The sequence below is a fragment of the Eutrema salsugineum genome, unplaced genomic scaffold (assembly GCF_000478725.1).
Source record: "Eutrema salsugineum unplaced genomic scaffold, Eutsalg1_0 scaffold_7, whole genome shotgun sequence".
Lineage (NCBI taxonomy): Eukaryota > Viridiplantae > Streptophyta > Magnoliopsida > Brassicales > Brassicaceae > Eutrema > Eutrema salsugineum.
In genome coordinates this window covers 8,762,906-8,834,994 of record NW_006256486.1, presented here as the reverse complement: position 1 = coordinate 8,834,994, position 72,089 = coordinate 8,762,906, and the positions used below count along the sequence as shown (strand labels likewise).

Here is a 72,089-nt window from a genome sequence, read left to right as displayed (position 1 = left end):
ATAAAGGAACTGGTCTCTTGTGTCACGTGTAGCCACGTGAATGGATAACCTTTTAATATTATTACTTCTTTTTTTCAAAGTAAATAACTCCTAATTCGGGTTCCAGCAATGGACAACCCAATATATAAGGATTTACAACACTATACTAAAATTTAAGAGACCTACAATGGGTCTCCAGGATGATGATGCTCTTATGTTTGAATGATGATGTGTTGTGATTGAAAGAAGGAATGAAGATCTATTTATAGGAAAATTTCGGGTTTTACGACGCTTTTACGACGACTTTTTACGACGATTTTACATTCAACAATAATATTACGACGATTTTACGACGATTATGCGATAAAATCTTTCATCTACATTACTTAGGTAAACATGTTTTAAATGTTCTCCACCTAACTTCTTTGTCGACATAAAATCGTCGTAATGTTTACATCGAAATCCAGTCGTCGTATATTCGTCGTAATTTTACATCTAATTTACGACGATTTTGCAATTAATAGCAAATCTCTCGTTATCGATGTATATTCGTCGTAATTCATCGTAAATTGTACGTCGAAGTTACGACGATGTTTTTATACGACGGTTTTTTAATTTGACGTAACATCGTCGTAAAATCGTTGTAAGTTTGCGACGACTTTAAAACCGTCGTAATGGACCGTTAGAAAACGATTGTTTTCTTGTAGTGTTATAGAAACTTATTTTATTTTTGTTAAAGACTCTTGTGAGTTCTCCAATATTCACTAACTCCAAAATCCTCCTAGGAGTTGCTTCTATAGTTTCACGATAATTAATACAAATTGAATTTAAATTCAAATAGAAGGATGTTTAGCTTGTAAATCTAGATCTAAAAATTTAATTTGGTTATTTTGTGAAACATATTATCCTACTAATATTTTTGATCCAAGAATTTAATTTATGTATGTTGATATTTAACAAAAAAAAATTAAGATAAAAAAATTATCCTACAACATATTTAACAATTTGTTCAACCACAAAAATAAATTGATTGGAAATATCACCACCCCATTTTAAAATTCCCAAAATCAGATAAATTAAAAATATGTTATGAATTAGTTATTATGGTTTTTAATTATAAGACTCATATTATAGGAAGTTTATAATATTTTCATTTTCCTTATTTTTCAAGTTTAATTTGCTCCCCAAGTATTTGTATATTTATACACATTCCTAATTATTCATGGAATAAGACATCAATTTTTCTCCTTTTCTTACCTTTCTCTTTTATTCGTTACACGTTATCCACATGGTAGTCTCTATATCTATATATTCTTACACCAAAAATATAATAGTTAATTTATGTTTATGGTTATATTATTCTATGATGACAATTGCTTTTTTCCAAAACGATGGTTATGTGATAACACCGTATTTTGACCACTTTTATGGATCGTTTTGAAATACTTTTTCTATGTTTTTAATTGCTTTCTAATACTTTTATCACGTTTTTCTAGTATTTGTAGTTCCAAGAGTCTTTTCAGGAAACTTAGGGAAAAGCTTAACAAAATGAATAGAATACCAGATTTTCAGCTCAGAGTCAAACCGTCAGAAGTTCACCCTCGATTGAAGGCCTTCTCACCGTCTGATCCCGCTCAAATTTGGAGATCTCAAAGATGGAAGTATCAGCTTTCCAGCACACTTTACAGCTTGGCAACGGTTCAATCAAAAGATACGCGAAGAGCAAGATGTCCCGTAAACCAGCCGGCACGCTTTTCTACCCGCGGCCACCAGCCTATTTTCCGGGTTCACAAGCTTCCCGACCGCAGCCAGCCATCCATTCCCCGTGGTCATGCACATCCCGACCGCGGCCAGCCAACTCCGAGTTCGGAGGCCCATTTCTAAAGCCATATCATTTTCGCAGCCTCAATTCCGGAACCCTAAAGACCAGAGAGCATTGGAGACTATATATACATATCATTTAGGTCGTTTTTAAGAAGAGCAGAAAGAGAGACGAAATACTTTAGAAGAATTTTACTTTAAGCTTTTATTTTTAGGTTTTAGGGAGAGAGATCTATCTCTTGAACCCTTGTTCTTTCTTTTTCAATTTCGGTTTCTGTTGTACTTTTTAATACTATGTTTTTGATTTCGTTCATCATGTCTGAGTAGTTTTATTGTTGGGTCTAAGGGATTTTCGATGGGGATACATGTATTCGATGAGGATTCCATGAGCTATTGAAGCCGAATCTTAGAACTTTTTCTTCTGAGTTTATTTTTACTGCATCAGAGTAGCGTCATGAACTACAATCTGATCCAGATGCTTGGTGACACGAAAGTGTTCATCCGGTGTCAAATCTAGTTTGGGAGAGCAAAACAAACATAGGAGTGGAAACCTACCTATGGGTGATTTGTGAATGCTGACGAGTCTTAAACATAATGCATCTCTTCTCTTCCAGGGCCAGAGTGGAAACCTACTGGTCAGGGTTGAGAGAAATAGTTGTCTATGATCACGACAGTGGCATATTCATACGTCCGTGACTCTAGTCAAAAAGTTTAAGCTAAGATCTTATCAAATTTACTCTCTAGCAATGTTTTAAATCGTTCATACCCCTGAGAAAACTTCCCTGAAACTCAGCGCCTCTTTTCTATAGATTTACACCGATTTTCATTCAAGCTTTAGTCTAATATCTTTACTCTTTTAATCGATTTTCATTTAAGCAAGTAGGTTTAGCCGTTTTTCTCATTTTTAGTCGTTTTCGTTAAGTTTAGTTGTTAGGTCATTTTCATTCCCGTATTTTCTCGTTAAGATTAGTTTTTATGTTTTAAAGATACTACCAAAACCCTAACAAAAAAGTCGTCTGGTTCTAGACTTCCTTACTTTATATTTCTTTCGAAGGCTTTTGCAGGAAAGATCCTTCTTCCCTGTGGATTTCATTTCATTTAGGGTAAAACTTGACAACCCTCACGACACGACACATCTTTATGGTAGGCTATGCCTTCGCAGTCATGATTTTATTGTTGATTCAGTCTCCTCGGATCATAAAAATAGAACGATAGTTATCAATGGTTATCTAGAATAACGATTATCGACGGTTTGATCTTTGTATCATATTGATTATAGTTTTGTTAAAATTTTTTAGATAAGAAGATTTGTTTATATAAAACAAAAATGATTTTAATATAATCAATTAGGGTTTTGTGGTATCTATGTTCGACCTACCTATTTTTCACAAAGTTATGATTGTTTAATTCTTTTGAATTAGGATTTGATTTAAAAAATTTATTTTGTGATATTAGTTATTTGGGTTTTGATGTTATAAACAATCATTAAACTTTCATATTCCAAATCTCAACAGTTAAAAGAATCTAATATAAATACATGACCCAAGTTGGGTATGTTGTTGATTCTAGAATGGAATTCAATTCGACATGAATGGATCGGAAGTATCATTATCTCGAGGGGAGAGTTGAAAAATCCCAAAATCCAATGTTAGTGAAAATCTAGAAATTTCTTACCAAAATGCATTTGATAAATCTTTTAAAGAAAATTCTATAGGTCTTTCCGGTTAGGTCATTCCGGTTCAATAAAATGCAAAACAAAATCAGAAATTATATGGTCATTTGATATATTTTATATTTTACTGTTTTTAATAAGGTTTTTAATATTTTATATATATGCAATTTTTATTCGATTTTATGCTTTTTGATGTAGTTTTCTTGTATTTGTTGTTTTAATGTTTTAGTATGTCAAATTATCAAAAATTATGTTAAAGAGAGCCAAAAACTATTTAACCACATACAAGACATATTTCCAAGTCAAAAAGATAAAGCCAAGTACCAAAAAGTAAAAAAAAATGTAGATTTTCTCAAGAAGACTGCAATTTGGCATTAGAATTTTTATGTTGGACAAATGCTTCCCATTGAGAGATCGCGTTAAGATTTGGTACCCCCAAGGATTTTGAGTCATCCTTCTTATGGAATCAGTTTGAAGTTATTTGGACCAACATTGAGGAAGATACATCGGTTTACTAAAAACATGTCAGAATTTGGCACAAGCCTGGCCAAAAACTTCTTTTCCATTTTAATGAAACCCTAGTTTAACTTTAGAGCTATATATATATATATATATATATATATATTAATATGTATATATATATACTTTTTTAGCCTCACTAGACAGATATTCACCCTATAATAAACAAAAAATAATGACAGAGGCCTTTCTCTTCATTATTTTCTAAGTTTTTCATTAATTTTTCATTTTAAGAGCTTCAAGGTGAAGATCTCGTCTTTGTACTTCGATATCGAGAAGTTTACTCAACCTTACTATTTTAATACCATTATTCTCATGATGATTCTTATACATACCTTCTTTGTTTCATGCATGATGAGTATGTAGTTTGTAGGTTGAATGAGATCCATGGGTGGATAATTCAATATTGAATTGATGATAGTTTTAAAAGGATGTTTATATGGTTATTCATATTTATTTGTTCTCAATCCATGACTTTACAACACATTTAGTAATCTGATCTAAGGGAAATAGAACCACAAAAGTGCGGCATCTATTTGCTGGAACTAGTATTTGTTGAGCTAGGCGTCTTCACCATCCAAAAGTCAAGTTAAGGAGTCTAGTGAAATTATCATTACTTGCTTGCTTTAATGCATGGTTTCATTCTAAATAACCAACAATGGCTAAGTTTATTTTTTTGCAAAACATAATAGTTGGGGCTAAGAAAGTGGAAAGACTATAAATTCATGTTATGTATTCAAGATGGTTTTTACTTAAATCCCTAACAAATCATCTATCTAGGGAGAAAATCTTTGTTTTCTATCTCCATAGAATATTTTTGAACCGTCTTGTTTCTTATTAAGTTATATCTACTCACCAAATGAATATCTACTTTACTTAGAGGCTTTCGAGAACTCATACAACTGCCTGATCAAATAGTACAGGATTAGGAGGATCCACCTATGCTCTTACTTTGGCTATCTAGGTTTATTTATTGAAAGTTTTTTGCCGTTATTGATTTACTCCATGAGAGAAACATATATAACATGCAGACGATACTATGAACTATTCAAAAGCTATCAGAGGCATTCTTAGCTGCCCATCAAACATTATATATCCATACATCTGTAACATAACTATTCAATACTCTTGGAGGAGCTTTATCTAGTTTACTCATTTAAGTTCGAGAAATAAACTTATCTATCTGCATGCATGATTATCTAATTTGAAATTTATGTTTCCTTAAAATTCTCAGGCTTACCATTTACATCCATCAAACTTACAGTGTTTGCTTAACTTTTAATCATTTAATTCTTTCATAAATCCAAGAGCTTTCATTTGTCTTTACTTTATTTTACTTTTTGCATTCTTGTTGTGTCTCACTTCTATACTACTAAAAGGGAAGCATTTTTGATCTTTGTTGCCAAACACTCATATATATTATTTTAATAATTTTTTTTTATCTTAATCAACCAGTTCAAAAGTTTCAAATATTTGAAATTAATTTATAATTATATTATACAGAATATGCAGAAGAGTGTTAGAATTATCTTTTTTGAATTGCAATCCTTTGTGTATTAATTTTTTAAAACATGCAAGATATCTATACCATTTAAGAAGATACAAACTTTATATTTTTGTATCCAAACAGAAAGAAATCTATACAATTAAAAGGAAGCTATTGTAGTCTTTCTTACCATATACTCTCTATTTTCATTTTAAAAAATAATTATTTGGAAAACAAAATTTACATTGACCAAGACTGATGTAGTATAAATTAAAAAAAAAGAGAATTTTATTTATTAAAAAATTAAATATAAAATAAATTTATTTTAAATGGACAAATATCATACAAATATGGATAGAGTTCTGGTACAGAACAAATACAATTGGAAAAGAATTAAAAAAAGTAAAGGGAAAACAAAATAAAAAGCATATGTGGATTTTATTTATTTCTGCATGTGAGATTTCTCTGTCTTCCATGAGATATATATATAGAGTAGTTCTGTAAGTATTATCATCATGCATTTATAAAATCTAACAACCTTTCTTTTCAATTTCAATGTCTCCTTCTCTTCCAATAACAAATTTTGGGTATATAATTATCAGAAACTTCCAAGATACTTTGTTAGCTTTATTACTTGATTCTCTATTTTCCATTATTTACTGGTCTTGCCTACTAGAATTGATCCAACAAAAAAGATTCAATCTAAAAAACAATTATTGTAGGGAAAAACAGAAAATGCAGAAAAGAATAATGGAATTGGGGAGTCAAGTACTATGGCTAATGAAATATACTACAAATCTATGCATCTTCAAGAGTAAGTATTCTATATTTCTCAAATTTATCATTTACTAAGCATATACAAATTTTAATAAAGCATTTGACATCAAACTATCTTTATAGCATATTTAATTAAATTTGAGAAATCTGTAATACTAATAAAAACTTTCTAAAAATTTAACAAAAAGTCTTCTTATTTAAAAAACCTATATTAGAAAATATATCGAGTTTTATGAATCTTATATTAACTAAATGATATACACACATTTTGGCACAAAGTTGACAAATTCTTCTAAGATATTCATATTAAAAAAATTGTTGTTGAGTTTGCCACAAAATCATTTGCTTTTCTACTCTATCCAGTCGACTTGCTCGTCACTCTTCTACCATAAGACATGTGTGTGTATTTTTATTTTTCATATAATATTTATGCGTAGTTCTCTTTTTAAGAAAATTTCAGCATATATGGTCCAAACACATACCCAATTTTTTTCAAAAAAGTTATCTTAAATGGAGTACTTATAGAAAATTAATTTGTTTTTGTTAAAGACACTTGTGAGTTCTCCAATATTTATTAACTCCAAATCCTCCTAGGAGTTGCTTCTATAGTGTCACGATAATTAATATAAATTGAATTTAAATTCTGATAGAAGGATGTTTAGCTTGTAAATCTAGATCTAAAATTTTAATTTGGTTATTTTGTGAAACATATTATCCTATTAATATTTCTGATCCAAAAATTTAATTAAAGTATGTTTATTTATTGAAAGTTGTTTGCCGTTATTGATTTACTCCATGAGAGAAACATATATAACATGCAGACGATACTATGAACTATTCAAAAGCTATCAGAGGCATTCTTAGCTGCCCATCAAACATTATATATCCATACATCTGTAACATAACTATTCAATACTCTTGGAGGAGCTTTATCTAGTTTAGTCATTTAAGTTCGAGAAATAAACTTAACTATCTGCCTGCGTGATTATCTAATTTGAAATTTATGTTTCCTTAAAGTTCACAGGCTTACCATTTCCATCCATCAAAATTACATTGTTTGCTTAACTTCTAATCCTTTAATTATTTCATAAATCCAAGAGCTTTCATTTGTCTTTACTTTATTTTACTTTTTGCATTCTTGTTGTGTCTCACTTCTATACTACATTTTCCATTACTTCTATACTACACTTCTATACTACTTCTACACTACATTTTCTATCTATACAATTAAAAGGAAGCTATTGTAGTCTTTCTTGCCATATACTCTCTATTTTCATTTAAAAAAACAATTATTTGGAAAACAAAATTTACATTGACCAAGACTGATGTAGTATAAATTAAAAAAAAGAGAATTTTATTTTATATTAAAAACATTAAATATAAAATAAACATATTTTAAATGGACAAATATCATACAAATATGGATAGAGTTCTGGTACCGAACAAATACAATTGGAAAAGAATAAAAAAATAAAGGGAAAACAAAATAAAAAGCATATGTGAATTTTATTTATTTCTGCATGTGAGATTTCTCTATCTTCCATGGGATATATATATATATATAGAAGTTCTGTAAGTATTATCATCATGCATTTATAAAATCAGACAACCTTTCTTTTCAATTTCAATGTCTCATTCTCTTCCAATTACAAATTTTGGGTATATGATTATCAGAAACTTCCAAGATATTTTGTTAGCTATATTACTTGATTCACCATTTTCCATTATTTACTGGTCTTGCCTACAAGAATTGATCCAAAAAAAAGTTTCAAATTAAAAAAAAAAATTAGTGTAGGGAAAAACAGAAAATGCAGAAAAAAATAATGGAATTGGGGAGTCAAGTACTATGGCTAATGAAATATACTACAAATCTATCATCTTCAAGAGTAAGTATTCTATATTTCTCAAATTTATCATTTACCAAGTATATACAAATTTTAATAAAGAATTTGACATAAAACTATATTTATAGCATATTTAATTAAATTTGAGAAATCTGTAGGACTAATAAAAATTTTATAAAATTTAACAAAAAGTCTTCTTATTTCAAAACCTATATTATAAAATATACCGAGTTTTATGAATCTAATATTAACTAAATGATATACACACATTTTGGCACAAAGTTGACAAATTCTTCTAAGATATTTATATTGCAAAATTGTTGTTGAGTTTGCCACAAAATCATTTGATTTGCTACTCTATCCAGTCAACTTGCTTGTCACTCTTCTACCATAAGACGTGTGTGTGTATTTTTATTTTTCATATAATATTTATGCGTAGTTCTTTTTTTAAGAAAATTTCAGCATATATGGTCCAAACACATACTCAATTTTTTTCAAAAAAATTATCTTAAATGGAGTACTTATAGAAACTTTTTTTTTTGTTAAAGACTCTTGTGAGTTCTCCAATATTCATTAACTCCAAAATCCTCCTAGGAGTTGCTTCTATAGTTTCACGATAATTAATACAAATTGAATTTAAATTCAAATAGAAGGATGTTTAGCTTGCAAATCTAGATCTAAAAATTTAATTTGGTTATTTTGTGAAACATATTATCCTACTAATATTTCTGATCCAAGAATTTAATTAAAGTATGTTGATATTTAACAAAAAAAATAATATAAAAAAATTCACCTACAACATATTTAACAAGTTGTTCAACCGCAAAAATAAAGTGATTGGAAATATCACCACCCCATTTTAAAATTCCCAAAATCAGATAAATTAAAAATATATTATGAATTAGGTATTATGGTTTTTAATTATAAGACTCATATTATAGAAAGTTTATAATATTTTCATTTTCCTTATTTTTCAAGTTTAATTTGCTCTCCAAGTATTTGTATATTTATACATATTCCTAATTATTCATGGAATAAGACATCAATTTTCTCCTTTTCTTAGCTTTCTCTTTTATTCGCAACACGTTATCCACATGGTAGTCTCTCTATCTATTTATTCTTATACAAAAAATATAATAGTTAATATATGTTTATGGTTATATTATTCTATGATGACAAATGCTTTTTTCCAAAACGATGGTTATGTGATAACACCGTATTTTGACCACTTTTATGGATCGTTTCGAAATAGTTTTTCTATGTTTTTGATTGCTTTCAAGTACTTTTATTACGTTTTTCTAGTATTTGTAGTTCCAAGAGTATTTTCAGGAAACCTCGGGAAAAGCTTAACAAAATGAATAGAAGACCAGATTTTCAGCTCAGAGTCAAACCCTCAGAAGTTCACCCCCGATTGAAGGCCTTCTCACCGTCTGATCCCGCTCAAATTTGGAGATCTCAAAGATGGAAGTATCAGCTTTGCAGCACACTTTACAGCTTGGCAATCCAACGGTTCAATCAAAAGATATGCGAAGAGCAAGATGTCCCATAAACCAGCCGGCAAGCGTTTCTACCCGCGGCCACCAGCCTATTTCCCGGGGTCACAAGCTTCCCGACCGCAGCCTGCCATCCATTCCCCGCAGTCATGCACATCCCGACTGCGGCCAGCCAACTCCGAGTTCGGAGGCCCATTTCTAAAGCCATATCATTTTCCCAGCCTCAATTCCGGAACCCTAAAGACCAGAGAGCATTGGAGACTATATATACATATCATTTAGGTCGATTTTAAGAAGAGAAGAAAGAGAGACAAAAAACTTTAGAAGAATTTTACTTTAAGCTTTTGTTTTTAGGTTTTAGGGAGAGAGATCTATCTCTTGAACCCTTGTTCTTTCTTTTTCAATTTCGGTTTCTGTTCTACTTTTTAATACTATGTTTTTGATTTCGTTCATCATGTCTGAGTAGTTTTATTGTTGGGTCTAAGGGATTTTCGATGGGGATACATGTGTTCGATGAGGATTCCATGAGCTATTGAAGCCGAATCTCAGAACTTTTTCTTCTGAGTTTATTTTTACTGCATGAGAGTAGCGTCATGAACTACAATCTGATCCAGATGCTTGGTGACACGAAAGCGTTCATCCGGTGTCAAATCTAGTTTGGGAGAGCAAAAAAAACATAGGAGTGGAAACCTACCTATGGGCGATTTGTGAATGCTGACGAGTCTTAAACATAATGCATCTCTTCTCTTCCAGGGCCAGAGTGGAAACCTACTGGTCAGGGTTGAGAGAGATAGTTGTCTATGATCACGACAGTGGCATATTCATACGTCCGTGACTCTAGTTCGAAAAGTTTAAGCTAAGATCTTATCAAATTTACTCTCTAGCAATGTTTTAAATCGTTCATACCCCTGAAAAAACTTCCTTGAAACTCAGCGCCTCTTTTCTATAGATTTACACCGATTTTCATTCAAGCTTTAATCTAATATATTTACTCTTTTAATCGATTTTCATTTAATCAATTAGGTTTAGCCGTTTTTATTGTTTTTAGTCTTTTTCGTTAAGTTTAGTTGTTAGGTCATTTTCATTCCCGTATTTTCTCGTTAAGATTAGTTTTTATGTCTTAAAGACACCACCAAAACCCTAACAAAAAAATCGCCTGGTTCTAGACTTTCTTACTTTATATTTCTTTCGAAGGCTTTTGCAGGAAAGTTCCTCCTTCCATGTGGATTCGATCCCTAAGTACTACAATCGATCAGCTGTGCACTTGCGGCAATTGATTTCATTTAGGGTAAAACTTGACAACCCCACGACACGACACATCTTTATGGTAGGCTATGCCTTCGCAGTCATGATTTTATTGTTGATTCAGTCTCCTCGGATCATAAAAATAGAACGATAGTTATCAATGCTTATCTAGAATAACGATTATCGACGGTTTGATCTTTGTATCATATTGATTATAGTTTTGTTAAAATTCTTTAGATAAGAAGATTTTTTATATAAAACAAAATTGATTTTAATATAATCAATTAGGGTTTTGTGGTATCTATGTTCGACCTACCTATTTTTCACAAAGTTATGATTGTTTAATTCGTTTTAATTAGGATTTAAATTAAAACTTTTATTTTGAGATATTAGTTATTAGGGTTTTGATGTTATAAATAATCATTAAAATTTCATATTCCAAATCTCAACAGTTAAAAGAATCTAATATAAATACATGACCCAAGTTGGGTATGTTGTTGATTCTAGAATGGAATTCAATTCGACATGAATGGATCCGAAGTATCATTATCTCGAGGGGGAGAGTTGAAAAATCCCAAAATCCAATGTTAGTGAAAAATCTAGAAAATTTCTTACCAAAATGCATTTGATAAATCTTTTAAAGAAAATTCTATAGGTCTTAGACTAATCATATTGAGACATTGAGTGAAAAAGCATTAAATATCTTTAGATTGTGAGTATTATCCAGGGCAATAAAAGTATTTTGGAAGAACTACCTGCATTTTCTACTAGATTGTACTACACAATGAATTAGTATAATGGAGATAAGTAAAATACTAAGCCATAAGTTTTCTCAAAATCTTACTGTTTTGACATGATCTGGTGATGTCATTCCGGTTCAATAAAATGCAAAACAAAATCAGAAATTATATGGTCATTTGATATATTTTATATTTTACTGTTTTTAATAAGGTTTTTAATATTTTATATATATGCAATTTTTATTCGATTTTATGCCTTTTGATGTAGTTTTCTTGTATTTGTTATTTTAATGTTTTAGTATGTCAAATTATCAAAAAATATGTTAAAGAGAGCCAAAAAAACTATTTAACCACATACAAGACATATTTCCAAGTAAAAAAAAATCAGCCAAGTACCAAAAAGTAAAAAAAAATGTAGATTTTCTCAAGAAGACTGCAATTTGGCATTAGAAGTTTTATGTTGGACAAATGCTTCCCATTGAGAGATCGCGTTAAGATTTGGTACCCCCAAGGATTTTTAGTCATCCTTCTTATGGAATCAGTTTGAAGTTATTTGGACCAACATTCAAGAATATACATTGGTTTACTAAAAACATGTCTGAATTTGGCACACGCCTGGCCAAAAACTTCTTTTCCAGTTTAATGAAACCCTAGTTCAACTTTAGAGCTATATATATATATATATATATATATATATATATATATACTTTTTAGCCTCACTAGACAGATATTCACCCTATAATAAACAAAAAATAATGACAGAGGCCTTTCTCTTCATTATTTTCTAAGTTTTTCATTAATTTTTCATTCTAAGAGCTTCAAGGTGAAGATCTCGTCTTTGTACTTCAATATCGAGAAGTTTTCTCAACCTTAATATTTTAATACAATTATTCTCATGATGATTCTTATACATATCTTCTTTGTTTCATGCATCATGAGTATGTAGTTCGTAGGTTGAATGAGATCCATGGGTGGCTAATTCGATATTGAATTGATGATTGTTTTAAAAGAATGTTCATATGGTTATTTTATCATTATTTGTTCTCAATGCATGATTACTTTACAACACATTTAGTAATCTGATCTAAGGGAAATAGAACCACAAAAGTGCGGCATCTATTTGCTGGAACTAGTATTTGTTGAGCTAGGCGTCTTCACCATCCAAAAGTCAAGTTAAGGAGTCTAGTGAAATTTATCATTACTTGCTTGCTTTAATGCATGGTTTCATTCTACAATAACCAAAAATAGCTAAGTTTATTTGTTTGCAAAACATAATAGTTGGGGCTACGAAAGTGGAAAGACTATAAATTCATGTTCTGTATTAAAGATTGTTTCTCAAGGATGATGCAATTTTAGAGCAGAGGCTTAAAGACGTTGAAGAAGGAGAGGCAAAGAACACAATCACCCTCCGTCATGCACTTAAAGAAAGACGAGGCTGTAGTGTCCTGATCAAAGATTTGGAGAGAGAATTCAAAGATAGCAAGTGGTTTTCTGACGGAGACAAGTTGGAGATGAATGAAGAGATGTAAAAGATCACAAACAAGACTGAAGAGCTTGATGCTACTTTAGATAAAGTTGTCTATGCTTTAGATGAAGTAAAAGAGAAAGTTGAAAAACTTTCTAAAGATCATAAGGAGTATGATCTGAAAACTGGAACCAATGATTTGGATACCCAAGATATGCTTGACAACCACTGGAAGCAAGAGAACAACAATGGAGAAGAAGAGATTGAAAAAGTAAGCATGGTGAGCCGGGAGGAGCTGACCACGGATGCAACCACTTCACCCGCAGCCAAGACCACTTCCACCGCGGCCCAGAGCCTTTCTACCGCGGCCAAGCCTGATTTTTCAGACTTGGAGTCCTTTCAACCTCTTTATGAGACATGTTCAATTGAAGACCGACCCCTTGTGACCAGATCTAGATTGTTTGATCAAGCTGTCTTCTCAATCACTGCACAAGCATCAAAAGAAAGAAGAAATCCAACACTTATGCATCTTGCAACATGGTTTACACTTGTGAAAATGAGCTTCAAGAGCAATTCTCAGAAGATGAAGAGTATGGTCTGTTTGTTGAAGATCCAAACCTGGAGACAATTCATCTGATGAAAACTCAGAACCAATAACCAAGAGCATATCCAGAGAGAGACTGATCGAATCCAACAAATTTGTGAAGTCCATTCCTCTCTATCTCGGATTCGATGACATCTGGAAGCAAGGCTGCGTTCAAGTTTTCTTCAGATACAGCAAGGAGACTAAGGATAACATCTCTACCTATTTCAGAAGAGCCAGGTATCTATCTTTTCATAGAACATCACCTGATGCAGCTGTTTATAGGATCCATCTCAAAGATCCCCAAGAAGCCAGTGACTACACAAACAAGATCAGCAAAGAATCACTTGAAGAGTTCAATCAAGTAGTTCAGACTCTGCCCAAAGGAATTTCGTTTGCCAATGTATGTAGAGACTACATGATCGGCCACTTCTTCTGTGATAGCAAAGAGTCTATTCAAGAGATGAAAGACTTGTTCACACATGCCCAAGAAGGTAGACCAGTTTGAACTCTGCACAAAGTTCAAGACAAAGGTCAATTTCTTATCTCTTGTGACATTAGAAGTGAAAGATTTCTCAACATTCTTTGTGATTCTGGAGCTTGCATTAACATGATGTCCAAAGCTACTGCTTTGAGACTTGGCATTAAGCACATTTCAAGTACCAGGACAAAGATTAGCTTAGCAGATGATTCTAGTGCAACTCTAAGAGGGATAGCCCGAGACATTCCTCTAGTGATTGGAGACTGCATAGTACTTGTCGATCTATACATAGTGAAGACTAAAGATGACTCATATCCAATTATCCTTGAATGACCTCTCTTAGCAACTACTGGAGCCATCATGGATTGGCCCAACTGGAGAGTTTCTTTTGCAAACATCGACAAGGACACCTTCTATGAAGCTACACCACTCAAGAGCAAAGGAGAAAAGCATAAAGCTCAAGCATTTGAACCAGCAGATCTCTGGAGTGATGAAGAACCTGCAAGAGAGAACAAGGGTATTTCAAAAAAGACTTGTCTTAGGACAAGATCTTATTTGAACTAAGTCTTTTTCTTTGCAAAGTCTAGCTAAGGACTATAAACCAAAGCGCTTGATGGGAGGCAACCCATTTATGTACTTATTTATTTACTTTGATTTTCTTTTTCTATTAAATTTTTGTTTCTTATCTTATACAGGCCTTAGTATGCATCTAAAAAAAAAAAAAAAAAAAAAAAAAAAAGAAGAATGAAAAGGATCTGACCGCGGCCCAGAGAGGTTCAGCCACGACAAAAGCGGCGTTTTGCCGCGGCCAGCATCAGTTTGGCTACCCTTGGCCACTTCCACCTCTACCTTGATTCAAATCAGTCCAAATTTTATCAAGCACCACTCCACATTAACCACCATCCATCATTCACCATCCTTCCACCTCCACAACCACCTCGCAATCCATCACCAACACCAGGTAAGTTTTATTTTCCTTCATCTTTTAAATTTTCACATACTCTATTTCTCATCGTTGCCTGATTTATTTCACACTGGGGGCAGTGTGCTTAAAGTCTGGGGGAGGATTCCATCCCTTACTAACCACCTTTTCTTGCATGAGCCCTTGGATTCTGCATTTTTCTTTAAATTTTTTTATTTTTTTTGGTTTTCTTAAAACTTTTCAAAAGTCTTTTGAGTTTCAAAATGTGTTTTCAAAGGTCAAATACATTTTGAGGGAATAATGACAAAATCGATGATGATAACCAACCTGTCTTCTTCTACACCATCAGTTCATAAAAAGTTCTTTCAAGGTTTAGTACTAGACTAGGCGGTAACTAGAGTACTTGCACTACGAAATCCCACCAGAGTACTTCTATTCATGGAGATCTTTTATGACAGGATATACTAGCTCATTTTACTTGGACCTAATCTTGACATCTAATTTTCTCATCAATGGTTTTAGGAAGGCATCATGATATACATCTAGGACATCTTTACCTTATTGTTACCACTCTTTGTTGTCCTAGATGGCCAGTTCATCTTTAGCTGGTATCTTACCCTTAACCCAAACCTTCATGTTCAAACCTCATGCACTCTCTCTGAAGTCTATGTTGACAGATATGTGCAAAAACACCGGAGCGGGAGGAACAACATAGTTTTCAGTCACTCAAGAAAAGGACTGAATGAAACCGGGAAGGAAGTGTACCATGCAATCTCAGCAAGCCTCATGATGTCTCAAAAAACTCATTCTTAGAGGTAATTTTCGTGCTCCCCAAGACTCTAAGTCAAAAGGCGGTTTCCCCTTTCAAAAAAAAAAACAAAAAATGTGAAAAAGAAGGAGGAAAGCAAGAGCCTAAAGAGTCTTTGAAGCCAAAATCAACTGAGCAAAGGCAATAGGTATTCACTTAAGGAGTTATGGATTCACAACCTGGACAATATTCCAAGTCTGGGGGGGGGGGGGGGTATAAGGGGAACCTGAAGAAAGGAGATCAGAAATTTTGAAGTAAGGAGAATGAGACTGAAACTGTGGGGGCATTTACAGTTCCATCCTCTCTTTCTGTTTTTCATAATATCCTGTCTCTCCAGAAAAAGGTAACCCTAAACACATCAAGCCTTACCATTAAAAAGCCTTTTTGATACCTAACCTTGAATGTCTTGTTTAATATCCTTTTGATGAGAATCACTGAAACCTTTAATGAATGTTAAGAGCTAGTTGACTGGAAGTTAGTTCTAAGTGTGTGGATTTTCGCATGACGGATTAACGGACTAGTTATGTTTGTATTTTGGTGAGAATTTTCTAGACTTGATCTGATTGATGCATTGTCCATAATTAAGGTCTAGAAGTATGGTTGCTGATATTTTTGAGTTCCCTCTCACTTTTGTTTAATGATATTTTTCCAGATTTGATCTTGTTTTGTTTGAGGACAAACAAAAGTTTAAGTCTGGGGGAGTTGATAACACCGTATTTGTACTCATTTTCACCATTAAAATCAAATGCTTTTTCAAAGGTTTTAATAATTTTTAGGAAATTTTATTATGATTTCTCTATATTTGTAGTTTCAAGGCTCTTTTTTAAGAAACTTAGAGAAAAAGATGGCAAAATGGAAGAAATCCACATTTTTAACTCAGAGTCAGACCGTCAGAAGTTCAGCCTCAAATGAAGACTTTCTCACCGTCCGATCCAGCTCAAATATGGAGACATTCAAGAGGAGACAACCAGCTTTACATGGCACTTTACATCAGGAAGATCCAACGGTGCAATCAAAAGATACATGTAGAACAAGTTGACTAAAATTCACTAGTCCTAGAAGACTCTCACCCGTGGCAAACAAGAGTTTTATCTGCCCCTGAAGACTTTAACCCCGGTGGACCCATGCCGAGCCAAAAGTCCCAACATAAAAGCCCATTTTGCCTTTCCTCTTCAGTGAAGCCCTAAATGAAGACCTATAAATACATTTTTTAGCAGCCCTAAAAGGGTGTGTGCTCTTGTAATGAGATTTTGAGCCACCAAAATTTGTGTTTTATTGTTAGGCGATGGAGAAGGGGATTCTTCCCTGGATCCATTTTTCTTTCTCCTTTTTATCTAATTAACTTTTCTGCTTCATCTTATGTATTCTTTCATGTCTTTTATCATTCCTTGTATCATGTAGATTTGTACCAGAGAGTCAAGTTTCTAAAGAGTCAAGTCTCTAAAGAGTCATTGATAGGCATACATGTTCGATTAGGATTTCTAAGTTTCTAAACCATATTATGGATCTCATCTCTTCTAAGTTGTTCAAGACAAAAACAAGTTCAACATTCGGCAAAACGAAAGGGAGCTGCAAACCCTAACCTTCAAGATCGATGACTTGGATAAGGGAGCTGCAAACCCTAACCTCAGATTGGGAGAGCTTTCAACCTCTTCCTGAAGCCTGTTCATCAGAAAACCGACCTCATGTGACCAGACCTAGGTTGTTTGATCAAGCTGTCTTCTCAATCACTGCACAAGCATCAAAGGAAAATGAGGAATCCAACACTTATGCATCTTGCAACATGGTTTACACTTGTGACAATGAGCTTGAAGAGCAATTCTCAGAAGATGAAGAGTATGGTTTGTTTGTTAAAAATAAAAACCTTGGGGACAATTCATCAGATGATAACTCAGAACCAATTACCAAAAGCATACCCAGAGAGAGACTGATCGAATTCAACAAGTTTGTGAAGGCCATTCCTCTCTACCATGGGTTCGACGACGTCTGGAAGCAAGGCTGCCTTCAAGTCTTCTTCAAATACAGCAAGGATACTAAGGAGAACATCTCTACATATTTCAGAAGAGCAAGGTATCTATCTTTTCCTAGATCATCACCTGATGCAGCTGTTTATAGGATCCATCTCAAAGATCCCCAAGAAGCCAGTGACTACACAAACAAGATCAGCAAAGAAGCACTTGAAGAGTTCAATCAAGTAGTTCACAGCCTGCCAGAAAGAATTTCGTTTGCCAAAGCATGTACAGACCATATGATAGGCCACTTCTTTTGTGACAGCAAAGAATCAATCCAAGAGATGAAAGACTTGTTGACACACGCCCAAGAAGGAAGACCAGTTCGAATTCTGTACAAAGTTCAAGACAAAGGTCAATTTCTTATCTCTTGTGGCATTAGAGGTGAAAGATTCTTTAATATTCTTTGTGATTCTGGAGCTTGCATTAACATGATGTCCAAAGCAACTGCTTTGAGATTTTGCATTAAGCACATCTCAAGTACCAGGACAAAGATTAGCTTAGCAGATGATTCAAGTGCAACACCAAGAGGGATAGCCCGAGACATTCCTCTAAGGATTGGAGATTGCATTACACCTGTCGATCTATACATAGTGAAGACCAAAGATGACTCTTATCCAATTATTCTTGGATGGCCTTTCTTAGCAACTGCTGGAGCCATCATGGATTGGCCCAACAAGAGAGTTTCTTTTGCCAATATCGACAAGAACATCTTCTATGAAGTTACACCACTTAAGAGCAAAAGAGGAGAGCACAAAGCCCATGCATTTGAACCATAAGAATTCTGGAGTGATGAAGAACCTGCAAGACATAACAGGAGAATTTTGAAAAAGACTTGTCTTAGGACAAGATCCTATTTGAACTAAGTCTTTTTCTTTGCAAAGTCTAGCTAAGGACTATAAACAAAAGCGCTTGATGGGAGGCAACCCATTTAAGTACATTTGCTTCTGTTTAGCTTTCTTTTTCTATTAAAGTTTTGTTTCTTTTATTTTAGACAGGCCTTAGTATGCCATAAAAAAAAGAAGAAAAAGAGCTGACCGCGGCCAAAGGAGGTTCAGCCGCGGCCAGCAAGCATTTTGCCACAGCCACGAGGCCTTCAACCGCCGCCAGCACGCGTCCTACCGCGGCCGGGATGTCTTGATCCGCGGCCAGCATCACTCGACCCTCCTTGGCCACTTCCACCACCACCTTGGTCAAATCAGCTATTTTGGATCCCTAGCATCCAAGTTTGATCAAGCATCATCACCACATCATCCACCATCCCCCATTAAACATCCTACCACCACCACAACCACCTCAAAATCAATCACCAACACCAGGTAAGTTTTCTTTTCCTTAACCTTTTTAAATTTTCACATACTCTATTTTTCATCCTTGCGTGATTTATTTCACACTAGAGACAGTGTGATTTAAGTCTGGGGGGATTTTATCCCTTTCCAACCACATTTTCTTACAAAGGCTCATGCAAGAACATTTGCATTCTGCATTTTCTTTAAAAATTTTCAATTTTTTCGATTTTTCTTAAAACTTTTTAAAAGCTTTTGAGTTTCAAACACTGTTTTCATAGGTCAAATAAATTTTGAGGGAATAATGACAAAATCGATGATTATAACCAACGTGTTTGCTTCTACACCAATCACTCATAAAAGCTCTTTCAAAGTTTAGTACTAGACTAGACGGTAGCTAGAGTACTTACACTACGAAATCCCACCAGAGGACTTCTATTCATGAAGATCTTTTCTGACAGGATATACTAGCTCATTTTACTTGGACTTAATCTTGACATCTAATTTTCTCATCAATGGTTTTAAAAAGGCATCATGATATACATCTAGGACATCTTTACCTTATTGTTACCATTCTTTGTTGTCCTAGATGGCCAGTATATCTTTAGCTGGTACATCACCCTTACTCAAACCTTCATGTCCAAACCTCATGCAATCTCTCTTAATTTTATGCCAACAGATATGTGTAAAAACGCCATAGAGAGAGGAACAACATAGTTTTCAGTCACTCAAGAGAAAGACTGAAAGAGATCAGAAGGGAGTGTCCCAGAAATCTTATGATGCCTCAGAAAAGCTCATTCTTAAAGGTAAATTTCGTGCTCCCTAAGACTCCAAGTCAAAAGGCAGTTTCCTGTTTCAAAAAAAAAACGAAAAGAGAGAAAAGGAAAGAAAAGAAAGGAAACCAAAAGCCTAAAAGAGTCTTAGAAGCCGAAATCACTTGAGCCAAGGCATTAGTTATTCACTTAAGGAGTTATGGATTCACAACCTGGACAAAAATCCAAGTCTGGAGGAACTATAAGGAGAACCTGAAGAAATGAGATCAGAAATCTTAAAGCAAGGAGAATGTGACTGAAACTGTGGGGGCATTTACAGTTCTATCCTCTCTTGATGTTTTGCATAATATCCTGTCTCTCTAGAAAAAGGTAACACTAAACACATCAAGCCTTACCATTAAAAAGCATTTTTGATACTTAACCTTGAATGCCTTGTTTAATATCTTTTTGATGAGAATCACTAAAACTTTTAATGAATGTTAAGAGCTAATTGACTGGAAGTTAGTTCTAAGTGTGTGGGTTTTCGCATGACGGATTAACGGACTAGTTATGTTTGTATTTTGATGAGAATTTTCTAGACTTGATCTGATTGATGCATTGTCCATAATTAAGGTTTAGAAATATGGTTGCTGATATTTTTGAGTTCCCTCTCACTTATGATATTTTTCCAGATTTGATCTTGTTTTGTTTGAGGACAAACAAAGGTTTAAGTCTTGGAGAGTTGATAAAACCCGATTTTGACCACTTTTCACCATTGATTTCAAATGCTTTTTCAAAGGTTTACTTAGTTTTAGGAACTTTATTATGATTTCCATGTATTTGTAGATTCAAGGCTCTTTTCAGGAAACTTAAGGAAAATGATGGCAAATTGGAAGAAATCTACTTTATCAGTTTAGAGTCAGACCGTTGGAAGTTTGGTAACAAATGGAGGCCATCACAATGTCTGATCCAGCTCAAATTTGGATACAATTAAGAGGAGACAACCATCTTTCCATAGCACTTTACATCACAAAGATCCAACGGTGCAATCAAAAGATACATGGAGAACAATTTGACCCAGTTCACCAGTCCTAGAAGACCCTCACCCGCGGGAAACACATGTTTTACCTGCTCTCGAAGACTCTCACCCCTGTTGGACCTTAGGACGAGCTACAAGTCCAACATCAAAGCCCGCTTCGCTATTTCTCTTCAGAGAAACCCTAAATGAGAGTTGGAAGACCTTAGGACCTATAAATACATTGTTTAGCAGCCCTAAACGGGTTTGTGCTCCTTTAATGAGATTTTGAGCCACCAAACTCTGTTTTTCTAAGGTTAGGCAATGGAGATGGGGATTCTTCCCCAGATCCATTGTTCTTTCTCTTTTGTATCTTATTAACTTTTCTGTTTCATTCTTTTGCATTCTTTTATGTCTTTTATCATTCCTTGAATCATGTAGATTAGTCCCAGAGAGTCAAGTTGTTTGAAGATATCGACAAGCATATATATCGATTATGATTTCTATTGTTCTAGACCATATTCTGGATCTCATCTCTTCTAAGTTATTCATAAAGTATGAGAGTAGATTCATGACCTATTCTCTGAGCCGAGGATCGATCAGAGCCACGAGAGTTCTGTATCAGATCATCCGTACCTAGCTTCAGAAGAACATAGTCACTATAGGAGTCGAAAGCTACCTATAGAGAATATGTGAGCAGACGAATTCAATGTCTAATGCATGATCTTAAGTTTAGCATGAGAGCGAGAGTTAATTGCTAGATCTAAGAGATTAGTTGATTAAGGTGACGAGAGTTGGTTAATCATACATATGTCTATTCCAGTTCCATGCAGATTCCCAGAAACGGATGAAAAAAAATCGCCTGGAAGCTAATTGGAAATGCCTTCATACATCAATTAGAGTAAACCGGAGAAGTCTAAGTCGCCACCTATGAGTTTAAGAGTCTTTAGTTTGAGTTGATATGCTTTAGATGTTCTTTTAACAATTCATCCTGCATTGCATCTTATTTCTTGTGAATATTAGATTAAGTTTAGTTTAGGATCTTAACCAAAAACCCCAAAACTTTTTTTGGTTTATGACTTTGCTTACTTCCCAGTTTGTTGTTTCTCGCAGATTAGACATCCTCCCTGTGGATCGACACCCTAAGTCCTACAATGTACATCTGTGCACTTGCAGACACTAGGGTTTTATAAATTTAAAACTTTTGGAGCACCAACGAGCTTGTTAACAAACAATCCTAGGCCCACAAGCCCATCACTCTCTTGTGGTTTTGCATATTATCTTGCATCCTCCAGATTCATCAGGTAACCCGAAACACTTTAACTCCACCACTTAAACAGCCCTTTAATGCCAAACGCCGTCTACCCTGGATGTTGTCTTTGATGAGAACTCACATTTGCACTTAATGAATGTAGAGAGGTAGTTGACTGAAATCAAGATTTGCATGACGAAAAAAGTGGACTAGTATCTTTTGTGTCTTGGTGAGAATTTTCTAGACTAAGTTGTGGATTGATGCACGATCTATGGTCCTAGTTTAGGAGTTCATGTCTCTGAGATTTGTGCATTCTCTATTTTTGTTTTCATTTAACCAGTTTAGATTTTTGCTTTGTTTGGAGACAAACAGAGGTTTAAGTCTGGGGGAGTTGATAACACCGTGTTTTGACCACTTTTGTGGATAGTTTTGAATACTTTTTCTATGTTTTTTATTGCTTTTAAGTACTTTTCTTATGTTTTTCTAGTATTTGTAGTTCCAAAACTCTTTTCCGGAAACTTAGGGAAAAGCTTAACAAAATGGATAGAAGATCAGATTTTCAGCTCAGAGTCAAACCATCAGAAGTTCACCCCCGATTGAAGGCCTTCTCACCGTCTGATCCAGCTCAAATTTGGAGATCCCAAAGATGGAAGTATCAGCTTTCCAGCACACTTTACAGCTTGGCAATCCAACGGTTCAATCAAATGATACGCGAAGAACAAGATGTCCTGTAAACCAGCCGGCAAGCACTTCCACCCGCTGCCAACAGCCATTTCACCGCGGCCAGCCAACTCCGAACTCGAAGGCCCATTTCTGAAGCCGAAAATGATTCCCTCATTTGGAGAAACCCTAAGTGACTCCCAGAGATGTCTTGAGCACTATAAATACATGTTTTAGGAACCCTAATTCGTATCACCTTCATCATATCTTATTGTTTTAGAATACTTTTTAGGTTTTTCATACTTTAGCGTTTAGGGAGATAGAGATCTATCTCTTGAACCTTTTTTCTTTCTTCTTCAATTTCGATTATTGCTCAGCTTTTTAATATTATGTTTTTGATTTCGTTCATCATGTCTGAGTAGTTTTATTGTTGGGTCAAAAGGAATTTTCGATGGGGATATATATGTTCGATGAGGATTCCATGAGCTATTGAAGCCGAATCTTAGAACTTTTTCTTCTGAATTTACTTTTAATGCATGGGAGTAACGTCATGAACTACAATCTGATCCAGATGCTTGGTGATACGAAAGTATTCATCCGGTGTCATATCTAGTTTGGGAGAGCAAAACAAACATAGGAGTGGAAACCTACCTATGGGCGATTTGTGAATGTTGACGAGTCTTAAACATATTGCATCTTTTCTCTTCCAAGGCCAGAGTGGAAACCTACAGGTCAGGGTTGAGAGAGATAGTTGTCTATGATCAAGACAGTTGCGTATTCATACGTACGTGACTCGAGATCGAAAAGTTTTAGCTAGGATCTTATTAAATTTACTCTTTAGCAATGTTTTGAATTGTTCATACCCCGGAGAAAACTTTCCTGAAACCCAGCGCCTCTTTTCTATAGATTTACATCAATTTTCGTTCAAGTTTTAGTCTAGTATTTTTATTCTCTTAATCGATTTTTATTTAAGCAATTAGGTTTAGCCGTTTTTCTTGTTTTTAGTCTATTTTATTAAATTTAATTATTAGGTCATTTTAATTCTCGTATTTTCTCGTTAACATTAGTTTTTACGTTTTAAAGACACCACCAAAACCCTTACAAAAATCGCCTTGTTCTAGACTTCCTTACTTAATATTTCTTTCAAAGGCTTTTGCAGGAAAGATCCTCTTTCCATATGGATTTTATCCCTAAATACTACAATCGATCAGCTGTGCACTTGCGGCTATTGATTTCATTTAGGGTAAAACTTGACAACCCTCACACAGACACACATCACGGCGCCAAAAACTTTATGTGCTGCGTGGTGAGGGAACAAATTTTACCCTAATAAAAACAATTGAAAGCCGCAAGTGCACAGCTAATCAGTCATAGTACATAGGGATTAAATCCACAGGTATTTGTGTGCTTATTATTTTTCTACGGTTTCTAAGTTTATGTCTAAACTAAATCGGTCTTTAAGGGGTTAGTGTTTGTTACGAATTAAACTAAAGCTAAAGAAAGAAAATGAATCTATCATAAAAAAAAATTGAACAATCGAATGAAAGTTATTTAAGCAAATAGGAATTCGAACTAAAGCAAGTCAAAATGCAGATCTAAAAGAATCAAATGTAAATCGATTAAGTTGTAAACAATGATTAAAAACGCAGGACTTTTGGGAACTCTACAGGGATCATAATCGGTTTCAACACTAGGGATCTTAGATTAGGATTGATGGATATCAAAATATTATGGTTCTATAGCTAGAGTACGGCGGTATGAATACGTCACCGTTGTGATCATAACCAACTGTTTCTCGCAACTCTGACCAGTAGGTTTCCACTCTGGCCCTGAAAGGGAGGAGACCTAGAGCTTGTACAGGACTCGTTAGTACTCACGACTTTGCCGTAGGTAGGTTTCCACTCCTACGGAAAAATTGCCTGTTTCATTCTAGGTCGGACACTTAATGAAAACATTCACAACACTAACTATCTAGATCAGATACGAGGTGATCAATCAAGCATACATGCATTAAGATTAAGAATAAACAGAGAACATAGTTAAAATCCCATATCTAAAAACCTAGATGTCTTATTCGATTATGAGAGCCCCTTTCGGGAACCCTATGCCCAACTCGGGATCTACTCAGCAATGGCTGAGGTCGACATCATCATTGGTTTTAATGAAAGCAATCAAAAACAGTAAAGAAAAGAGATGAAAGAAAGCTTCTCTATTGATGAACTCAAAGTTGGAGAATCCTCTCTGAAAATCGCATAAAACAACTGGGAAAAGGGTTTCTGTAAAAGTATGAAAGGTCGTCTCTAAAATGACCTAAATGACAAGTATTTATAGTCTTCAATACTCCAAGGTCTCTAAGGTTCCGAAATTGAGGCTGGAAAATGACTTGGACTTCAGAAATGGGCTTCTTACGTCGGAGATGTCTAGCCGCAGTCGCCTGAAGCGTGATCATAGGGAATATGTGCTTGGCCGCGGTCGCGTGGCTCTGGCCGTGGTGAATGGGCTGTTGGCCGCGGTCGCGTGGCTCTGGCCGTGGTGAATGGGCTGTTGGCCGCGGTCGCGTGGTTTTCCGGTCGTCTTCAAATGTCTCTGGGCAAATTGAATATCTTGAGATCGAACCGTTGGAATATCTCCAAACCAATTCTATTTGAAAGCTGGTTGAGTCTTCTGTAAGTGTCCAATTTTGGGGGTGATCAGACGGTGAGAAGGTCTTCGTCTCTCCATGAGAGTTCTGACGGTCAAAATTTATCCAAAATAGTCTTTTTGTTCCAATTTGCACCTCTTTCTCCCAAATTACCTGAAAAGTCTTTTAAAATCCGAAAACATAGAAATTCTTTGAATACCTTTGAATACCTTTCAAATTGGAGTAAAAACACCTGCAAAAGATATTAAAGTGATCCATAAAAAGGTCAAAATCCATTGTTATCATTAAGGTCGATGGTGATGGTGTCTATCTTCGCGTGCAAGGCAGCATCGACTATGGCTTGAGAATCAAGGAACTGATTCAGCTTGGCTTCCAATCGATTAAGCAGGATGTTAAATCGATTGTTCTCATAGTTCTGGTGCAGAATCTGATGAGGAAGAGGGTGAGATGGTCGTTGGTTCACCAAGGGTGGCAAATAGGGTTCATCTCGGTAGGTTGGAGTTCGCGAGCCTCCAAGGTGATGGTTTGGCTGAGGGATCTGATCCATGTGGTTGGAATCACACCTGAATGGTGATTCACATGTGTCGGGAGCATCACACAGGTTGCAAAACCTTCGCTCGGGATTAGGGTTTCTTCTTGGATGATTCATGCTTCAAGGAATCTGAAACTAGGGCAAACAGAAGAAAGAATAAGCAGAAAATAAAAAGTTATGGTGTTTATGAGTTCGGTTTACTTCCTATGGCGTTTTGGCAGAAATTCGACATATATATAGCCATCTGCGGCTAAAAACTTCCCCGGCAACGGCGCCAAAAACATTGATGGGCCTCAGAGTCGCAGGTCTTTTGCAAGCCCGTTGGTCTGGAGTTTTAAACTTATAAAACCCTAATGTCTGAAAGTGCACATATGTACGTTGTAGAACTTAGGGTGTCGATCCACAGGGAAGATGTCTAATCTGCAAGGATACACCAAACTGGGATAGTAAGCAAAGTCATAAACTCATGGAGATTTTGGGGTCTTTAGTTACGGGAACTAAAACTAATCATAACCTAATATTTATGGGAAACTAAATACAATGAAAATGAGTTGGTAGAGAATATCTAAAGGGTGTTCGACTCAAACTAAGGATCTAGACTCATAGGGGACGACTTGGACTTCTCCGGTTTACCGTAATTGATGTTTAAGCATTTCCAATTAGTATCCGGGCGATTATCCTCATCTATTTTTGGGGTCTGCATGAAACTGGAATAGGCATATGTATGACTAACCAACTCACGTCATCTTAACCAAATAATCACTTAAATCTGACAATTAACTCTCGCTCTCATGACAGGAATAAGATCATGCATTTACTACTGAATTCGTTTGCTCACATCTTTTCTATAGGTAGACTTCGACTCCTATAGCGATTATGTTCTTCTGAAGCTAGGTACGGATGACCTAATACAGCACTCTCATGGCTCTGATCGATCCTAGGTTCAGAGAATAGGTCATGAATCTATCCTCATGTGGTATAAACAACTTAGAAGAGATGAGATCTAGAATATGGTTTAGAAACTTAGAAATACTAATCGAACATAAACTCCTATAGATGACTCTTTAGAAACTTGACTCTCTGGGAAAAATCTACATGATGCATGAAATGATAAAAGACATGAAAGAATGCATAAGATGGAATAGAAAAGCTAGTTAGATAAACAGGAGAAAGAACAATGGTTTAGGGGAAGAATCCCCAACTCCATCTCCTAACCCTAAGAAAACAAAGTTTGGTGGCTCAAAAACTCATTACAAGAGCACATGCCCAATTATGACTGCTAAAAAATGTATTTATAGGTCATAAGGTCTTCCAGGTCTTAATTAGGGCTTCTCTGCAGAGGAATGACGAAATGGGCTTTGATGTTGGGCCTTGTGGCTCGGCATAGGTCCACCGCGGGTGAGAGTCTTTCAAACCTCATGCATCCTCTCTTTAATTTATATCAGCAGATATGTGCAAAAACGTCGGAGACGGAGGAGCGACATAGCTTTTAGTCACCCAAAGAGAAGACTGAAGGAAATTGGAAAGGAGGTACATCGGCAATGTTAAGACAATGGTATTTTTGTGACTTCTAAGACTATATCTAAAGGTGTTTCCCCTTTATCAAAAAAAAAAAACAAGAAAAACATGAAAAGGGAAAGAAACAAAAGCCTAAAGGTGTTTCCCCGGAGACATTTGAAGACAGCCAGCAAGCTACGGTACCGCGGCCAACAAGCCATTTACCACGGCCAGGGCTACGCGACCGTGGCCAAGCACCCATTCACCATGGTCACGCATCATGCGACCGCGGCCAGTCATCTCCAACTTAAGAAGCCCATTTCTGAAGCTCAAGTCATTTTCCAGCCTCAATTCTGAAACCCTAGATGCCCTGGAGTATTGAAGACTATAAATACTTGTCATTTAGGTCGTTTTTAGATATCTCTTCCATACTTTTTACAGAGACAACTTTTCTTAGCTGTTTTAGCGATTCGTAGAGAAGATTTCTGAACCTTGAGTTCATCAATAGAGAAACTTTCTTTCATCTCTTTTCTTTACTGTTTTTAATTGCTTTCATTAAAACCAATGATGATGTCGACCTCAGCTATGTCTGAGTAGATCCCGAATTGGGTTCTCATAATCAAATAATACATTTAGGTTTTTAGATTTGGGATTTTTATTTTAAGTTCTTCGTTTATTCTTGTTCTTAATGCATGTATGTTTGATTGATCACTTCGTGTCTAATCTAGATAATTATTGTTGCAAAAGTTTTCATTAAGTATCTGACCTAGAATGAAACAGACGATTCTGCCATAGGAGTGGAAACCTACATATGGGTGAGTCGTGAGTATTGACGAGTCCTATACAAGTTTTTCTACCTTCCAAGACCAGAGTGGAAACCAACTGGTCAAGCTTGCGAGAGACAGCTGGTTATGATCACGATAGTGATGTAGTCATACCGTCGTACTCTACCTCTAGAACCCTAGATATTTCGATATCCAATAATCCCAATCTATAGCCTTAGTTGTTGAAACCGATTATGATTTTTATAGAGTTTTCAAAAGACTAGCGTTTTTAATTACTGTTTACAACTAAATCGATTATTACTTGCTTTCGTAGATCTGCATTTTTACTTGCTTTTACTCGATATTCTGCTTGCTTCATTTTGCTTTCTTGTTTACTTGCTTCTTAGGATAGATTTATTTGTTTTCTTTCGTTCTAGTTTAAACCGTGACACACACCAACCTCTTAAAACCCGATTTAGTCTAGACATCAACTTAGAAACCTTGGAAAGGTACTCGGCACACAAATCTCTGTGAATTCGATTCCTAAATACTATAATTGATTAGCTGTGCACTTGCGACTTTCATTTATTTCTTTTAAGGTAAAACTTGACACCTTCACCACACATCACATCAACAAAGAAACCATAACTCACACGAACAGAATAAACAGAGGATCAATATTCTTAAAACACGGAACTCGGTTCACCTTTAAAAGAACCCACGAAGGAAGAAGGGATTCTTTGGCGACGGCTGAACAAACCTACACACAGAGAGAGAAGAGAGAAAGTACTAAAATTTGATATTCTTAAAAGTGTTTTACAATCCCCATATAACAACACCAATAACTTTCACTCTGTTTTTCAATACAACAAAATGAAAAAATAACATTAAAATAAAACGATATTATTTCCCGCATATGACGTGGCACGTGACGTGGAATTCCTGCATCAAATGCATCGGATTGGAACATAGATTCCAGTATCTTCTTGTATCCTAATTTTGTGTAACGACTTCGGCTTTATATAACCTAGTAAATACAACGATCCTCTTAAGGGGAATTCATCATCTTTCAGAACCGTCTGTTGTTAGGAAAAGAAACCGTAGAAATTCTTATTTTTTGTTAGTCTAACTAATTGGACTTGAGTAACCCAAGCGGCCAAATTGTTCAAGCATAGTTGTACACAGTTATAATCAAATAACAATTTTTAATTTTTAATTTAAATGGCTCAAGTCATTTGATTTGGCTTCTCGACGGCAGATATCTTGAGCTTTAATTTATTGAGAAACTCCATGGAGGTGTCAATTTCCGGCTTCGCTGCACCAGAGGCCTTCCTCCTCTTATCCCAATCAATCCAATTTATGGCAACACCAAATAAAACATCTACCTAATTATATGATGCGAAAGTTTCTTCATTCAGAAACCTATCAAAGTTGTGATCTTTATCATGCTTTGTTCCTTATCAAACCATATTGAGCCAAGACACACTACAAGAAAACAGTAAATTAACGACTACGGTTTGCTACTGAAAATGTAGTCGCTAAATTTTGTGACTACTCAATGACTGATTAACGACGACCGTACGACTGCGGAAAATCAGTCACGAAAACGTCGTTAAATAGTGAATGCGAAAGTCGTCACGTATCAGTCGCTATCTAACGACGGTTTAGCGACTAATATGTAGTCACGATAAATCAGTCGCTAAAACGTCGGTATATTTGCGACTAATTTGCGACATATGCGGCGGGTCGGTATAATTTAACACGTGTAATACGTTTTAGGTTGGTGTACCGGTTTTTAGCGACGAACCGCTCGCAGTCGCAATATAGTGGCAAATCAGTCGCATTTTAGTCGCAAATTTTTCTATATATTGAGATCCCATCTACGTTCCTCTTCATTAGTATGTGTGCTATCATTTTGGTAGTTGCACTTTATAAAATTCCTTTAGCTGTAAGAAATATTTCTTACAAAAAAAGGTGAAAAAAAAGAGTTAAGAAAAAAACTCTTATAATAGAAAGAGAGTTATAATTTTAATTTCCAAAATGTCTGGAAATTATAATTATAATAATTTTAGAGCTTGGATTTATAAACGAATCAATGAAAAAACGGGTAATTTCTCGGATGCGTTTATAGAAGGAGTGGAGCAATTCATGAATTTTGCAAATAATCAGACTATAACACAAAGCAATGGTGGTAAATTTTTCTGCCCTTGTAGTGTATGCAAAAACAATAATTTTTTGTTGGGGAGTAAGATTTGGAATCATCTATACAGTAAAGGGTTCATGCCAGATTATTATGTTTGATAAGCATTGGGAAGAAATAACTATGGATTATGGAACTAGTTATAGTAACAGTCATCTAAGTGAATGGATAATATAGTTGAAGATAGATATGTGGATATGGTGAATGATGCATTTTGTGATAATTTTCGTCAAGATGATAGCTATTGTCTAGATGAGAGTAATGAAAATGTAGAATAACCTGTACGTAACCATCCCAAAAATTTTTACGACTTGTTAGAAGCTGGGGAAAAACCATTATACGATGGTTGTCATGAAGGGCATTCACAGTTATCTTTAACTGCTCGGTTCATGCAAAATAAGGCAGATTATAATATGAGTGAAAAATGTTTGGATTCATGGGCCTCATTGTTTACTGAGTATTTATCAGATGGAAATCAAGCAACCAGTTCTCATTACGAGACAGAGAAATTGATGGGAAACCTAGGCCTTCCTTTTCATAAAATTGATGTTTGTATCAACAATTGTATTATCTTCTGGAAAGAGGACGAACATTGGGAGAACTGTAAATTTTGTCAAGCACCAAGATATAAGCATAATGAAGGACGGCGATCAAGAACCAAAATACCATATAGTCGTATGTGGTATCTACCTATAGCTGATAGATTAAAGAGAATGTATCAGAGCGAGAAGACAGCAGCGGCTATGAGATGGCATGCTGAACACCAAGCCAAGGATGGAGAAATGTCACATCCTTCTGATGCTGCTGAGTGGAAATATTTTCAAGATCTACATTCTCAGTTTGCTGAAGAACCCCGAAATGTTTATCTTGGATTATGTACAGATGGGTTTAATCCATTTGGCATGTCTCGTAATCATTATTTATGGCTTGTGATCTTGACCCCTTATAATTTACCTCTTGGTATGTGTATGAAGACAGAGTATTTGTTCCTGACAATATTGAATTAAGGGGCCAAATCATCCACGAGGCAGTCTTGATATATTCCTCCGACCTCTTATTGATGAGTTAAAAGATCTATGGTCTACTGGAGTGAATGCATATGATGTGTCCCTGAAACAAAACTTTAATTTAAAAGTTGTGCTGCTGTGGACGATAAGTGACTTTCCAGCATACAGTATGTTATCAGGATGGACTACTCATGGTAAATTGTCTTGTCCAATTTGCATGGAAGGATACAAAGGCTTTTTATCTCCCTAATGGAAGGAAGACATGTTGGTTTGATTGTCACAGAAGGTTTCTTCCACAAGATCATCCATTAAGAAAAAATAAAAAAGACTTTTTGAAGGGTAAAGGCATGAGTGACTACCCACCAGAGTCTTTGACTGCTGAGCAAATATATTCTGAGCGGATAGAATCTGTGAATCCTAGTAGAACATCTGAGTGCGGTGGAAATGGTCATGAAAAAAAGAAAGCTGGATATGGTAAGTGGCACAACTGGCACAAAGAAAGTATTTTCTAGGAGTTGCTGTACTGGAGGGACCTTAATCTCTGGCCTAATCTTGATGTGATGCATATAGAAAATTGACAACATCATGAATACTCTTATGAGTGTGGGGGGTAAATCAAAAGACACAATCAAGTCAAGATTGGATATATAACGATTCTGTGATCGGGCACACTTACATGTTAATGGTAATGTTGCAGCTCCTTTTCCTGTATACACATTGCAAGAAGCTGACAAAAGAATATTACTAGAATGTGTGAAAGCGGTACAATTCCTAGACGGTTATGCATCTGATCTAGCTAGTTGAGTTGATATAGAGAAGGCAAAACTTTCTGGTATGAAGATTCATGACTGCCATGTTTTTATGGAGCGGTTACTTCCGTTTATCTTTGCAAAACTCCTAGATAGGAACGTTCACCTTGCATTATCAGGTACGAACTAACTCTTTTGCGCAATTATATTTCTACAATATGATTACTATGTAAATAAACTAACTAATTGATTTGAAATATTGTAGGGATTGGAGGTTTTTTCGTGACTTATGTTCTAGAACTTTGCAAAAAAACAGCGTCCAAATTATGAAACGAAACATAGTACTAATCTTATGAAACTTGGAAAAAATCTTTCCACCATCATTTTTTGATGTAATGGAGCATCTGCCTATACATCTGCCATACGAAGCTGAACTAGGAGGGCCTGTATAGTATAGGTGGATGTATCATTTTGAAAGGTTTTTCAAGAAGTTGAAAGCAAAAAGCAAAGAACAAACGATATGCGTCAGGATCGATTGTTGAATCATATATCAATGACGAGAATCGCTTATTTTACAGAGCATTATTTTGCCACACATACAAACGAAATCAAGGTTATGTCCACATTATATTCATAATTAATTATAGGTTAACAAGATAACAAATTCCATTAATAAAACTTTTGTCTCGTTTGTTCAGGCTAACAAGATTCAATGAAGGTGAAGTCCCAATCTTTACCGTCCCTGGAGTTCCTGATATATTTACTCATGTAGGTCGTCCTAGTGGGCAAATGCACGAAATATGGCTATCAGAAGACCATCAAATTGCACATGCATATGTTTTGCGAAATTGCGAATATTTTCAGCCATTTGAGAGGTATATAGAATTAACATTATTAGATTCAACATGTTTACTAGATTCCACATGAGTTCTCATATAAAACATGTATGTGTCTGTCTTGTATAGAATGTTTGAAGATTATATATGTGCGAAATTTCCAGATCTTTCCACAAAAGATCTCGCTGCAAAACGAGCTGCCGAATATCCAGTATGGGTGAAAGATTATGTATGCTTAACTCTAATTCATATATATATATATATATATGTATATTGCATACTATATAATTTAAAAGCGATAACATTCATGTATATGTATGCAGGTAACTTACTGGAACACCACAAATCCTTTTCCAATTTGGGTTCAAGATATAATTCATAGGCCAGTGAATAAGGCTAAAACGTGGTCCATCTACTTCACAAGGGGATATTTGTTTCATACGCAGAAGCATGGTGTGGGCCGAAAAACCTGTAACTATGGGATATGTGTGAAAGGAGAAAATTATACGGATGCATCTGATGAAGCCGATTTCTATGGAATCTTAACTGATATCATACAACTCGAGTACGAGGGAATGGTAAATTTGAAAATCACACTTTTTAAATGTAATTGGTATGACTCTGTTATTGGTAGAGGCACACGAAGAAACAATGGTGGCATCACTGACATTAATTCATCAAGAAGATACAATAAGTACTAACCATTTATCCTAGGTATGTTGATACATATATATATATAGATTTAAAAAATATATGTTTGTTTGTTGGAAGAACCTTTTTATTTTGCTGATCTTCCACAGCTTCTCAAGCTGACCAAGTTTGTTATATTTCATATCCATACCGAAAGAAACCGAAACAATTGTGGTTGAACGTGGTAAAAGTAAATCCAAGAGAGAACATTAATGGAGATTATGAAGAGAAAGAACCAAATCTTTTACAACAAGTAAATGATGATGCTGTAATGCTGACTACAATTGAGGATCTTGTGGTCGATAATCGAGTACTCGGAGTAAACCCCATAAATCTTAATTTTGATGTTGAAGATGCAGAACCAGCTGATGAATTTCAGTGTAACTTATCATCCTCTGATGATGATGAAGATGAAGATGAACCTTACTAATTATTTTGTTTAAACCAGTTGATAATATGATGAAGATGAAGATGAACCTTACCAATTTAATTTTTATCAAATTGTTTAAATCAGTTGATATTAGTTGATATTATGAATTTATAAACCAAACTAAATCAAATTAAACCAGATTAAGATTAATTTTAAAACCAAATTAAACCATAAAATTAAACCATATCAAACCAGATTAAAATTTGGTTAATTTTAAAACCTAATTAAACCATATTCACATTACACCAAATTAAACCATATAATTATACCAAATTAAACCAGATTAAATTTAAACCATTAACACTTAACAAAATTAACCTCAAGCCCACTAAATCTAAACCCTTTAGCCCAAATAAATCCCAAGCCCACTAAATCTAAACCCACTAACACTTAACAAAATTTCTCTTTCTCTCTTCTCTCGATCTAAACCCTAATTCCCTTTCTCTCTTCTCTCGATCATTCCGCTTCTTCTCTCCACCGATTCTAACCCACACTCGATCAATCTTCACCGGAACCTATCCCCTTTCTTCCCACCGATTCGAAACCCCAAACGGAGTCAATCCCCTTTCTTCTCCACCGATCCAAAACCCAGAAACCGATGGCTACTCGTCGTTCGAAGAAAGGAAAAGGAGGTGGAAAGGCATCGAGTGCAAGGACGCCGTCGCCTCTCCCAAGTCGATACACCTTCACTCCGGCGCCGTCTAACCAGTCTCCACCACCGCTTCATCCGGCGGTGCCACCGTCGATCTCGGTGAGAGATTATCCACCACTGACACATCTGTTCCAGAACCACAGCCAACATCAAAGCTCTTCTCCGCCGCTTAATGCTCGGTCGACTCCACCGCCTCAACCCCAAAGCTCCAATAACTCAGAAGACCGACCAGCCGCATTCTCTGAAGAAGAAACATATCCGCAAGCTGAAGGGACTTACTCGCACTCCCATGAAGGCCACAACGACGGTGAAGAAGCTCTATTCAGCCCCGATCTCGCTCCTGACCATCAGAGAATCCTGAACGCTTTGCTTACACAACCAGGAAGGGAAGCTTTCACCACAGTCCTATCTCCTATACCGAAGCCTAATACAACATGGTAATGCTTTCATTTTCAGCTTGTATTGCTTAGTTTAGTTGTTTAGATTTGAACTTGATTAGGTGTGGAACTTGATTAGGTTTCAACATGGTATGCGAATTCATTGCTTAGTTTACATGTTTAGGTGTGGAACTTGATTTTAGGTGTTGTATGCGAATTCATTGCTTAGTTTAGGTAACAATTATGTATGTTTTGATAACTGGTAACTTGTTTGTATCTGACTTTGTAGGTTTGGTCGGGACAAATCTAAACTTACCCGAAAGATCACCAAGATCTTTACAAACAAGTTCGACGGTCCCTTTTACAGCTGGACCTGTGTGCCTTGAGAGAGACAAGAACGGTACTTCATTGAATTTGCGGTAAGTATTTCATTCTTATTCTCATTTGTTTCTTTGATGATTTTCAGTCATTTTAGGCATTTGAAGCAGTTGTTTGTTTGAGTCGTTTGAGGTATTTATAGCATTTGTTTGTTTGATTCATTTGAAGTTATTGAGGCATTTGATTCTTTGAGTTAGTTGAGGCATTAGATTAAATTGTTTCTTAGTTTTCACTCGCTTAAAAGATCTTCTACTCATTTGATTCATTTGAGGCATTTTAGGCATTTGTGGCATAAGACTTCATCGTTTCTTCTCCTTTGATTAATTTGACATGTTTTTTTCACTCGCTAATACCATTTTCTATGTTTCTAATGTAGAAAACACACACCTGGGATCCATTAGTAACCGGTGTTGTCCAAGAAAGGTTTGAGAGCATCTGTCTCAATCGGATGAAGGATATGGTGAGCAAGGCAAGGACTACTCGGGAGCAACCCAACTGGATTGGCGACACTCTCTGGAAACAAATGACTGAATACTGGAACACTGAAGAAGCCAAGGAGAAGAGTGCCACTACATCAGCTGCAAGGATGTCTGAACGTGATGGTCTTGGACCTCATGTCCACTTCTCAGGCCAGAAGTCGTACATACAAATCCAACAAGAGATGGTTAGTTCTCTTCCCTTTTCATTCATCACTTATGTCTATACATCTTTAAACTCTTTTGTTTAACTTTTTTTTTCATTGCAGGAAGAAGAACATGGAAGGCCGGTGAGTCTTGGTGAAGTTTTCATCAAGACTCATACAAAATTGGATGGCACATTTGTAGACCGAAAGTCCAAGACCGTGGCTGAAGCGTATAAGAAGAAACTGGAAGAAAAGATGGCTGATCTAGGGGTAGACTCCGAGACTTCAAATGGTACATCACCGCCTGTGGTGCTGTCCGTAGAAGAGGAAAATGAACTCTTTCTTCAGGTAAAGCCTTTTTTTTACATTGTCTTTTATGATATGCTTTTATTCTTTGAATTTTGACAGCTCTGTTATTCTAATAATGTTTTGCAGGCGACTTTCACAAATGAAAGAGGCATTCCTTATGGAATTGGAAGCCTCTCACAAACGACTGGAAAAAGGAAGTACCCAGGAACCACTACAAAAAAACAGAGATTTATCGACCTCATATACAGTTGCTAATTAGTCGCTAACACTAAATTTACGACCGAGTTCCGACTAATAGCATCAGTCGCTAATATTGAGTCGCTAAATTAATTAGTCACTTATCAGTCGACAAATACCGACTGAATAACGACTAAATGTTGACGAAGTTAATCAGTCGCAAAGCAGTCGTTACCTTAGCGACTGATTGACGACTGTTTTTGCGAAGTTAACCTCGGCAACATACAAGGGTCTCGAGGAGCAGCTTCAAGAAGCTCAACGCCTAATAGAAGAACAAGCGGATCAGAACTCAGGACGTGAGGCAGAGCTTATCAAAGTTTCTGCTGAGCAACAAGCCAGAATCGACAAGTTAGCTCTGGTGGAAAGGTACTTGACTCAAACTGATCCAGGGTTCTTAGATTTTGTGGCTGCAAATCAAGTTCCAAGTAATCCAATGACTTCACCTAATCACTCTACAACTCCGTAGGTTCTTGTTGGCCTCTGTTTTTCTTTGCTCCTTTATTCTCTTTAAGAACTTATCACAATGATATGCTATGTATTATTTTGGTATTTTGATCACAATGTTTTGGAACAATGTCTATGTTTTATGTAATATATATTTGCTTTTACAAGTTCTGCTAACTATTTGATTTCGAGTTTAGCTTTTTGGTGTAATGAACAAATTTGATCAAATGAAAATAGGAAATATAATGGATTACCAAACCTGAATCCGTTTGATCAAAATAGTCGCAAATTCGTCACTACTTCGTCGTACATTAGTCACGACTTCGTCGTAAATCAGTCGCTAAAACATAACAAAACATCACGTTAAGGTGATATCAGTCTTCAATCAGTCGCTAAAGTGAAAACAAAGTAGTCGTGATTCAGTCGTTATTTACTGCAACTATTTCGCGACTAAATTTTCACGACTATTAATCAGTTGCAAAATGGTCGCACATTTAGCAACTAATTAGCGACTGAGTTTACACGACGTTCCTACGACCGAGGACGAAGTCGCTAATTAGTCACAAACGCAGTTGCTTGTTAGTCGTTAAATTAACTACTAAGTGCCGACTATTTAACGATTGAATGTTATAGTCGTTAATCAGTCGCGAATTAGTCATTATTTTGTGACTGATTAGCGACTGAATATTTTAGCGATGTTATATTAACGACTAATTTGTTTAGTCGCTACTCAGTCACAAAACCACTAATAGCGACTGATTGGCGATTGATTTGTTCGTTGCTAAAAACCTGTTTTCTTGTAGTGACACAATTCCTCCAAGCTTTTGCTAACTTTAAAAACATATTTTTCACAAAAACGATTTAGTTTCATATCTAATGCAGTTTTGTTTTCAGTTTTAAAGTCTAAGGACTAGTGAAAATTATCTTGATCTTAATCAAAAACATCATCTAAAACAAACCATTATTAAACAATCATCATCATGGAGATCAACTTCTTCTAAGTAATGAGTTTGAAGATTCCCACAAATTGATAGAGGATTTTTGATGAGTGACCGAGCGATATTCTGAATGAAATATGAATTTTTTAGACCGTATAGCCACTCATTTGCCAGTGTTTCTTGCTGTTCCAAATACCATTGAACCCGTAAATATGGGAGCATGAATTAAACTAAGATTTGATCTTATGAAATTATCTTAAATTAAATTACATACATATATGACGCAATTAGATTCACCTAAAGATACATTACACATAACGCTAAAATATTTGTAGTATTAGCTTTACATCTGTTATTGTTGATTTTTAGTGCAAACATATACTGTACTATATAATATAGGTCTAGATATGTGTAATTTGTGTAGTAATAATAATTAAAATATTAAATGCAAAAAAGTTGGATGAGAGAAAAATTGAAAAGAAGTCTAGAAAAGAACGAAATCAATTAAAAAAGGAGAAAGTAAGGTGTCAGGAATGTCAAGAAACCTTAGTAGTGTAAAGGGTTTTCTTATTGAACTCAATGTTAAGGCATTGTTTTATATACACGATATCATCTTAGGTTAACTAACACTAATGATACAATATTAAGAAGGCCTAATATGGCCCAATAGCCCCCCCCCCTCAAACTGGTGTGTGGAGGTTACAAACACCCAGTTTGACCAGAAAAGCATCAAATTCCTTTCTTCCAAGTGCTTTCGTCATGATGTCTGCCAATTGAGAAGTAGTGGAGACATGTTTGGTGGCGATGGTTCCTCGAATGATCTCGTCGCGAATAAAATGGCAGTCGAGTTCCACATGTTTGGTTCCAGCGTGATACACGGGATTCTTGGCAAGATTTATACCAGATAAGCTGTCCGAATGAAGTAGTGTTGGAGCAGAACAATCAATACCAAACGATGGAAGAAGCTCGCGTAACCACAGTATCTCACAGACGGTGTCCGCCATGGCTCTGTATTCGGCTTCAGTTGAAGACCGAGACACAACATCATGTTTGACCGTTTTCCATGACAGAGGAGAACCTGCAAGTTGAATAAACCATCCTGTAGTAGAGCGACGAGTAATCGGACAAGAAGCCCAATCACTATCACACCACGCCGTGAGAGTGAGATCCGCATCTGCTCGAAGAAGGATACCTTGGCCAGGACTAGATTTCAGATACCGAACCACTCGGAGGGCCGCGTGCCAATGATCCTGTTTAGGAGCATGCATGAATTGAGACAAAACATGAACAACATATGAAAGCTCCGGACGAGTATTGCAGAGATAAATCAGTCAGCCCACAAGACGCCGATACGGAAAAGGATCAGGTAACGTGTCCCCTTGTGCTACTGCGAGTTTGTGATTCTGTTCCAGAGGAAAAGTGACAGGTTTCGCTCCAAGAAGACCAGTATCGGAGATGATGTCGAGAGCATATTTCCGCTGGCAGAGATAAATGCCTTACGGACTTCGAGCCAGTTCAATACCCAAGAAGTAACGCGCAAGACCCAAATCTTTCATCTTAAAACAACTGCTCAGGTAGTACTTGAAGCGTTGAATAAGCACCAAAGAACTCGCAGTGATAATCAAATCGTCGATGTACACGAGAACATGAATCCGATCACCGTTTTGTGCAAATTGAAACAATGAATGATCAGAACCGTTCTGAGTAAAACCATACTCTGTTAACGAAGTGGTAAGCTTTTCGTACCAGCACCTACGAGCCTGTTTAAGGCCGTACAAAGATTTATGTAATCGACATACCTTGCCTTTTTCTCCAGTTCGAAATCCAGGAGGGAATTGCATATAAACTTCTTCATCAAGATCACCATGGAGGAATGCGTTGTGTACATCCATTTGGTGAACCTCCCAGTCATTTGAAGCTGCTTGTTGCAGAAACGTACGAATCGTAACCATCTTGGCAACAGGAGCGAAGGTTTCATTGTAGTCAATACCCTCAGTCTGATGATTTCCGAGCACAACCAAATGTGCCTTGTGGCGTTCAAGTGTGCCATCCGAGTTGAACTTGAGGCGAAACACCCATTTGCAACCCAAAGCTTTCTTTCCTGGTGGAAGATCTTCAACTGTCCAGGTTCCTAAATCATCAAGAGACGTGATTTCATCTTCCACTGCAAAACGCCACTTCTCGTCCTGAATAGCTTCTTTATAGCTGGTAGGTTCTTTAGCCGAAGTAATAGCAAATAAATAAGCTTGGTAAGTATCAGAAAAACGCTCACTCGACAGAAAACTTGCAATGGGATATGGAGTTTTTGAGAGTTGTGGTTCGTGAAGAAGAAAACACACATAATCCTCAAGTTTTCGAGGAGGACGTTTTATACGAAACCCACGTCCAAGTTCTTCAGGTGCATCATCGCGCTCAGAGTCTGCCAAAACTGCAGGCTGTAACGAAGTGTCAGAGGACGAAACTGCAGGCACCAGATCGGAGCACTCATCATCAGAGGACTGAATCGCGTCGGATGAAGATGAAGACTGCTCATCGAGAAGCGGTGATGAGGCAATATCGGGTAAAATGCTGTCATCGACCATAGGATCAGGGAGAGAGCTATTCGTCTCTGCAACAGGCTCGCTATCCCATCGAGTCGAGGTGGACGACGGGATGCGCAGAGGCGAGGTTCATCACTGTCAATTTGTGAAGACGCTGGAGGAAGTTCAACAAGCTCCGGACCTGAGGTTGATGGCGAGGAAATGGACTCAAATGGAAACTCTGTTTCGCAGAAAATAACGTCTCGAGATACAGAGATTTTCTGAGTCTCCAAATTGTACACACGCCACCCCTTTTTACCAAAAGGATACCCGAGAAAAACAGATTTCTGTGATCGACTAGCAAACTTATCTCCACCATGTTTCTGATTATGCGTGTAGCAGAGGCAACCAAAAACTCTGATGTGATTCAACGGAGGCGGTTTGTTGTATAGTAATTCATACGGAGTTTTACCGTTTAGAAGTGCAGATGGGGTTCGGTTGATCAAATAACCGGTTGTAAGAGCACAGTAGCTCCAAAACTCAACTGGAAGATGGGCATGAAACCGGAGAGCCCGAGCTACATTCAGGATATGTCTGTGCTTGCGTTCGACGCGGCCGTTCTGCTGTGGTGTTCCAACGCAAGAGGTCTCATGAATGATTCCCTTTGTGCGAAAAAAATCGGCTAAGCAGGTGAATTCTGTTCCATTATCGCTGCGAATTGTCTTTACCCTCTTCTCAAACTGTCTTTCGACAAGAGCAACAAAGTTTCGAAGATTGATTGGTGCGTCTTGTTTAGAGGGAAGAAGATAAATCCATAAACCTCGTGAGTAGTCATCTAAAATGGTGAGGATATACTTGGAACCACAAATAGAAGTAGTTCTATATGGACCCCAGAGATCGCAGTGAATCAGCTCAAAAACCATTGACGTTTTATTGCAACTTAAAGGAAAAGAATCTCGAGTTTGCTTAGCTCGAATACATACGTCACATGTTTTAAAATCAAAAACACCACTACTGCTTAAATTAGATAATTGTAGCATCTCTAGAGCTTTCAAAGAAGGATGCCCCAATCGACTGTGCCAAAGTTTCAATGAGGGAGCTCCAGTTTGCTGAATTGCCGCTGCAACATCCATTCCTCGAAAAAAATAGAGACCATTCACTTGTTCACCCGCTCCAATCAGCCTCCGAGTGATGCGATCCTGAACCACACAAATCCAATCAGATATCTGAAAAATGCATCCCTTATCCCGAGTCAGCTGAGATACAGAAATCAGATGGCAATGTAATCCATCAACAAAGAACACATTTTGCAGACTAAGAGAAGAACCCATATAAGCTTTCCCATGCTTATTCGAAGTCGTGAATCTACCATCAGGCAGTTTAATAAGCATTGGCGACATATCACAGACATCAGTTAGGAAATCAATGCTTCCCGTCATATGGTTCGTGGCCCCTGTATCAATAATCCAAGACTCAATGAAAAACGTACCAGTAGGAGGTCCTGGAGCCGGTGATTTACGTGCATTGAGCATCTGAACCAATGTTTGCCATTGCTGATCGTTGAGACCACTGAAACCTACACGATCTGCTGAGGTAACAACCGAGTTAAACGAGGAAACATGATTAGCTTGAGCTGTATTGGAAGGTTTTCCGCGTGATGGTGCAGACGACGTTCCCGAAGAAGTGTCGAATTTTGGACATTCGAGTTCCGTTTGTTGCGAGCACGTTCTCCCCACCACGGTGGATACCCAATTTTCTTGAAACAGTTGTCAGCTAAATGTCCATTCCGGCCGCAGAGAGTGCATACGATTATCCCAGCTGGAGCATCTTGACGAGGTTTGTGCTGAGTCTGAACTGCAAAACTCACCTCGCCGACACGCTCTTGATGTAAACGAGCAAGTGACCTCGATTCCTCATCTTGAACAAGGATATTGTATGCCTCATCCAAAGACGGCAAAGGTGTACGAGACAGCAGATTTGATTTCACTGTTGCGTATGAGTCATCAATTCCCATGAGACACTGATGCAATTTGTCCTCTTCGCGTTCACGGCGTACGTCCTCCAATGTCTTAGCTTGTTGGTAATCAGCCAGACTGGTCCACAATTTTGTAAGCTTTCCAAAATACGTCTCCATTGGCGTTCCTTGCTGTCGACAAGTCGCCAGCTCTGTTTTGAGTCTTTGTACTCGTTGTCCGTTTTTCACGGCAAACCGTTTTTGGAGTTGAGTCCAAAGGCTAGCAGCATCATCGCAGTGTGAGAGAGAGGAGCACAGAGATTCATCAATAGTGAGTTTAATCCATGAGATCACCAAAGCGTTGTTTGCACACCAGTCTTCATAGTCTTGATCATCATCATCGGGTTTTGGAATGGAGCCATCAGCAAACCCAAACTTCTTTCTCGCCCGCAGAGCCAGACGAAGACTCACGGACCATTCATCGTAGTTAGGTCCACGCAAAAGAGGTCTTGAGATGATGGTTCCCGGATTATCACTTGTGGTTAGGTCATACGCCGAGATCGTTCTTCGTGAAGTCTCGACACGAGATCGGAATTTGGAGAAGATTATGGATCCAGTATCATCTCCCATCGTAAAAGAAGTTTCGAAAGAGTAATAGAAAAGATACGATAACCAAAAACCTAGTTTTTTAGGTTTGTGGCTCTGATACCACGTCAGGAAACCTTAGTAGTGTAAAGGGTTTTCTTATTGAACTCAATGTTAAGGCATTGCCTTATATACACGATATCATCTTAGGTTAAACTAACACTAATGATACAATATTAAGAAGACCTAATATGGTCCAATATAAGGCTCTGATTGGTAAATAAACTTTTAAAACTGTAGAAACTTTAAAGAAAATTAAAAGTCTTAAAAGTCACTAATTAACTAATCAGATTTTATTGATTTAACAGTTTTTAAAGTCAAAACACTGTTTTTAAATTTTCTCACAGCTTTCTCTTTCTATTTTTCAGGTAATCCACACTTAAGTTTTAAAAGTATAAACATGTGGCTTTTATTTTTTTTCTAAAGCCACATCTATTATTTTACAGCCAAAATTATTTACAGTTATAGTTAAAAATTAAAATCTACAGCCACATTCCTTCGAAATCAGACCCTAAGTTTATATAGCACATTAAATTTTTCTCTGTTTTTAGTTACTTTAAATTTATATCAATTAATTGGTAACATTTTAAAACATCTGGTTTTGAAAGTTTAAAGAAAGTTGGATACTTGGATTGTTTTACCAAAAATACATTTTCTTTTAGATTATTACCACATACAATAAATTTTTGTTATTAATGTTATCCATTTGTTCCGAAAACCGTAACTACTTTAGCAAAAAATTACCCCCTTGAAATTATTTTTGAAAGTCCAGTTGGAATTAAGCTTCTAAAAGTAAATTCGTAACCAAATTAAATTTTCCAAAAAATCAAAAGAGAAGTAAATTAAAAAGAGATCCTATTTTGAGTAATTTGCTAATTTCAATTGAAAGGCATGGGCCGCGCGTAGTGCCCTTTTCTCATTTAATTAAAAGAAAGAAAAAAAACGGAACTTTTCGTCTCCTCTTCCTCCTCGGCGATTATTGCAGTTATCGTCGTCGTCCTCCTCCTCCTCGGCGACGGTGACGACATCGGAGGGGTGGTGGTGGTGGTTTACATTCTAGGAGCTTTTAATTTTTCATTTTCGAGACGGGTTTCGCTGAATTTTCCTCATCGGAATTCCCAATTTTTCGTCCACCTTTCTTTTCTTCTGCAAAATCATCGTTCTTCCCCATGGATTTGTCGCATTTGTTGGTACATTAATCCCCTCTCCCTCTCTCGTTTCTCGATGTTTAGTTTTTTTTTTATTATTATTTTATCTTTTCTCGGAATCTACACGATAATGCCGGAGAAGCCGGATCCATGCCCTTTTCATGATTTGCTTTTCCTTTTTCAAAATTCTTCTCTCCGATTTCTTCGTTTTACTAGAAAATTGGGGGTGTTTTTGCTTCGATTAAGCTGTTTCTCTCTCTCATCTATTGAAAGTTCTTCGATGAATTGAATTCGGATTTATGTGAGACAACCTCTCCTTTTTTCCAGTGTTTGAAGCCGTAAAGGAACCGGGAATTTTTCTGGGGACAGACAAAATCTCAGGTACAAATTAGGGGTTTTCTATTGTATGATTGATTTGGGTCTCCATAGATTTACCCAAAATCGAATCTTATAGCAGAAAGTGGGTATTTTTGAGTAGCAATGTCGTTCAAGAACATAGTGCGTGAGCTTAGGGGAACACGCAATGAGAGGAACAAGACCATTGGTCGTCGAGGGAGATCGCACATTGCTCCAGAAGGATCTGCGTCTTCTTCTCCATCGACAGATGAATGTTTAGATCAGAGCATTTGGGTTGATTTGCCTCCAGAGTTGCTTCTTGACATAATCCATCGAATCGAGTCTGAGCAGACTTCGTGGCCGGCGAGGAGAGACGTCGTTGCTTGTGCCTCTGTTTGCAGGTCGTGGAGGAAGATGACGAAAGAAGAAGTTCTCAAAGTACCTGAGCTCTCTGGTTTGCTCACTTTTCCGATTTCGTTAAAGCAGGTTTTACTCTTTTAACACACTCTTTGAAACATTGTGAATCGTTGAAGTGAAGTTCTGAATACATTTTATTGGATGATTTCTTGATTCAGCCTGGTCCTAGAGATGCTCCAATTCAATGCTTTATCAAACGTGAAAGAGCTACTGGAATATACCGTCTCTATCTCGGTTTAAGCCCTGGTAGCTTACTAATCTCACCTCTTATGAATTTGAGTTCGGAGTTTGGAGTTTTGGGGCTATATATATCATCCTTTTCTGTACCATTTGCAGCTCTTTCCGGCGACAAGAGTAAGCTGTTGCTGTCGGCGAAGAAAGTCAGGAGAGCGACTGGTGCTGAGTTTGTTGTGTCGTTCTCAGGAAGTGACTTCTCGAGAAGTAGCAGTAACTACGTAGGAAAACTGAGGTATGTAAGGTTTTGATTGTCTTGATTGTCTTTATATCGCCATGGTATTGATAAGTTTTTGTTGTGTTTTGTTGTGGATAGATCTAATTTCCTTGGAACCAAGTTCACAGTCTACGAAAACAAACCTCCTCCGGTTGATTCTAACCGTAAGCTCCCACCATCGATGCGTGTGTCTCCATGGGTATCATCATCTACCCATAGTTACAACATAGCTTCAATCTTGTATGAGCTGAATGTCCTTAGAACCAGAGGTCCAAGAAGAATGCAATGTATCATGCACAGTATCCCGGTTACTTCGATTCAAGAAGGTGGGGAGATTCATTATCCAGCTGAGTTCACAAACCAAGGAAAGAAGATGAAGAAAAAGAAGAATCCGCTGATGGATTTCTGCTCAGGGAACATGGGAGGAGGAGAATCCGTTGTAAAGGAAGAACCATTAGTGTTGAAAAACAAGTCGCCGAGATGGCACGAACAGCTTCAGTGCTGGTGTTTAAACTTCAAAGGTCGAGTCACGGTTGCATCGGTGAAAAACTTCCAGCTAGTTGCAGCTGCTGCAGAAGCAGGGAAGAACATGATGAACATACCAGAAGAGGAACAAGAGAGAGTGATATTGCAGTTTGGGAAGATAGGCAAAGATATTTTCACCATGGATTATCGTTACCCGATCTCTGCATTCCAAGCCTTTGCCATTTGTTTAAGCAGCTTCGACACGAAGCCTGTCTGCGAATGAATGAAACTAAAAACATTCTCGAATTATATATTCTCTAATTTGCAGTTGTTGTGTGGGTTAATGAATGTACATACTTTTCCTTCTTGGTTCTATTTTTTTGCCATTCAACTTCATCTTCTTAATTTTTAATTAAAAAGTAATTAACTTTTGGTTTAGGCAAGGTATGTCTTAGTCTTTCTTTGGAAGCAAAGATCATCACCAATCTCAAAAATCCTTCGTTTATTACAAAAACCCAATCTCTGTTTCTGTCTCTGTTTCATCTTAACATTACAAAAACATTTTTAGGTATGAAAGGTTTTGTGAGAGGATTATTAGCAAGAGCTAATTATGAGATGCCAAAGATTCAGAGGAAGTGGGAATGGATGGAATCGGCCGGTTTCGGTGGCGTTACTTCGTCTCCGCCGCCGGAGAAAGGGTTGGAGAATCTGACGGTGGCGGATGTGCTGTTGACAAAGGACAATGACGACGGCATGGCTGACACGTGGATCTCCTGCCGTACAAACGACACCGTTTTTGATGCCGTTAAGAATGTTTGTTCAACTTCTCTCCTATTATTATTCGCTCATCACGTTACATACGATTACACCTATAAACGTGTACGTATGCATCGAATACACACGGAAACCGGAAACGACATTTAAGCCCCTAAGTATCCCTAATTATCAAGTTTATAGGATTAGTTTTTTTTTCATAATTAGGTTAATCAGGGTTTGTACTATTCGACTAATTGAGGAGTGAATGCGAGTGTAACTATACTACTATAGTATTCCATTCACCGGGTTTTTTAATAGGTATAAACATGATGCTATTTTTAACTAAACAAATGAGAATAATTAGATAATTTTACGCTTGATTAAAATTGTGCCTTGGTCGAGATCACGTCTTTGTTATTTATGGGATAATTTAACTTTCTTTTTCGCAAAATCTGTTTCTTTGGAAAAGCGTGTTTAAGTTGGTATGATGCATGCAAGTCTATAAATATCGAACTAAATTTAGGGACTTCCAAGAGTAAACTATTTTATGTGCTTATATAAAGTTTTGTTCGTGGCCTACTCCACGTTGTTGTGTCCCAGCTAACAAAGACGTGGTTGATTTGTACATTCGGTGGAATATATATAATACAAAGAGAAAGAGTCAAATACATGTCTATATATATGTGCGTTAGTTTATGTCATGTATACATAATACATTATATATCGATTGAATGAATGGGACCAATGTCTTGGACAGTTGGACATTTAAACATTATAAGTTAGTAATTCTCATAAATGAGAGTATTTTGGTCTTTTTTTGTATATATAGAACAATAACGAGAACTATATATGGGTGGATATTTTTTTTCTATATGCAGTAAGTAATTGGTTTCTTTTCAAACAAAAAGCAGATGGCAAAGCATAATATTGGATCGTTGGTCGTGTTGAAACCTGGAGAGCAACAATGTATCGCAGGAATTGTGACAGAGAGAGGTAGAAGCTTTTTTTAAATTCAGTTATTTCCAAGAAAAAATACCCAACAAATGAGTTGTGAGTTGTGACCAACTAATATCTTGTAAATTTTTAGCTACCGGTATAAAAAGCACATTGATCCAAAAAAATATGTATTCATGTGATAAACACAATTTTTTTTAGCTAAGATTCTCCATTCTGTGATTATATATGTGATTAAAAACTCGTGTCTTGATGATTGGTTGGGTTTTAGCTGTAGAATTTAGTCTGTGTTGCTTTACGAAAAAAAAAAAAAAAAACAGGTATCTCTACTTGACACTTAGAACTGCTAAAATGAGATCCACTTAAATACTAGAACTGTAAAAGGTGTAACGTTGAAATGAGACCACTTAAATACTTAAAAGTTTGACTGGAGAGAAATAAAAAACTGTAGAACGGTTAAGGGCTGTAATAATTTTCGACCGCCAAACCAATCACCCCCAATTGTTGTAAATGCATGTATCCAAATTTTAACGTGTCTACATGTAATTTTTTGTTTTTGTTTTTTTAACTATTGTAATATTTTTGTTTATATGATGATAAATTGATTTTTGAATGTGAAAAACAGACTATATGAAAAAGATAATCGAGGCGGGAAGATCATCAAAGGTTACAAAGGTTGGAGAAGTTATGACGGACGAGGTCAGAATAACCAAAAATAATATTATTCTTAAATTAAAATTATGAGAGTTTTTATTCATCCTGTTAGGTTTTTTTTTAATCCAACTAACCAAATATGTAAAATTTTGGAATACGTTGGCCAGAGCAAGCTGGTCACTGTTTCGTCTGGAACAAACATAATCAAAGCAATGCAGCTTATGTCAGGTAATTTGTTATCTTTTTCATTTTTATATATTTTAGAATATCAAAGATGTAAACAATGTTTTGAGAATGTTGCAGATAATCATATAAGACATGTACCTGTGGTTGATGGAAAGATAGTTGGAATGATCTCCATGGTTGATGTCGTTAGAGCCATTGTGGACCATCAAACTGGAGAGCTCAAACGTTTAAATCAATTTATCAAAGGAGACTATTACTAGTACTTTACAATCCACAAAAAAAAAGAAGATGAAGCTTACGTGGTTTCCATATATAATACTATATCAATGATTATGTAAATACTCTAATCAAATTCTTATTGAAAATAATATGAACATAATGCCCAAAACCTTTTAATTTGGTTGCCCAAAACCTTTTAATTTGGTTACCCAAAAAAAAAGAGAAAAAATATCATTTTGTTTAGTAACTAAAAATGAGTGTATTGTTATGCTTATTATTTTTTTTAATTACTAGGAAGTTTTGGACGTAATCCCCTAAACTCCTAATCCCCTAAGCTCGGAGCTCCACATTATATAATATTAGTTTTCTCCTAAGCACCATTAGATCATGTGACTTTTAGACTTTGCTTAAGGTCAAACAATTGGTATATATATATGTTATTATGCTTAATTAGAGTCACAGGTCATCAAGAACGCAAGTATAATAGGCAAGCCACAATCTATAAGGAAACTGAAGTATAAGTTGACTTCCTGAGACTCGAGTATTTTCTTGTTTCCATGATCGTCTCCAAGAACCATATGCTTATCTTTGTCGTGACAAATTTGACAAACGTAATAACACCCATTTCCTTTTTTCTACAAATTAAATATCTTTTGATAAAAAATTTACATTCATTAATCTGCAAAATCTCCATTGATAATTGAACCCTAAGTAGAAACGATTACTTGCGTAAATGGTTTCCACGTTTAATTTAATTTAATGGTAAATTGTGGAAACCGATTTGGCACTAACCGATTTGATGCCGTTATTGGAGCGGTTTGCTAAAATAACAATTCCAATTTTTTGGTTCGGTTTAATTTAATGGGCGGAGTCATAACTGGGCTGGGTCAGGGAGAGTCCATGGGCTAACTGAAATAATTATAGGGTTTCATTTTTTTTCTTTTCTAAGTTTCTCTTTCTCGTCTACACAATTCGCCATTTCTCTAGCGTCTTTCAGAAATCTTCGATTCAGCTTCTACCTTAGACTGTAAGTGCTTCGGCTTCGATTTCTGTCTTGAGTAAATGTTTCTTTGATTCAGTTTTAAATTTTATAGGGAATTTAATACTATGTTGTATTTTTTCGCCGCTTCGATCTGATTACTTTGGTTCGATTCCTACTCTCGGATCTGAGACCATTTTGTATGTTCGATTCAACTTTTATTCTGGGTTTGATTCTGTGAATTTTTTTTTTACATTTGATTCCTTAGGTGGGTTCATCATTTTGTTTGCTTTTTTCTTTCTCTCAAGAATTTTAATTTCATATGGTCTAGAATTTAGAGATTTTGAAATCTTCTCATAGTTTCAGCTAATAGTTAAATCTTAATCGTTCAATATCAAATGAAAGTTTGGGAAGAAAAATCTTTACCCTCGTAGGAACATTTTAGCTGCAATTGTAACTGTTACAAGGCCAAGTCTTGATGTTCTATGCTCTTTATTTTAGATACATTTTACAGACCTCTCAATGTTTTAGAAATGTTGTTTGTGTAATTGTCAGTGGTTAATCACAATGTTCGTATCTTTGTCTTGTTGGATATCTTTGTTAAAATGCTGAGGAATTGAACCAAATCGACCAAAAATGTGATGTACGAGTGTATTCAGGATCAGTTTAGTTGAAGCAGATTTGTGGGAAACTTTATTTGGTCTTCTGCAATTTATTTGTTACCTGGTTTTTGGCTTCTGGTTCTATGTAAAAACCTCTCAATGTTATAGAAATGTTGTTTGTGTAATTGTCAGTGTTTGGTCTCAATGTTCTTATCTCTCTTGTTGGATTCTTTGTTAAAATGCCAAGATTGAATCATTCGACGAAAAGCTGTGATATATGAGCGTATTCAGGATAATTTTAGTTGAAACAGATTTGTAAGAAACTGCAATTTATTTGAGTTTTGTTGATTTTTGTGTGGGTAGCCATGGGGAGAAAGGCTGGAAATTTGTACATAAACCCGAAAAAGCTTGGGGGTATAGCAAAACCATGTATGAAGGAAATGGTATCATTCTTGAACTGTATGGCTCTTCACCAATGCAAAGATGATAAATGCGAGAAACAGAAGCAACTTCTTAGCGTTTGTATGCAGGGCCAGGTTGATAACACTTTCATTTCTGGGTTTTCTTATACTTTTGTTTTCTCTCGGTTTTTCGTTTTCTTAGAATGTCTTGCTTTTGCAGGCGGAGAAGTCGAAGTCTTGGGGAAACATCAACTACCATTTGCAGAGGCTAACCCGAGGAAGAAAGTAATATAGCATGGATCATGTATTCATGGAGACTGATGATAGATTCCGCTGATGGGTCAACTGGTAGCTAATGCTTATTGATCACTTTATTTGTATCCCTATTCTTTTGGGCATATGTACAAGTTGTTGGGCATCTAGAAGAAGAGAAACATTGGACACATTTGTTCATTTAAAGAGAGGATTTGGTCTCTTTGTTTTGCAATAAAACATGTCTTCTGAGCCAAGGCAGAGAGGTCCATGAGTGTTAATGGTGTTCTGATTACGATTTTCAATTTTTTTTTTGTTTCTTAGTCTCTGTATCATTTTAGTTTTATAATACGTTTTCGAAGGGACAAACAGTAATTGCATCTTAGTGCCTTTATATTACGTGTTACCATCATTTGAAAAAGTTCCTTACACAATATGAGTTTCAATAGGGTACAATGCAATTGAATTGATTTGGTTTAAATTTACATAGTTTTGTTGATAAACATTTATGCCTATATTAAACATAAATGTTTGCTAAAAATTTGGTAACCTCTCACTCTGAATCGGGTGTTTTCTCAAAATTTCCTCCAGGATGCCTTCAAAAACCATAAAATAAAAACTGGTTAATGATAGTACAAAAGATATGGATGAATGGTACACCATTTTTCACGGTTGGAAAATTATTAGAATAATGGACTAATTGCAACGATTTTCTAACTGACCCCTCTCGAGATCTCATCTCAAAAATATAATTACAAAACGTACCATGATGCAGTGTTCTTCGGATCAACAGGTTTTGATATACCATATATTTCAAGAATCATGAACTTGAATTCAAATCTAATTAACAATGAGATATTCACCAATATAAAAAATAGGTTATTCACCAATATCAGTTATATGTACTATGTTAGATCTGTCTCCATTTCAGTATGGGATATTTTAAAAGAAAACGTGGTTCCATTTTCTTATATAAAAGCATTTATCAAACTTTACTTTTCAGTAATTTTATCATATATGATTAACGTATTACAAATATAATTTGAAAAACAAAACATCATTAACAAATAAAAATATCTTTCAATCTCTTATATAAGGTAGCAAGAACTCTATTCAATTAATTTTCTTTTGGTTACTTGGTCAACTATTTTGATTTCCACTATTCATCAGGTATCAGTCAAACCCTACATATGTATTTTTATTCTTAATTGAACGTTATTGCAGTAATTATATCGTAATATATATTACAAGAAATATTATAAACTGTCGATATATTGGAGCCCTAATATAAGCTGAGAGAGAACCCTAATACATTTCTCTTATTAAAATTCCAACAAAGTTCAAAACTCATACCAAATGATAAAATTTTTAAAATAATTTTTGCTTACAAAAAATGCATTCACATATACGTGAACGAGGCTCAATATAAGAAACGAAAAAAGTAAGTAAGATGGATTATAGAAGGGAAAAAATGAATCCAAACTAAACTCAATTAACATTTGTCGTTTCTCCAAATATTAGACCCTAACAACAAAAGAAAGGAAGTCAGAAAAGAAAAAAAGGCTACCTGATTTTGCTAGTCGCCCAATCGGCCCATGTCTTAGCCCCTTCAGCAGCCTCCCCGGCGCTGCTTTTGAAACTCAAGGCGGCAGCCTCCGCCGCAAGAGTCACCTCATTGGCCGTAACTTTCACCGGTGGGTCTTCCGCGAAAACACTTGTCATTATTATTATCACCATAAATATTGTTGCAAAGAATTTAACTTTTTCCATTCGGTTTACACAACTTTTTTCTTCTACCTATCAAAAATTAATAAAAATTATTACTATTGATTACAATTTTTTTTGTTTTAATAATATAGATTTTGTTAAGTTGTTTTGTGTTCTATAAGACAATGGATGTGTACTATTTATAGGGGCCTTAATAGCGACTTGGCGAAAATGGTGGAACACAGTTTTTTTTTGTTATTGATTTTTTTGATAATATTTAATTTTGAGTGTGTATGTTTTTAGCTATTTTTTTTCTTTTTTTTTCCTAGCAAAAATACTCATCTTATTGATTGAAAAGACATATTTAATCTATTATATTAAAACAGAAGCACATTTAGTGCTTGCATCCAAACACTTCCAAAGTTTTTTTATAATATTTTATTTTATTTTATTTTTATATTTAATTTTCGAAAATTAGTTATTAATTTAGATATTCTTAGATTTCCTAAAATCTAGGTCATCTTTAATTTAAATTTCAAATTATTAAAAATTTAATTAAATTTAGTTACAAAAATTTACATTCAATTTAATTTAAATTCAAAAAATTCAAAAACAATTATAATTAAATTTTATTACGAAAATTTAGATAATAATTTTAATACTTTAGAATTTCTTAAATACAGAAAAGATTTAATTTACAATTTTAAATTTAAATAATATTTTTATAAAAATGCATAGTAAATGAATATTTTATCGTATTTTATCATAAACACTCGGTCTAAAATATCAAATATTTGAGATTAATAAATATTTATATTATACAATAATATGATCGAGCTGATTAGAGTTATATATATATATATATTTAAGGTCTATGAGTTAATTTATTAAAACATGTAAGATATTAAGATGATTTGAGACAATTAAACTAACAGGTTAGCCCGTTTATATATATATATACATTTTTTTAATAGCACAAATAGTAAATAAATATCTTATTATATTGTTTCATAATCAATTGGTCTAAATATTCCATATTAGTAAATATTTATAGGGTTATATAATTATAATTATAGTCTTATACGGGTTAGTTTGTCAAAACATGTAAGATATTAAAAATGATTTAAGACAACTAAACGGATGGATTAGCAAATTCATAGATATATAGATTGTTTATGTGTAAATCTAAATTCACATAATAACAAAGTTTATAATTAACAATAGATCAATATATACTTTTATTCTACTAATATACAAATTTTACAGTTTAAAATTAAAATATGATAACAATTTTTTGATTTAAAAAAATAAATAAAAAAATAAATTATATTTAAACAAAAAAAAGATAAATGCAACTTATATTAGAAATAAAAAAATAAAACATTCCCGTGCGGATGCACGAGGTTAAAATCTAGTATATAGTAAAACACAAGTCACTTCACCAATGATATGGTGATATGACAAAAAAAAAAAACAAAAAAGTCAGTGTAGAAGACCAAAAAAATTTATATTATTAAAACAGAAGCATGTTTTATCTTCAAACAGATTTTACTTAGTTTTCTACTATTTTATTTTTGAATAACTCATATTTATGTTACCAAACAAGTCAATTTAATGTAATATTAATAAAATAATATATTTATAATTTATATTTTAAAATAAATTCGAAAATTTAAATTTAAATTTAGATTTGTTATAGATTTCTTTAAATATAAGTTATATTATTTATCAAAAATCATAAAAAAGTTATTATTGTTTTTACAAAAATAAATCTAATATTAATTTAAATAATATTTTCAATGACAAAGATAAAAATAATATATTTTTTTTTTTGCAGTATATTTTTATTAAATAAGTTTTAAAATTTAATATTTAAACTTAATAAAATATATAAAATATATAAATAATATGAATGAATAGGTTATAATTATGTTTTAAAAATTGCAGTTTTTTTGGATTAATATAAATAAACATGTGATAATGACGTTTTATAATCGTTGTACTTTCGGATTAATATGAACAGACATGTTAGAATAATGTTTTCTAATTACGGTTATATATATAATAAAAATAAATTAATAGAAACAAATTATATAAAAACAGAAAAAATATATATCACTTATTAGAAGATTATATCTAAACAAAAATAAAAACAAAAAATTATATTACAAAATTTAATAAATTATAAATAGTTCTCGTGCGGATGCACGGGGTAGAATCTAGTTATATTTAAAATTCAAAAAATCCTTAAACAAAATTAGAAAATTCCTGACGGTAAAAAAAAAAATTCCTAAATTTTTTCCCACTATTTCACGATGTCTTCACAAATCCAACTTCCTCTATCCAATACTCACTATAAACTACTGTTATCAATCAAATTAAAATTTTAAACTGTTTGAGGTCTCGCTCTTTATCTTCTTTTTCTTTGACATTCATCTAAGAAAATTCCTATTTTTTTTTTGTTGAATTCATAAGATTTGTTGTAACGGATGCAAGAAAAAACAGTAAACGTAAAGATTGCTACGTCCATGGGCAAAGAAGACTGATTTTATTACATAGACAGAAAGTTTCAGAATACATCAGAGATTAGGTTAACATGGTTATTTATAGCATAAATCCTAGTTAACCCTAATCGCAATTGGGCTCACTCACTTTGGCCCATGTAAGAACCTTCATGCAGAAATAACGGCCCAAGTGCACGCAGACTTCTGCATTGCTCACGCAGGCTGTAGTCTTCAACATCAGCTTACACAGCATGTATATCTCAACATCAGCTTCAGCGTGCAGCATGTAAACATACACACACAACCTCAAGACGCAGCATGTAAACTTAACATGCCGTAAGCATGCTTGATCACGCAGGCTGCATGCTTGATCCTACAGCCTGTATGATTGATCGTGCAGCCTGCACGCATCTGCACATATCAACGCCAGAAAGCTTCTGTGCTCCAGGATTCAAGGCATATCAACAAATCTCCACCTTGACTTGAATTCTCTAGAAAGCTTCTACGCATTAGGATTCAAGGCGTATCAACAAATCTCCACATTGACTTGAATCCTACAGATAGATGTATCAGATGCATGATAACACTGGATTTTGACCATTTTTATGGATCACTTTAACGTCTTTTACGGGTGTTTTTACTCCATTTTCAAAGGTTTTCAAAAGATTTCTATGTTTTCAGATTTTAAAAGACTTTTCAAGTAATTTGGGATAAAGAGGCAAAAATTGGAATAAAAAGACTATTTTGGATAAATGCAGACCGTCAGAACTCTCATGAAGAGACGAAGACCTTCTCACCGACTGATCACCCTCAAAATTGGACAACTTATAGAAGAATCAACCAGCTTTCAAATTCACTTGGTTTGTAGATATTCCAACGGTTGGATCTCAAGATATTCCATTAGCCCCGGAGACACTCAAAGACGGCCAGCAAGTCACGCGACCGCAGCCACAAGCCTATTTCCCGCGGTCACAAGCTTCCCGACCACGGCCAACCACCTATTTCCTGCGGTCACGTTACTCCTGACCGCGGCTGGCCAACTCCGATTAAAAGCCCATATTTCTGAAGCCCAAAGTCATTCTCAGCCTGAACTCTGGAACCCTAGAGACCATGGAGTATTGAAGACTATAAATACTTGTCATTTAGTTCGTTTTTAGGGAGAACCTTCATATTTTTACAGAAACCCTTTACCTTTAGCCTGTTTATGTGATTTTTATAGAAGATTGTTTAAGTCTGAGTTCTTCAATAGAAAAGCTTTCTTTCATCTCTTTTCTTTACTGTTTTTGATTACTTTTATTAAAACCAATGGTAATGTCGACCTCAGCCATGTCTGAGTAGATCCCGAGTTGGGCTTAGGGTTCCCGAAAGGGGATCTCATAATCGATTAAGACATCTAGGTTTATAGATCTGGGATTTTAACTTTGTTCTCTGTTTATTTTCGTTCTTATTTCATGTATGCTTGATTGATCACCTAGTATCTGATCTAGATAGTTAGTGTTGCGAAAGTTTTCATTAAGTATCAGACCTAGAATGAAACAGGCGATTTTTCCGTAGGAGTGGAAACCTACCTGCGGCGAGATCGTGAGTATTGACGAGTCTTGTGCAGCTCTTGCGTTCTCTCCCTTCCAGGGCCAGAGTGGAAACCTACTGGTCAGGGTTACAAGAAACAGTTGGTTATGATCATGACAGTGGCGTAGTCATACTGCCGTACTCTAGCTCTAGAACCCTATCTTTCGATATCCGTCAATCCCAATCTATCATCCCTAGTGTTAAAACCCGATTATGATCCCTGAAGAGTTCCCGAAAGCTCAGCGTTTTAGCCATAGTTTACAAACCAATCGATTTTTACTTGCTTATTTAGATCTGCTTTTTATTTACTTCAGTTCGATATTCTGCTTGCTTCATTTGCTTTTCATTCGATTTTTTTACTTGCTTTCGAAGATAGATTTATTTGCTTTCTTTTGTTTTAGTTTAATCCGTGACAAACAACCAACCTCTAAAACCAATCTAGTCTAGGCATAAAATTAGAAATCGTAAAAGAATACCGAGCACACAAATCTCTGTGGATTCGATCCCTCAATACATCAACTGATTAGCTGTGCACTTGCAGCTTTCATTTGTTTTTGTTAAGGGTAAAACTTGTTCCCTCACGTAGTTGACACGCATCAAGTTTTTGGCGCCGTTGTCGGGGATTTGTTTCGCTGCCTTTTGTTATTTTTCTTGTTCTAATTTCTAATCTAGACACCTGATCTCTAGTTCTTTCTTAAAGTTTGCTGAATTATCTTTCCCTTCTTTTGTTTTTCTCTGAATTGCATGAATACCAGGCGCAGACCTGTAGAAAACATTCCAATTCTAGAAGAGATAGACAGACACAAAAGAGAACTTCAAAGACTTAGACAAACGCAAGGAATGACCAACAACGACCAGCCTGGAGATCCTGTTAACTGAGCTTTAAAAATGGACCAGACGGGTCCGACCATGGAGAAAATGAATAGAACGATCACAGAGGAGGTGATCATGCTCGACAAGATGGAGAAGATGATGAAGTCCCTCCAAGAAACCATCAAAACCGCGAGAGAGAAGAACGTGAAGACCTTGATGCACCCATCAATGCAGCCGATGGTGACCACCAGGGGATGCAGCCAAATGGACGCGTTAACCGCCCTGTGCAGCCAGCAAATCAACACCGTAGACAAGCCAGGAACCATCGCATAGCTGATTTCGATGCAGCTACTTAAAATTTTCAGAACCGATCCGCAATTCAAGTACCATTTCCAAACCGGAATGAGTTTAAAGTCAAGCCTCAAATCATCCCATTGGTGAAACAAAACCAGTTCCATGGACTTCCTTCTGAACATCCAACGGATCATATCGAGCTCTTTGAAGAAATCTGCAGAATGATGAGAACAAACCAAGTTCCAGCAGACTATTTAAAGTGTAAGTTGTTCCCTTTTTCGTTAGCAGACAAGGCTCACCGTTGGTTAAAATCTTTGCCTGCAGGATCGATTACTAATTGGGAAGAATGTAAAACTGCTTTCCTGAATCACTTCTATACTAAGTCAAGGTCAAACTTGTTGAGAACAAAGATCTCAAGCTTTCAGCAAGGACCGACTGAACCTTTATATGAAGACTGGGAACGTTTTAAGGAGTATGAACGTGATTGCCCTCACCATGGATTTACCGAATCAAGCCTGCTGAGCACATTTTATCGAGGTTTGCAACCAAAATACAAAATTTCGCTTGATACAGCTAGCAATGGAGATTTTGGACAAAAGACGATAGCACAAGGAAGAGCCCTCATCGAGAATTTGGCTCAAGCCAATAGCAATGATTGTCATGAATACGATCGCTCAACGAAGCAAACCGGAGCAGACAACAAGGAGATAACCGAGTTGAAAAACATGATGAGCCAGCTTTTGAAAAGCAACAATCGCCCAATCCACGTTTGTGAGACCAACAATGGCGCAGAAGATGAAGGACCTAGTGATATCGATCATATTAATCAAGCCTTTCAAGAAGAAGAGGTGAACTATGGAGGAGCACAAGCACATCAATCACTTCCGGAATGCAAATTACAACAATCTCTCTTACCGCAATCCAAATGTGGAGATCCTCATGATCAGTACTACCCACCACAGCAAAAATCCTTCCAAAACAAGTTCCAAGGTGGAAATTTCGGAGGGACAGAAGCTTATCAACCGCGACAGCCCTATAACTATCAAGGTACGGTTTTTAACAATAAATTTGTACAACAGCAAGGAGTCACGACGTACCAGCTAGCTTCACAAATCGGAAGACTTGAACAGTCTATCCAACAGCTCATAATGACAAATGAGAAAGCATCTAAAGACATGAACGTGAAGGTTGACTGCATGTACAATGACCTGAACGGGAAGTTTGAAGCTTTATCTTCGCACGTCAAAAAGCTAGACGTACAAGTAGCCCAAATAGCCGACTCTATGAAGAGACAAAGTGGAGCTCTTACCAGAAGAGTTGAGGATAACCGCAAGATATTTTGCAATGCCATAACCACGCTGCCCGAAGAAGAAGACAGAACCGATGGAAAGGATGAAGAAACCCCAATCTTTGTACCACTTTACAAGGATTTCGATGCCAAGAAACCACCATTCAAGGTACCTCAACGTTCACCGTTTCAAAAGCTTACAAAAGCCGACAATCCGGGATGTTTTGTTTTCCAATGTTTCATTTCAGGAATCAAGTTCACAGACTGTCTGTGCGATTCCTGATCCAATTTTAACATCATGTCAAAGACATTTGCCAAAAAATTGGGCATAAAAACCTTAAAGACATCGATGATCAAGGTTGTCTTTGGAAATTCATCTCAAAAAGATACTGAAGGGGCGATTCATGATCTACAAGTTCTAGTAGGGGACAAGATTGTTCCAGCAGATTTCCAAGTCCTGGAAATGGATAAAGACAAAGAAAGACCACTCATATTCGGGAGACCATTTCTAGCCACTGTAGGAGCAGTAATCGATCACGCAAACCGGCATGCTGTCTTTCTCAATGTAATTCGCAGAAGGTTTTACCCGACTGTCCTGGATGATTTTCCGAGTAAAGGAAACCGGCTGAAAGAGAAAGAAAAGGAGAAGCCGAGAGCTTTTGCAAAGATCAAGATCATCATTCCACCAGATGCGACAAAGACTAGTGAGGACCAAATCCAAAAGCTGATCGAAAAAACAAAGAAGACGGCTCCTCAAGGAGAAGAAGTAAAACATCCAGCGACCGGAAGTGATAAAGGCACATCAAGTGGAGTGCCATTTCAAATCAGCCTGATTCTTCATGCCTACGTCGAGCTAAACGACTTAAAACAAAAACGCTTAATGGGAAGCAACCCATTTAGGTACTCTTTCTTTTAGTTTTATTTTTCTTTTTACAATTTATGTTTTCTTTTTCTTTTAAGTTTCAGGTATTTTTATAAAACAAAAACACAAAAAAATTCAGAAAATTAGAAAAAACCGTGAAAAAAGAGAGGTTTTTATCTGCTCAGCCTGGCAGAAAACCTGAAAGTTGGACGAAGGTCGCAGGAAAAAGGGCCACGATCGCGACCAACCGACCCGCAGCCAAGGCATCATCGACCGCGGCACCATGAATTTGACCGCGGCCGAGCCTATAACCACCGCGGTTGCGCATCTTCTGATCGCGGCCGTTGGTCGTTGAGACGGGGACTCAGACTTCCGCTGCTTTTTAAAATTTACCTGGTGATTTCCCAGTGATCCCGGTGTTACCTCGTGTTTCCTGGTGCTTCCCGGTGTTACCTGGTGTTTCCTGGTGATTCCCGGTATTACCTAGTGTTTCCCGGTGTTACCTGGTGTTTCCCGGTGATTTCCCGGTGATTCCCAGATTATTCTCGGTAAAGCCCGTTAAGATTTTCCATAAGTTTTAAACCCCCGTTGCGTACAAGACAAGAAAGGAAAAATGGAACAAAACAGATCCTGAAGAAGCCGTCGCACTGGTGACAGCTCTGATGACATTTCCGATGATGTTACTCTTGGAGAGTACATGCTGAACCAAGCCAAACTGAAAAGAAGAAACTACATGATGAGGTTGCTCCAGCACTCAAGAGAAACACGAGCAACTCCCGGGCCACCACAGATCCGATACATTGGGAAAGAGATAAACCCGAGAGTGGACTACGCAAGACGTTTCAAGAAACTGAACATCATACCTACGCCTTGCATTGATTATCATACACTTGAGATGCTTGGAATTAGAGAAGATGTAATCTGGTACATCGATGCACTTAAGCTGAGACCCTACATGGAGCTGAATCTTCCAACTTATCCCGAGCTAGTCCACAGGTTCTTAGCAACTGTCACCCTCCACCACACGAAGAGGAGGAACCCCAGAGCATCTGACGGCATCTTGTCATTCTCTATCCGCGGACAGACTTACTCACTCGCCATTTCTTCGCTTTGTGAAGCTCCTAAGCTTCCATACACTGATGGCATTCACCTTGAAGAAGAACCCGAATTTGACCTATGGAGAGAGATGGGTCATGGCGTCTATGATAGCGGGTGATCCAAGTTAGTCCTTTTTACTCATCCTGCAGTGAGAGTTGTGCACAAACTCTTAGCACACACGATTTTCTCTAGAGCCAACATGGGATGTGTTTTGAAGACCAAGCTCATTACACTTCAGATGCCATTTATGGACGACCCACGACTTGCCTGCTTTGCCTGGATCATAGCATAGAACATGGTGAAGGTGAAACATGATTTACATGGTTGCGAGGACGCTATTCCAGCTTACGGGAGCGCTATTACACCGATACTACAGGCTGTAGGATTCGACTTCTCATCTGATGATCCACTTCCCGACGTCTGGTATGATCTACTCTATCTCTCTCGTGATCACACTATCTCTCGTGCCGCTTTCGATCCAGCAGGTTCGGTTACAAGTATTGCACTGGCACCGAGGAGCAAGGAGTCTGCTTACCTTCAGCATCAGTCCCGAGATTGTGTAATAGAGGACGTCCGCGATGGACTCCGGAACACGATGAGATTCTGCCATCTGTGCCTTGTCTACCATTCACCATCGGTCAATACATAGTGGCCAAGGCAAAGCGCGATGCAGCTGTGGCCCATGCTCACTTTCAGCCATCTGTTTCGACCGACCACACCTCATCATCGACATCATCACACACACATTCTAACCTGGAGCGCAGAGTTGAGAGACAAGGACGACGCTTTGAGCGCGTTGTCACCTTCCTACAGGAGCAGCACCAGTTCGAAACAGACACATTGGAGGATGAGTGATTGATCCGCACTTCACTGTCATTTGACAGCCATCACGGTTCTATCATCATTTTTTTTTCTTTTATCTTATTTTATTTTATTTTCCCTTTTATTCACCATCTTCTCACCAACTTTTTCACAATGGGGACATTGTGATTTAAGTAAGGGGGAAGATGTCTATCCGTACTAATCATTTTCTTGCTTTTCTTGCTTTTGCTTTCAAAATTTCAAGTACTTTTTAAAATTTAATATGTAACCTATTCGACCTTAAGTATTTTTCAGGAATGTTTGACACAAAACTATGATGATTTAAACCTGCACGCTTCTACACTACGCATGATAGCTCATTTGTGGTTAGCACTAGACTAGGCGGTAGCTAAAGTACTTGCACTACAAACTCCCACCTGAGGACTTCTATTCATGGAGATTCTTTCTGACAGGATATAATAGCTCATTTTATTTGACCTTAATATTGATATCTAATTTTCTCATCATTGATTTTAGGCAGGCATCGAGATATACATCTAGGACGTCTTTTACCCTCATTTTTTCCACTCTTTGTCGCCCTAGATTGCCAGTTCATCTTTATCTGGTACCATACCATAAACCCAAAACCCTTGTTTTTAATCCTCATGCATTATCTCTTTAGTTTATATCAGCAGATATGTGCAAAAAGGTCGGAGAGAAGAGGAGCGACGCAGTTTTCAGTCACTCACAAGGAAGAATGAATGGAGTTAGGAAGGAAGAGTATCAAAAACCTTATTAAGCTTTACAAGACCAATTTTAATTGGTAATTTCGTGCTCTCTATGACTCTATATTTAAAGGTGTTCCCTCTCTAAAAAAAAAGAATGAAAAGAGAGAGGAAAACAAAAAGCCTAATGAGTCTTAGATTGTCAAAATTTTTGGAGCAAGAAGCAACCACTATTTGTTTGAAGAGCTATGGTTTTGAAAGATTTACAAAAATCTAAGTCTAGGAGAGTTAGGAGAGAACCTGAGGAAGATTACCAGGAATCTATGGCAAGAAGAAAGTGACTGAAAACTGTGGATACCAACAACTTCACTCTCTTTTGCGGTTTTGCATAATATCTTGCATCCTCCAGAACCTCAGGTAACCCATAAACACTTTAAGCCTTATCCTTAGAATAACCCTTTTTTACACCTAGCCTAGATTGCCTTGCTTATATTTTCTTTGATGAGAACCACCGAGATTTTAATGAATGTTAAGAGCTAGTTGACTGGAAGTTAGATCTTAGTGCAATAGATTTCCGCATGACGGATTAACGGACCAGTTATGCCCGTATTGCTAGTGAGAATTTTCTAGGCTATTCCTGATTGATGCATAATGATTGATATTGGTCTAGAAGTTTGGTCTCTGAGATTTTGTTTAGTTCCTGCGTTTTCAAACCTCTCACCAAGATTTGGCCTTTGTTTTGTTTGAGGACAAACAAAAGACTAAGTCTGGGGGAGTTGATAACACCGGATTTTGATAACACCGTATTTTGACCACTTTTATGGATCATTTTGAAATACTTTTTCTATGTTTTCAATTGCTTTTATGTACTTTTATCACGTTTTTCTAGTATTTGTAGCTCCAAGACTCTTTTTCAGGTAACTTAGAGAAAAGCTTAACAAATAGATAGAAAACCAGATTTCAGCTCAGAGTCAAACCGTCAGAAGTTCACCCCCGATTGAAGGCCTTCTCACCGTCTGATCCAGCTCAAATTTGGAGATCTTAAAGATGGAAGTATCAGCTTGCTAGCACACTTTACAGCTTGGCAATCCAACGGTTCAATCAAAAGATACGCGAAGAGCAAGATGTCCCGTAAACCAGCCGGCAAGCGTTTTCACCCACGGCAAACAGAGCGTTTCCCGCGGTCAGAAGACCGCGGCCAGCCACCCATTTCCCGCGGTCACAGCCATCCCGACCGTGCCCAGCTAACTCCAAACCCGAAGGCCCATTTCTGAAGCCCAAAATGATTCCCTCATTTGGAGAAACCCTAACTGACGCCCAAAGATGTCTTGAACACTATAAATACATGTTTTAGGAACCCTAATTCGTATCATCTATCATCACCTCATATGTTCTTATTGTTTTAGAATACTTTTCAAGTTTTAGGTTTTTAGGGAGAGAGAGATTTGTCTCTTGAACCCTTGTTCTTTCTTTTTCAATTTCGGTTTCTATTCTACTTTTTAATTCTATGTTTTTGATTTCGTTCAGTATGTCTGAGTAGTTTTATTGTTGGGATTAAGGGGTTTTCGATGGGGATTTATATGTTCGATGAGGATTCCATGAGCTTTTGAGCCGAATCTTAAAACTTTTTCTTCTGAATTCTTTTTCACTGCATGAGAGTAGCGTCATGAACTACAATCTGATCCAGATGCTTGGTGACACGAAAGTGTTCATCAGGTGTCAGATCTAGTTTGGGAGAGCAAAACAAACATAGGAGTGGAAACCTACCTATGGGCGATTTGTGAATGCTGATGAGTCTTAAACATAATGCATCTCTTCTTTTCCAGGGCCAGAGTGGAAACCTACTGGTCAGGGATGAGAGAGATAGTTGTCTATGATCACGACAGTGGCATATTCATACGTCTGTGACTCCAGTTCGAAAAGTTTAAGCTAAGATCTTATCAAATTTACTTTCTAGCAATGTTTTGAATCGTTCGTACCCCTGAGAAAACTTCCCTGAAGTCCAGCGCCTCTTTTCTTATAGATTCACACCGTTTTATTACAAGCTTTAGTTCAATATTTTCATTCCTTTTCAATCGATTTTCATTTAAGCAATTAGGATAGCCATTTTGCCGTTTTTACTCGTTTTCGTTAAGTTTAGTTATTAGGTCATTTTAATTCCCGTATCTTCTCTTTAAGATTCGTTTTTACATTTTAAACACACCACCAAAACCCCCACAAAACTGTTTGGTTCTAGACTTCCTTACTTTATATTTCTTTTGAAGGATTTTGCATGAAATATCCTCCTTCCCTGTGGATTCGATCCCTAAGTACTACAATCGATCAACTGTGCACTTGCGGCTATTGATTTCATGTAGGGTAAAACTTGACATCCCACGACACACAACCAGCAATCAAGTTTTTGGCACCATTGCCGGGGAAGGCACACGTTTTCTTTTCCGCAAAACCCAAAGAAAGGTTGGTAAATCGACTCTAGAACCTTTTTCTGCATATTTCCATTTTTCGGTTATTTTGTTTCCATTTCAGAAGATATGGATCCTATAAATTGAAATACACACTATGAGGAAGGTTTCTATAACACTCCTCAAGCCACCAGACGCAGAGAGAAGCAGTACTTACGCGATCTCTACGAAGAAATTCGAACCGAAGACTACAGAACGTTCCAGAACGAGCCATACATACCTCCAATGGCTAACCCTAGATATCCTATGTATCGCCTACCTCACCAGGTTCTCCACCAAGATGAGAACGTACAGCTCAGTAACAGATTGAGTCAGCTCGAAGGCGTGATCAAGCAATTCATAGAAGCTCAAGCAACCGCTACAGCCGCTCTAAACAAAAGGATTGACGGATATCAAAACTTTTAAATGAGAAGATCGATAACCTAGCCACACAAGTCAATTCAATAGAAGAACGATCAACCAAGGACACAGCTATGATCGCTAACAGGTTCAATAACATGGAGGAAGAGCAAGCAAAGCACACCTATGAGCTTCGCAATACCAAAAACAAAGTCATGGACCTGGAATTCAAAATTGATGATGTGGACAAAGCCCTAAACGAAGCTAAGAACGAGTCTTATGACGTCACAGTCGAAGTTTCAGAGAAGGTTTACAAAGTCATTGAAAAAACCGAAGAGCTTGACTCAACCATGGACAAAGTAGTCTATGCTCTTGATGAAGTTGAAGAAAAGGTTGAGGAGATCATGCAAGGACTTGGAGAGCAGATTCCAGCTAAAGACTCAAGTCCAGAGAGAAAGTACATCAAGCCAGAAGATCTAGGAGACGATCCAGGAAGCAAAGGAGCAAGCAACAGCAGCAGATCAGCTTGGAGACACTTCCCCGCGGTCGCGACGCCTCCGACCGCGGCCAAGAAGCCCCTTCCTGCGGTCGTGTTAGGTCTACCCGAGGCCCATGGTCGTTTTCCCGCGGTCGCGTCACCTGCAGTCAAGGCCAACCGGAAAAACGTTCCAAAACCGTCCCGTTCAGCTCATACAAGCAGCTGTGCGTCTGATACACCTCTTGGGATGACTAAACCACTCCATCAACAACTGGTTTGCTCCATCAGCACCCAAAGATCTGAAGACAAGGACAAGTCATGGCCCTGCAACATGGTCTTGTCTTGTGAAGATGAGTATAAAGAGCAATACTCTGAAGATGAAGAGTATAGGTTGTTTGTAAAAGATCCAATCGCAGGATATACCTTAGAGGACAGTTCAGGAGAAATTCAATGGATCACAAACAACATCAGTAGAGAGAAGCTAATGGAGTTCAACAACGTAGTCAGGTCATTCCCTGCTCACCTAAGCTTTGATGAAATCTGGAAGCTTGGTCGTTTGCAAGTCTTTTTCAGGTACTACAAGGAGACAAAGGAGGATATCCGAACCTATTTTGGGAGGGCCAGATGTCTGACTTTTCCCAGAACATCACCTGATGCTGCAATCTATTCAATCCACCTTCAAAGACCGGAAGACTGCAGTCACTACACCAACAAAATCAGCAAAGAAAAGCTCGACGAATTCAATGATGTGGTTCGACATTTGCCTGAAGGAATCACCTTTGCCAGAGCTTGCAAGGACTTCATGATAGGCCACTAATTCTGTGAGAGCAAGGAATCAATCCCTGAGATAGAAGACTTGTTCAATCATGCAAGAAGAGGGAAACCTGTTCGAACACTTCACAAAATCGAAGGTGTAGGTCAGTTTCTTATATCTTGTTCTATTAGAGGAGAAATGTTTAAAAACGTGCTATATGATTCTGGAGCTTGTCTTAACATGATGTCCAAGGCAATTGCTTTGAGACTTGGCATTAAACACCTGCGCAAGACTAGAGCAAAGATTAGTCTAGCTGATGATTCAAATGCAACACCTCAAGGAATAGCTTATGAAATTCCTTTGAGAATAGGAGATTGCATAGTGCCTGTCGACTTCTACATTGTCGAGACGAGAGATGCAACATATCCAGTGATTCTCGGATGGTCTTTTTTAGAAACTTCCGGAGCTATAATGGACTGGCCAAACCAGAGGATTTCATTTGCTAATATCGACAAAGATGTCTTCACAAAAGCTGTCCCATACAACAGCAAAGCAGGAAAACGTTCTGCAACAGAAGAGTTTGAAGAAGAACTTTGGAGTGACGAAGAACCTGCTAGGCTTAAGAAAGACTTGTCTCAGAACAAGGTCTTCTTCATTGGACTAAGCCACGTCCAACACCAAAAGTCGAGCTAAACGACTTAAAACAGAAGCGCCTAATGGGAGGCAACCCATTTAGGTATTGTTTTCTTTAGGATTTTTCTTTCTTTTTCTATTGATCTTTTTCTTTTTCATAGTTTCAGGTGTTTCTTATAAAATAAAAAAGCAAAAAAAATAAAAAAAACCCCAAAAAACCAAAAAGAAGGATGGTCCCTGACTGCTCGGCCCTGCAGGAACCAAGGAGAAGCAGGAACAGGCCGCGATATAAGCCCCCGCGGTCGCAGGTGTTCTGACCGCGGGAAACGTATGATCGACCGCGGTCGCGTCTTCCTGACCGCGGCCAAGCACAGGTTTGCCGCGGTCGCGTGGCTCCTGACCGTGGCAATTGGTCGTTGAGATCAAACCCGACCCCAAACCACCCACTTCACCTTATTTCATCTCACCAATCCCCACTCCACCTCATTCATCACCTTCCACCACCTTCATCACCACCTATCACCTTCCCAAACCTCTTCGAATGAATCAGGTTCATCTCCACCAGAATCCCGGATCCAGGTAAGTTCTCTTTGGCCTTACCAATTCGTTTATCTATCCATTTTTCTCATCCAATCTCGACTTGTTTCACACTGAGGACAGTGTGATTTAAGTCTGGGGGAGGATTTCATCCCTTTCTAACTACTTTTCTTTCATGAGTCTTGCATTATCTACACTTTTTGCATTTTCCTTAAAGTTTTTCAAAATCAGTTTTCAAAACAAAATACGTTTTAAAGAGAATGGTGAACATGAATCAATGATAGTTGACTGTGTGCTTTCAGACTGTTCTTAGTGACATGCTCATTCATGATTTAGGACTAGACTAGGCGGTAGCTAAGCACATTTGAAACGAAGTACCCCAGAGGAATTTGAACGATTTCAATTTAGATGAAGGGATACACTTGCTCTGTTTTATTTGGACTTAATTTGGACTTAATTTTCTCATTGAATCATTAGACCAGGGAAGAGTTCCCGGAATGATTCAACACAAGAGGAAGCTCAGTTTGCCTTAGAAAAATCTCAAATTTTGGTACAATCTCGTCCTCTAGTCTCTCTCTTTAAAAGGCATTTTCCTTTTCAAAAAAAAAAGTCCGAAAATAAGAAAAGAAAGGAAATAAAAGCCTTAGAGAGTCTAGAAAGTCGAATTTTAAGTCCCAAGGCAACTGGAATTTGATTTTATGGAGTTTTGGAGATCATTTTCTGATTCCCGGAAAGAATCTAAGTTTGGGGGAATAGCTGTTTACAACAAAGGAGGAATGATTATGCAACAACATTTGGCAAGAAGAAGTGACTGAAAATTGCGGTCATCAACAGGTCCTTATCTCTCTTGCGGTTTTGCATATTATCTTGCATCCTCCAGATCTTCAGGTAACCCGAAATACTTTAACTCCATCACTTAAACAGCCCTTTAATGCCAAACGCCGTCTACCCTGGATGATGTCTTTAATGAGAACTCACTATTGAACTTAATGAATGTAGAGAGCTAGTTGACTGGAATCAAGATTTAGATTGTTTAAGTTTTGCATGATGGAAAAAGTGGACTAGTATCTTTTGTGTATTGGTGAGAATTTTCTAGACTAAGTTGTGGATTGATGCACTATCTTTGGTCCTACTTTAGGAGTTCATGTCTATGAGATTTGTACATTTCCTATTTTTGTTTTCACCTAACCAGTTTAGGCTTTTCACCGCGGCCAGCCACCCATTTCCCGCGGTCACAGCCATCCCGACCGTGGCCAACTAACTCCGAACCCGAAGGCCCATTTCTAAAGCCCAAAATAATTCCCTCATTTGGAGAAACCCTAAGTGACGCCCAGAGATGTCTTAAGCACTATAAATACATGTTTTAGGAACCCTAATTCGTATCATCTATCATCACCTCATATGTTCTTATTGTTTTAGAATACTTTTTAAGTTTTAGGTTTTTAGGGAGAGAGAGATTTGTCTCTTGAACCCTTGTTCTGTCTTTTTCAATTTCGATTTCTATTCTACTTTTTAATACTATGTTTTTGATTTCGTTCATTATGTCTGAGTAGTTTTATTGTTGGGATTAAGGGATTTTCGATGGGGATTTATATGTTTGATGTGGATTCCATGAGCTTTTGAGCCGAATCTTAGAACTTTTTCTTCTGAATTCGTTTTTACTGCATGAGAGCAGCGTCATGAACTACAATCTGATCCAGATGCTTGGTGACACAAAAGTGTTCATCCGGTGTCAGATCTAGTTTGGGAGAGTAAAACAAACATAGGAGTGGAAACCTACCTATGGGCGATTTGTGAATGCTTACGAGTCTTAAACATAATGCATCTTTTCTTTTCCAGGGCCAGAGTGAAAACCTACTGGTCAGGGTTGAGAGAGATAGTTGTCTATGATCACGACAGTGGCATATTCATACGTCTGTGACTCCAGTTCGAAAAGTTTAAGCTAAGATCTTATCAAATTTACTCTCTAGCAATGTTTTGAATCGTTCATACCCCTGAGAAAACTTTCCTGAAGCCCAGCGCCTCTTTTCTTATCGATTCACACCATTTTATTTCATGCTTTAGTTCAATATTTTCATTCCTTTTCAATCGATTTTCATTTAAGCAATTAGGATAGCCGTTTTTCCCGTTTTTACTCGTTTTCGTTAAGTTTAGTTATTAGGTCATTTTAATTCCCGTATCTTCTCTTTAAGATTCGTTTTTACATTTTAAACACACCACCAAAACCCCCACAAAACTGTTTGGTTCTAGACTTCCTTACTTTATATTTCTTTTGAAGGCATTTTTCATGAAATATCCTCCTTCCCTGTGGATTCGATCCCTAAGTACTACAATGGATCAGCTGTGCACTTGCGGCTATTGATTTCATTTAGGGTAAGACTTGACAACCCACGACACACACCCAACAATCAGATTTTGACCATTTTTATGGATCACTTTAACGTCTTTTACTGGTGTTTTTACTCCATTTTCAAAGGTTTTCAAATGATTTCTATGTTTTCCGATTTTAAAATACTTTTCAGGTAATTTGGGATAAAGAGACACAAATTGGAACAAAAAGACTCTTTTGGATAAATGCAGACCATCAGAACTCCCATGGAGAGACGAAGATCTTCTCACCGTCTGATCACCCTCAAAATTGGGCAACTTAAAGAAGAATCAACCAGCTTTCAAATGCACTTGGTTTTGAGACATTCCAACAGTTGGATCTCAAGATATTCTATTAGCCCCAGAGACACTCGAAGATGGCCAGAAAGTCACGCGACCGCGGCCACAAGCCTATGTCCCTCGGTCACAAGCTTCCCGATCGTGGCCAACCACCTATTTCCCGCGGTCACGTTACTCCTGACCGCGGCCGGCCAATTCCGATTAAAAGCCCATATTTCTGATGCCCAAAGTTATTCTCAGCCTCAATTCTGGAACACTAGAGACCATGGAGTATTGAAGACTATAAATACTTGTCATTTAGGTCGTTTTTAGGGAGAACCTTCATACTTTTACAGAAACCCTTTTCCTTTAGCCGTTTTTATGCGATTTTTGTAGAAGATTGTTCAAGTCCGAGTTCTTCAATAGAGAAGCTTTCTTTCATCTCTTTTCTTTACTGTTTTTGATTATTTTTATTAAAACCAATGATGATGTCGACCTCAGCCATGTCTGAGTAAATCCCGAGTTGGGCTTAGGGTTCCCGAAAGGGGCTCTCATAATCGATTAAGACATCTAGTCTTATAGATCTGGGATTTTAACTTTGTTCTCTGTTTATTCTCGTTCTTATTGCATGTATGCTTGATTGATCACCTAGTATCTAATCTAGATAGTTAGTGTTGCGAAAGTGTTCATTAAGTATCAGACCTAGAATAAAACAGGCGATTTTTCCGTAGGAGTGGAAACCTACCTGCGGCGAGATTGTGAGTATTGACGAGTCTTGTGCAGCTCTTGCGTTCTCTCCCTTCCAGGGGCAGAGTGGAAACCTACTGGTCAGGGTTGCGAAAAACAGTTGGTTATGATCACGACAGTGATGTAGTCATACCGCCATACTCTAGGTCTAGAACCCAATATTTTGATATTCGTCAATCTCAATCTATCATACCTAGTGTTAAAACCGATTATGATCCCTGAAGAGTTCCCGAAAGCTCTGCGTTTTTAGACATAGTTTACAAACAAATTGATTTTTACTTGCTTATTTAGGTCTGCATTTTATTTAAATCAGTTCGATATTCTGCTTGCTTCATTTGCTTTTTATTCGATTTTTCTACTTGCTTTCTAAGATAGATTTATTTGCTTTCTTTTGTTTCAGTTTAATCCGTGACAAACAACCAACCTCTAAAACCAATCTAGTTTAGACATAAAGTTAGAAATCATAGAAGAATACCAGGCACACAAATCTCTGTGGATTCGATCCCTAAAGACTACAACTGATTAGCTGTGCACTTGCGGCTTTCATTTGTTTTTGTTAAGGGTAAAGCTTGTTCCCTCACGCAGTTGACACGCATCAATGCACCATTATAGTGCCAGATGTACCAAAACTCTCATTTGCCTCAGAATGCTAAACATGCACACTTAATGTGCTAGATGTGCCATATGTTTCAACAATCAGAAAACCAGACTTCCTTTCGGACCAGATGTCCATAACTGGACTCAGATGCTTCTACGGAGCCAGACGCCCTTCACTGGGCTCA

At 36.7% G+C, this 72,089-nt stretch overlaps 4 protein-coding genes and 1 non-coding gene across 9 annotated transcripts; 3 read left to right on the top strand and 2 right to left on the bottom strand.

The window, feature by feature from the left end:
• The first annotated feature begins 44,131 nt into the window (after positions 1-44,131).
• Positions 44,132-46,419, top strand: LOC18010850 (tubby-like F-box protein 6). 5 transcript variants are annotated; one of them, XM_006393535.2, is made up of 6 exons: positions 44,137-44,420; positions 44,706-44,759; positions 44,857-45,200; positions 45,290-45,377; positions 45,468-45,600; positions 45,682-46,419. In XM_006393535.2, the coding sequence occupies exons 3-6, from the start codon at positions 44,859-44,861 to the stop codon at positions 46,328-46,330; spliced, it is 1,212 nt and encodes a 403-aa protein (XP_006393597.1). In that variant the 5' UTR covers positions 44,137-44,420; positions 44,706-44,759; positions 44,857-44,858; the 3' UTR covers positions 46,331-46,419. The 5 variants fall into 5 exon arrangements, with proteins under 5 accessions (XP_024006369.1, XP_024006370.1, XP_024006371.1 ...); XM_024150604.1 differs by having other exon boundaries at positions 44,836-45,200; XM_024150601.1 differs by having other exon boundaries at positions 44,132-44,420; positions 45,290-45,600.
• A 170-nt stretch (positions 46,420-46,589) lies between these two features.
• LOC18010727 (CBS domain-containing protein CBSX3, mitochondrial) lies at positions 46,590-48,857 on the top strand. Its single transcript, XM_006393534.2, has 5 exons — positions 46,590-46,860; positions 47,715-47,796; positions 48,383-48,456; positions 48,579-48,639; positions 48,715-48,857. The coding sequence occupies exons 1-5, from the start codon at positions 46,618-46,620 to the stop codon at positions 48,855-48,857; spliced, it is 603 nt and encodes a 200-aa protein (XP_006393596.1). The 5' UTR covers positions 46,590-46,617.
• Positions 48,858-49,754: 897 nt separating this feature from the next.
• LOC18010726 lies at positions 49,755-51,307 on the top strand. Its single transcript, XM_006393533.2, has 3 exons — positions 49,755-49,843; positions 50,761-50,933; positions 51,019-51,307. Exons 2-3 carry the CDS (start codon positions 50,763-50,765, stop codon positions 51,085-51,087), a joined length of 240 nt encoding a protein of 79 aa, XP_006393595.1. The 5' UTR covers positions 49,755-49,843; positions 50,761-50,762; the 3' UTR covers positions 51,088-51,307.
• Positions 51,308-51,462: 155 nt separating this feature from the next.
• LOC18010705 lies at positions 51,463-52,873 on the bottom strand. The gene is made up of 2 exons (XM_006393532.2): positions 52,618-52,873; positions 51,463-51,646 (listed from the first exon to the last, which is right to left on the bottom strand). Exons 1-2 carry the CDS (start codon positions 52,818-52,820, stop codon positions 51,604-51,606), a joined length of 246 nt encoding a protein of 81 aa, XP_006393594.1. The 5' UTR covers positions 52,821-52,873; the 3' UTR covers positions 51,463-51,603.
• A 5,455-nt stretch (positions 52,874-58,328) lies between these two features.
• Positions 58,329-58,439, bottom strand: LOC112083247. Its single transcript, XR_002897538.1, has one exon. It is a non-coding gene; the product is annotated as a small nucleolar RNA R71 (small nucleolar RNA).
• Between the last annotated feature and the right edge of the window lie 13,650 nt (positions 58,440-72,089).

What these genes read in the sequence shown, in the direction of transcription:
- LOC18010850 (XM_024150601.1), top strand. Translation starts at nt 44,859, where the DNA reads ATGTCGTTCAAGAACATAGTGCGTGAGCTTAGGGGAACACGCAATGAG. An exon ending in TTCCGATTTCGTTAAAGCAG is followed by an intron (nt 45,201 to 45,289) that starts GTTTTACTCTTT and finishes TTCTTGATTCAG; the next exon opens with CCTGGTCCTAGAGATGCTCC. An exon ending in AACTACGTAGGAAAACTGAG is followed by an intron (nt 45,601 to 45,681) that starts GTATGTAAGGTT and finishes TGTTGTGGATAG; the next exon opens with ATCTAATTTCCTTGGAACCA.
- LOC18010727 (XM_006393534.2), top strand. Translation starts at nt 46,618, where the DNA reads ATGAAAGGTTTTGTGAGAGGATTATTAGCAAGAGCTAATTATGAGATG. An exon ending in TTTTTGATGCCGTTAAGAAT is followed by an intron (nt 46,861 to 47,714) that starts GTTTGTTCAACT and finishes AACAAAAAGCAG; the next exon opens with ATGGCAAAGCATAATATTGG. An exon ending in AGCAATGCAGCTTATGTCAG is followed by an intron (nt 48,640 to 48,714) that starts GTAATTTGTTAT and finishes AGAATGTTGCAG; the next exon opens with ATAATCATATAAGACATGTA.
- LOC18010726 (XM_006393533.2), top strand. Translation starts at nt 50,763, where the DNA reads ATGGGGAGAAAGGCTGGAAATTTGTACATAAACCCGAAAAAGCTTGGG. An exon ending in GCGTTTGTATGCAGGGCCAG is followed by an intron (nt 50,934 to 51,018) that starts GTTGATAACACT and finishes TTGCTTTTGCAG; the next exon opens with GCGGAGAAGTCGAAGTCTTG.
- LOC18010705 (XM_006393532.2), bottom strand. Translation starts at nt 52,820, where the DNA reads ATGGAAAAAGTTAAATTCTTTGCAACAATATTTATGGTGATAATAATA. An exon ending in TGGGCGACTAGCAAAATCAG is followed by an intron (nt 51,647 to 52,617) that starts GTAGCCTTTTTT and finishes TGGTTTTTGAAG; the next exon opens with GCATCCTGGAGGAAATTTTG.